The 72,089-nt window shown below is 36.3% G+C and overlaps 1 long non-coding RNA gene and 1 pseudogene across 1 annotated transcript; one reads left to right on the forward strand and one right to left on the reverse strand.

Moving 5' to 3' along the window:
- The first annotated feature begins 21,146 nt into the window (after positions 1 to 21,146).
- On the forward strand, positions 21,147 to 31,881 carry LOC139846681 (uncharacterized). The gene is made up of 3 exons (XR_011759143.1): positions 21,147 to 22,150; positions 31,256 to 31,359; positions 31,673 to 31,881. It is a non-coding gene; the product is annotated as an uncharacterized lncRNA (long non-coding RNA).
- LOC139847234 (protein ENHANCED PSEUDOMONAS SUSCEPTIBILITY 1-like) lies at positions 24,752 to 26,062 on the reverse strand (annotated as a pseudogene).
- Positions 31,882 to 72,089: the final 40,208 nt, after the last annotated feature.

The following is a 72,089-nucleotide window of genomic DNA, read 5'->3' on the forward strand; positions in this document are numbered from 1 at the left end:
TAAACAACTAGAGGGTAAGCAAAGCTTAGCGAATGCAATAATTATACGAATACATATATAATTATACCTACTTGCATACACTTACACAACCGCAAACATGCTAGCAAACAACATTAGCTTATCGTCGCAATAACAAGCTATAATTCGCCAATACCACAAGCTAGCATAACAACCGCATATAAATATAACTCGAATAATATAATATGCTTACAACACAAATAACCATGGTTAACCAATAGTACAAGGGAACGGCGCTCGCGAAAACACCATCGGTGTTCATAACATCCGTTAGGGCACTTAACACCTCGCACCACTAACCCCTAGGGTGGCACCTTAACACCTCGGCACATCACCCCGAGTGGCATCTTAACACCTCGATGCAACACTAATTATTTTACGGAGTGGTGTCTTAACACCTCGACACTACACTCCTAGGTGGAATCTTAACACCTCGATGCTACACCCGAGTGGCATCTTAACACCTCGATGCTACACTCTTCACGTGAAACGTGGTGTCTTAACACCTCAACACTACACCTTTCACGCTACAACAAATAGATACATTATATACATACGCATATAATTATTCCACTCACCTCAAAGTCTTCGTGTAAGATAACCGAACTTGCAACATCAATGTAACGTACCTATTACATTTTAGCACATAATCAATTCACAACTCAAGTCGGTCAAGCAACTTACTCAACAACCTAGAGTCTTTTGACCCTAAGTGCAATCCCGACCCATTTTGCACCTTTAACCCTAATAATGGGTTAACTTCACCAAAAACCCTAACTTTAGCCGATTAAGGTATTAACACACTTTTAACCATAAAGTTAACTCGTTTTCATACATGCAAGACAACCTAGGTCATCAAAGACCCATTTGACCCATTTCTAGGTCAACACACCCATTTGGGTCACCCACAACCCAAATCACACCCACTAACATTAACTATAAGTGTATTAGTATTTACTTAGGTCTTTAAGACCCATTTACACCATTAACCCTTTCAAAACCCTAGGTTAGTCACCATTTGGGTCTTCATGACCCAAACTTACCCAAAACCCCCAATTACTCACAAATGGGTTTTATGTGCAATACTAACCCAAACCCTAACCCTTAAACACATTAAACTAAGGTAATAAAGTTTAGGGCTTACCACAACAATCAAAACGTAGCTAAAGAGGAGATGAACAACTTTAACTCCCGAGTTCTAACCCGAAATGAGCTTCTTCTTCCCCGATTTAAGCTTTCTCACACTTAACCACCCCCTCTCTCTCTAGAATGAATGGATGATGTTTGGTGGTTGAGAAATGAAGTAATGAGCTCACCAAACTGATCCTAAGGCCTTTAATTCGTCCACCAAGTGAAATTACCAATTTACCCATCTAAAATATTTAAAAGCAAAAAGACATGCCTGCCAGCCATCCTGGACGGCGTCCCAGAATGTTGGATGGCATCCAGGTCTTCAAACTGGGACGGCGTCCCAAATTTTTGGACGGCGTCCAAACCCGAAAAGGAAAACAGGATCTTACACGTTCCTTCGTGTTTCGAACGTTATAATCATTCGAAACTTCATACCTACGAATTTTGGATCATTATTCGCTTGATTTAAAGTCGGGAAGAGAAAACAAAACCATGGAGCTCTGAAATATAAAGGAGGATATTAAACCCGAAAACAACACATAAATTACAAACCGTGTATATCAATGTTTATTGCAACATAAAGACACGGGAGGATTAAAACATTATAACCCTAAGGGCGAAATAGAAGAAAACAGATTCCTCCGATTGTAGTTGGAAAAGGAGAAGGATTGTTGCGATAGTAAGGATAAGGACAAGAATCAGAACTGGATTAAGCATTTTCAAAGTCTTTTGAAATTGGGAATTTAGTATAGGAGTAGTGAAAATAATGGAACGGAAGAAGTTCATTTATAGTGGAGATACCAGACAAAGCAATCGAGATAGATGATCGCATTAAGTTAAAGAGATTTTAATTTCCTTAATCCCGAGGAAATCAGATCTTATTCAGATTTCAAAGATTTTCTTTTAAATTCCCTGATTTCCGGAATTCAAACGTGACTACTTCAGAAGTAAAGACGAATATCTATTACCTTATCTCAATCTTTTGTGATAGTTTCATTCATACGCTTCGAGTAATCAAATCGTTTTATCCAATTTATTCAATGGTGATAAAACTCTATTTATCAACTCATATTCGTCATGAAAACATTTTTTTATTGTTAGCCATGACCACCTCACTCAAATTTCGGGACGAAATTTCTTTAACGGGTAGGTACTGTGACGACCCGAAAATTTTCGACCAAATTTAAACTTAATCTTTATATGTTCCGACACGATGAGCAAGGTATGTAATATTGAGTCTAGAAAATTTTGGAACAATGTTTATATATTCAATTGACCTTCGACTGCTCCCGACGATTCACGAACAACTAAGAGTAAATAAATACGTATATACATACATACATACATATATATATATATATATATATATATATATGAATAAATATATATACTATTATATAATATATATTATAAAATTTTTGAATATTACATAATACATAAAATTTATATATTAAATTTAATTTCAAGCTAAAGTATAGTTATTGTATTAACATTAATATTATTTTACTATGTTCATTATTATTAATATCGATATTAGTATTATTATTCTTATTACTAAAGTAGTTGTGAATACTATTATAAGAATGATTAAAATTATAAATTAATTGTAATTTAAATATTATTAATTATTAATTATTATTAAGTTAGTATTTTTATTTAAATTTATTATCATTATTCTTGTTATTTGTATTATTACTTTTATTATTATTAATTATTATTAATAATATTAAAAATATTATTATTATTAATAGGATTATATTCATTAATTATTAAATACATAAAATCAAACAGACAGATTTCAATTTCTGTTACAAGTCTCTTTTCACTTTCCCTGATTCATGCACCCGTGATTTCATTTTAGATATTGATTGAATGATTACTGTGCTCACTGTGTGTTTGTTAGTGCTTCACTTCATTTCAAATATCTCTATCTATCTCATCTTTATGAACTATCACTCAAACCACTGCTACTCACTTCTTTCTTTTTCTTTTTCTTATTCTTGGATTAATGAACAACCATCACCTTACAACCACCAAAACCCACCAACAATATCACCTATAACCGCCACCCTCCATTTATCACCACCCAACCTTATCACCAATTAAACACCACTTCATTATGAACAACCACCACAGAACACCACTTTTACTTCAGGTTGCTGCTCGTGCTCGCCAACCTAGACCACCATCATCATTGAATTCAACCAACACCTGCAACTTCTCTTTCATTTATGTTATCATTAGCCACTGTTGCAATAAATTCGAAAGCTTAAAACACCATCAAAACAGGTTCATTTGCTACTATTGTTTACGTGTCTATTTCTGAGTCAAGACGGCCCCATCGTTATTGGACAAAAGATTGTTGCTATATTTTTTTTACTTCCACTTGATCCTATTGTTGTCCTGAGTAACCATAACCGAACACCCATATATCAATCACCCTCACTATCTTCATTGATCCTCACCACTAAACCACCATCATCATTTATATTTTTTTTGTTACTTACTTCTGTTTTTTTCCGGGAACGAGTTTCACGACATCACCTACTTGTTCGACTTACTGGCTCCTGTACTCGATCCGTCACCTATCCATGACAACAATACAAATCCCGTATACTTTAACTTTATTAAAGTTTGTCAATAAAGTGTACTATCTTATATCATATTATTGTATATGCAAGTGGAACCCAAAATGGAAGTACGGCAGACATGAGTGGGAAGACAACTAGGCTTTTTTTTTTATCGTAGGAAGAACTCATCCATTCAAATTGTATAAAAGAACAAGTATTATACTTAATATTATTATATGCTAGTCACCGAATTGTTCGGATTATGTAACAACCCAAACCAACCCGCGAACAAACCACGTGAAAATACAAAATAATAAAAAAAAAATTGCTGAACTGCCACCTGGCGCGGCGCGCCATATAGGCCGCGCGGCGCGCCAAACCTGACTGTCCGGAAAGTCTTTAAATGCGAAAATGTTTGACTAGTTCCCGACGTATTTAGACAAAATGCTTTTAACCGCATGTTCAATATATAAAAACTAGCGCGTTCCATTAATAAAATTTAGTTTACGAAGCGGGGCCCACATTGACCCAAATTACCCCTTAAGTACCAAAATACAATTTTCGACCATACGACTTTTATTACAAAGCAAAGCCGAGCATGGCGATTGGGGATACGCTACCCAATCCTAATAAATCCAAAAGCAAGCCTTCTACGCAAACTATGCAAGTCCTCTAATCCTCGCGCTTACCCGAGCCACCATCCGCATGCAATCTATAAAAAGAGTCAACAACGAGAGGGTAAGCTAACGCTTAGTGAATGATAATATACTACATACATATATATGTATAAAATGGACACGCCACAAAATAACAAATACCGCATACCGAGGCATCCATATAAGGCACTACACTAAGAATACCGTACGATCTCTAAGCAACGAGCTAAAGATACAACAACAATATAAGTTCACCAACGACGATGTGAACAACGCCAAATAGCTACACCCGGAGGGTTAGCTACAACACAACAATACATTAATATAACAATATAAACGAACAAGGTTAACACCTTAACCCAATACCGAGAACCAAATACCACAATGAAGATTGGCCGAACTACACGAGCCTTAGTAATCCGAAACCACACGAGATTACTATCTTCACAACATCGAGGTTGGCCGAACTACACGAGCCTTAGTAATCCGAAACCACACGAGATTACTACCTCAATAAGATGACCGAACTACACGAGTCACCATGAATCCGAACTACACGAGATTCATTTCCACAATACAATAAGATGACCGAAACCACACGCGTCATCGCGAATCCGAATACACACGCGATTCACTTCTCAATATTATACCCTTCGCCATTAGGGTTATATCAACCACATCACAACCACGTGTGATAATGTACACGCGAACGCGTACTTCGCCAAAGATGGTCAACCAAAACGCACAACCGTGCCAATTGGACTCATACAAAAGTCCATCAAATCCATCTATATGTGAAGTGAGCTCTATAGCCGAGAATCACTTCACCCGACCCGCACCCATCCTACACATACATATGCACATAGGATATTATCACTCACCTTGAAGTCTTGAAGAATGCTTCCAAGTAAACCGCAACTCGCCAATGGAAAATACCTATTCCATTATCACAATTACAACAATACACTTAGAGTGGATTTACAAATCAACCCAATTCGACACTTAGTGCAAATTTGACCCAAATGCACTACCAAGTACAAACCGCACCCAAACTAACCGATAATCACTCACACAAGTGAGAATGGTCCTAATATGCCAAATAAACCCGAACTCAAGTGTTAAACACGTGTCATACCCATTTTGACACTTAAACCCTAATTTTGACCCATAAAGGTCAAAATCTCATCCTTTACAAGTTTTGACACCTAAACACATTTAACTCGGTTCTATACTTCAACTTAATCCATTTTAAGTTTATAAACATCATTAAATCGCCAATTGGGTCATAATTACCACCGAACCCTAATTTGACCCAAAGTCACAATTAGTCAACCATAATACCCTAAATGGGTTCCAATACTTCAATAATCACTATACCTAGTGATTAAACTCCAAACCAAAGCCTAATCAAGGCCAAATCGTCATCCAACCCAAAACCCGCCAAGTGACAAGAATAACTAGTCACCATAAACCCATTTCATCACCTAAAAGGGTTACACCACAATTTAACTCAAAACCCTAACTTGAATATCAAATCAAATAAATGAAATTCGGAGTTTGAGCTTACCAATACCACCACAACGTAGCTAGGAACGAAAGGAACAACTTTAAAACCCGAGACTTTGAACGATTCGAGCTTCTTCTTCACCAAAACCTCAAATCTCTCTCTAGACCTCTCTCTCTCTCTCTAAGAATGGATGAAGATGATGAATGGATGTGAAATGATCCAAAGTTAGATCTAAACCAACTGATATGGCTCACAAATCCGGCCCCAAGTGAATTTACCAAATTACCCTTCATTTAAAATAATTAAAAACAAAGGATTCTGTCAGCGCGATTCGGCGCGGCGCGCACCAGACCCGCGCGGCGCGCAAGTAGTCAGTTTCAGGTTCTTTTGCTTTTTAACTAAATATAAATATTAAACGAAGCCCGTTCTCGTATGTCTTTTATAAACAAGTATACAAAATAAATATTCGGGTCTTACAAATCTCCCCCACTTAAACTCGATCACGTCCTCGTGATCCTCGCCACTTAACCAAACGGACCCCACTTACGGTCCTAAACATAAGTTCCAACCCGACTTTCCTAGGCAACTATTCTCATTGAAGCACCTTTAACACTAAAATCGTCATCCGCGATTTTCTCAAATCCACAATCCGAGCACTAAAACCATGCTCCTTCCCTAACATCGGGAAAACTCAACCAATCTCGTACCGAGATATAAATCCCTTAGCGTACTATTACCGAGTACAACGCTAAAAGCTCCCAAGTCCCAACCTAAGGTCAACAACCCGAACCGATGAAGACCGATCCAAACGAATCCTTACGGATAACACCACTCAATAGACATCCCTTGTAGTACGCAATACGACCAATACGTAACTACCGTAACATCATAATCCAACGGTTAAAACCGATAGCGCCCAAACGACTATGGAAACGCAAATCCCAAGGTGTACGAAATCAACCATCGTCACACCCGTAACCAACATGCGAGCGAAACACGGCTATCGCATCACTAATCTCACAACATGGTCCTCACGACCCCACCATCGGTGTATAAAACAACCGACAGATCACACAACACGAAGGCTGGCCGAAAACACACGCGCCTTAGTGAATCCGAACTACACGCGACTCACTACCTTCACCACAACACAATCGGGAATGGCCGAACTACACGCGCCATAGTGAATTCGAACTACACGAGAGTCACTATCCCGGAGGAATGACCGAACTACACGAGTCATTTGTGAATCCGAACTACACGAGACTCACTCCTCAATACAATGACCGAAACCACACGAGTCATTTGTGAATCCGAACTACACGAGATTCACTTCCACAACATCGAGGTTGGCCGAACTACACGAGCCTTAGTAATCCGAAACCACACGAGATTACTACCTCAATAAGATGACCGAACTACACGAGTCACCATGAATCCGAACTACACGAGATTCATTTTGATAAGATGACCGAACTACACGCGTCATCGTGAATCCGAAACCACACGCGATTCACAATCTCAACATACGAATGGTACTCGCATTTCCCACCGGTACTCGCATTTCCCGATAGTGTTACACCATACCGACATAACACTACTCCCTTGATGAAGTCAGCGGACCCCGAAGGTCATGCTCCACCAATCACAACACCGGATGAAGTCAGCGGACCCGAAGATCATGCTTCACCGATATAACACCACGCTCATGATGAAGTCAGCAGACCCCGAAGGTCATGCTCCACCAATCACGTATTCCCATGATGAAGTCAGCGGACCCTAAAGATCATGCTTCATCAAACAACCATACCATAATCGAGCAAGAACCACCTATACCAAACACGTCCATTATCTCTCAACGAGATTTACCACATTACCACCTCGGTGATAATTCAAATCCAAACCATAAGTATAATTTATCCGAAATTGTACTCTACCATAGATCGACCCAACCAGGTCTCGACAACACTTTCCGGATCTACCAAAAGCATCATCCGAAATCTCACACTAAAACTTCCTCGTGCGGGAGTGTAACTCCCCCACTTAGAACCACGTTCCATATCCACAACTCGTACAACCGCACAATGCTACCACAGGTAGACTTTACCAACAATTGGGCTCACACGACCCATTACCACATCTTGCTCCAACCTTGAGCACACGAAGGATTTTAACCAACCCTTAAACACTTTGTACGAAAAGTGTACCGCAACACAATCGGAGTCGAACACCACGCTAGTAGGTATAAAAGAGGCACCTAATGTCGCGTCATAAAGACTCCATTACCAACACACATCGAGATTTAAAAGACTCGATCTCAAGGGTTCCAACCAACCGACGAACCTCATGATTCGTCACTTCAACATCAAAGCGAACACGCGCTTAACAACCAAACACCAAAACCATTTCCGTGGCTTGGTAGAAACGTTTCCCAAATACTAAGGAATGCTTGGTTGCACCAAGTCTTACGCCCTTCGCCCGTCAATCAATCATCAACATAGGGTACTTCCATTAGGAACGTCACCCATAGCATAACATGCACAACAAAGGCACGCAACTCAAACTCAAACGGCATTTAATAAATAATCAAAAGACATATTTATCAAAATTAAACGTACCTTAACGTCTCCTAGCCGCACCCGTCCCCGCTAACTTGGGACATTCAGACTTACGATGTCCTTCTTTTTGGCAATTGAAGCACACCATACCATCACCCTTTGGTACCGAACATTCCCAAGACTTGTGACCCCTCACGCCACAATTGTAACATCTAGCCGCACTAGAATCCGACATACCCGTTTGCGTACCACCCGTGCTCACACTCGGACCCTTAGCCCTCTTACTCGGAGCACCATAAGAAACGACTCTTCGCTCACTTGAAGGTTCACCCTTTTTCGATCGTGAATACGACTCGAAACCTCTAGCCAAGTCAAATAATTCCGAAAATGATTTCGCTTGACCCCGCCTAATTTTACTTTTCAAGTCATCATTCAAGGTCCGATAGAAATCCCCCATTAACAAACGATCATTCCCCAAATACTCCGGACAAAAACGAGCCTTCGTCATAAAGGTCGTCTTGAGAGCACTCAAATCCATGGATCCTTGTCGCAAATTTCTCAACTCATTACGCAATTCCCACAAATCGGCCGAAGTTCGGAACTCCTCGAAGAATTCCTCCTTAAAGTCGTCCCACGATAAAGCCATAAACGTCTCGCCACCGACAAGATCAATCTTACCATCCAACCAATCCCTTGCCCTACCCCGCAACAAACTCGTAGCGAGTCTCGTCTTTCTCTCGGGAGGGCAATCAATAGTACGGAAACACCCTTCGACGTCCGAAATCCAAGTTGTGCTTATCAAAGGATCCGGCTTCCCGTCATACATCGGGGGTTTAGTCCTCATGAAGCTCTTAAGATAACGCTCCATTTCACCACTACTTTGAAGTTCAGAATACCTCCTTTCCATTCTTTCTTCTAACGCACCCATTTGCTCCGCAACGGCGGCCGCAACCCTAGTGTTAAACTCTGCGTCATTCGCCTCGGTCTCGTTTCGCGTCGTCATTCTAGAGAATGCAAAACGATTAGTCCACGAACGTGTAAAACCGTACGCGCGACACTGCCCCATCTTGCTAAACACTCATCGTACATCACTTGTTAGACACGATTTGCACCCGTAATAAGGTTTGCAAGTTCTTATTACGCACACATGCCGCATCGACTCGTTAGTACAACGACCATCTCGCTCGATGATATACACAAACACAACCAAAATTCTACGCGGTACAAACACACGCGAGAATTATTATCACAACACACAACATATTAATAATATCCGCATTACTAATATAAACGTTAGTCAACCTATAGCAAAGGCACTAACCAAACCCATTCCGACCAGTAATCCTACAAGTCCCGCAACAATTTAAGCACACACAAGTCTAAGTCTAGGCACCTATCTCAAGTCACCTAAATCCCTTAGACCATGCTCTGATACCACTTGTAACAACCCAAACCAACCCGCGAACAAACCACGTGAAAATAAAAAATAATAAAAAAAAATTGCTGAACTGCCACCTGGCGCGGCGCGCCATATAGGCCGCGCGGCGCGCCAAACCTGACTGTCCGGAAAGTCTTTAAATGCGACAATGTTTGACTAGTTCCCGACGTATTTAGACAAAACGCTTTTAACCGCATGTTCAATATATAAAAACTAGCGCGTTCCATTAATAAAATTTAGTTTACGAAGCGGGGCCCACATTGACCCAAATTACCCCTTAAGTACCAAAATACAATTTTCGACCATACGACTTTTAATACAAAGCAAAGCCGAGCGTGGCGATTGGGGATACGCTACTCAATCCTAATAAATCCAAAAGCAAGCCTTCTACGCAAACTATGCAAGTCCTCTAATCCTCGCGCTTACCCGAGCCACCATCCGCATGCAATCTATAAAAAGAGTCAACAACGAGAGGGTAAGCTAACGCTTAGTGAATGATAATATACTACATACATATATATGTATAAAATGGACACGCCACAAAATAACAAATACCGCATACCGAGGCATCCATATAAGGCACTACACTAAGCATACCGTACGATCTCTAAGCAACGAGCTAAAGATACAACAACAATATAAGTTCACCAACGACGATGTGAACAACGCCAAATAGCTACACCCGGAGGGTTAGCTACAACACAACAATACATTAATATAACAATATAAACGAACAAGGTTAACACCTTAACCCAATACCGAGAACCAAATACCACAATGAAGATTGGCCGAACTACACGAGCCTTAGTAATCCGAAACCACACGAGATTACTATCTTCACAACATCGAGGTTGGCCGAACTACAAGAGCCTTAGTAATCCGAAACCACACGAGATTACTACCTCAATAAGATGACCGAACTACACGAGTCACCATGAATCCGAACTACACGAGATTCATTTCCACAATACAATAAGATGACCGAAACCATACGCGTCATCGCGAATCCGAATACACACGCGATTTACTTCTCAATATTATACCCTTCGCCATTAGGGTTATATCAACCACATCACAACCACGTGTGATAATGTACACGCGAACGCGTACTTCGCCAAAGATGGTCAACCAAAACGCACAACCGTGCCAATTGGACTCATACAAAAGTCCATCAAATCCATCTATATGTGAAGTGAGCTCTATAGCCGAGAATCACTTCACCCGACCCGCACCCATCCTACACATACATATGCACATAGGATATTATCACTCACCTTGAAGTCTTGAAGAATGCTTCCAAGTAAACCGCAACTCGCCAATGGAAAATACCTATTCCATTATCACAATTACAACAATACACTTAGAGTGGATTTACAAATCAACCCAATTCGACACTTAGTGCAAATTTGACCCAAATGCACTACCAAGTACAAACCGTGCCCAAACTAACCGATAATCACTCACACAAGTGAGAATGGTCCTAATATGCCAAATAAACCCGAACTCAAGTGTTAAACACGTGTCATACCCATTTTTACACTTAAACCCTAATTTTGACCCATAAAGGTCAAAATCTCATCCTTTACAAGTTTTGACACCTAAACACATTTAACTCGGTTCTATACTTCAACTTAATCCATTTTAAGTTTATAAACATCATTAAATCGCCAATTGGGTCATAATTACCACCGAACCCTAATTTGACCCAAAGTCACAATTAGTCAACCATAATACCCTAAATGGGTTCCAATACTTCAATAATCACTATACCTAGTGATTAAACTCCAAACCAAAGCCTAATCAAGGCCAAATCGTCATCCAACCCAAAACCCGCCAAGTGACAAGAATAACTAGTCACCATAAACCCATTTCATCACCTAAAAGGGTTACACCACAATTTAACTCAAAACCCTAACTTGAATATCAAATCAAATAAATGAAATTCGGAGTTTGAGCTTACCAATACCACCACAACGTAGCTAGGAACGAAAGGAACAACTTTAAAACCCGAGACTTTGAACGATTCGAGCTTCTTCTTCACCAAAACCTCAAATCTCTCTCTAGACCTCTCTCTCTCTCTCTAAGAATGGATGAAGATGATGAATGGATGTGAAATGATCCAAAGTTAGATCTAAACCAACTGATATGGCTCACAAATCCGGCCCCAAGTGAATTTACCAAATTACCCTTCATTTAAAATAATTAAAAACAAAGGATTCTGTCAGCGCGATTCGGCGAGGCGCGCACCAGACCCGCGCGGCGCGCAAGTAGTCAGTTTCAGGTTCTTTTGCTTTTTAACTAAATATAAATATTAAACGAAGCCCGTTCTCGTATGTCTTTTATAAACAAGTATACAAAATAAATATTCGGGTCTTACAGATTAATAAATGACGGTGGATGAAAAATCCCTACGGGCCAAGTTATAGTTTCACCTTAATTGGGTCGAGTTATAATTCTTTTTGGATTGGGCCGAATTGACATGTTGGTAATTACACGATGGTGACAGTTTGATCTTGCTAAGATGATACGATAATGCTGAATTAATACTACAGCTGTACGTTACAACTTCTGTAACAGTAATGATGATGAAACGTTGGTGACTGTAATTAATAATAATCCGAAAGATAATGAATGATGAAGTTCACGATAAAGATGTTTAACATGATGATAGTGGATGATAACAGTGAAGTCGTAAATGATGATGAATTTAAGATGAACTAAGATTATAATAAAGATGATAAAACCTGTGTTGATAGATGAAGAGGTTTAATGATGATGATGAAAGTAAGAATATATGGATGAAAACAGTTAAACGGTTAATAGATTTAAGATACGAATTACTTTAGAAAATCATGTAAGAGCTCAATGGGTTAGGCGTGTGATATGGGAACCAGAGGTCAAGGGTTCGAGACTTGGGGGCGACACTTTTTTTATAGAAATATAGTTAAGGCAGGAAAGATGGGTTAAATAAAATAAATATGGGGTTTAAATTAAGATCAAGCTAGTAGCTCAATGGTTAAGGATATTATTGAGTTAGCGGGAGGTCGCGAGTTCGAGCCCGTGCAACAACATTTATTTTTTTGAAGAACTTGTTACTTTGAGGTAGTACACTTAATTTTTATTATTATTATTATTATTATTATTATTATTATAATTATTATTATTATTATTATTATTATTATTATTATTATTATTATTATTATTATTATTATTATTATTATTATTATTATTATTATTATTAAACATTCTTAATAGGGATAAGCTAATTATTATAATTACCATCATTAACACAATTAAATGTTAGTATTATCATTGTTGTTACTAAGTATTATCATTATTAATAAAGCTATTATTATTATTATTATTATTATTATTATTAGTAAATCACTATTTTCAAAACTATCATTTTAACAAATAAATAATTTGTATATAAAAATATACTTACTACATATACTATAACTATGTTAATATTACATATACATTATATATCAAACCTAATAACATCGTTTACATAAATATTTACATATATTACAAATTTTTGATTTAACAATATAATACTAATTATATAGATATATATGTATTAGCATAACTATATGTATAAATATTAGTATACAAATTAAATATATATATATATATATATATATATATATATATATATATATATATATATATATATATATATATATATATATATATATATATATATATATATATATATATATATATATATATATATATATATATATATATATATATATATATATATATATATATATATATATAACCTTGGAAATAACAAATATATTTCCAAATTAAATAGGTAATATATATAAACCAGTTTGATTGTTATTACCTGTTAATTATATGCGTTAATATATACACTTGATATAGGTTCGTGAATCCGAGGTCAACCCTACACTTTTTAAATGACGTCATATGTATTTTTACTACAAAATACAGTATGGTGAGTTCATTTGATTCCCTTTTACTCTTTACATTTTTGGGACTGAGAATACATGCGCTGTTTTTACAACTGCTTTATTAGATGCTTTTGAAATATATTTTGAACTGCGAATACATGAAATGCTTTTATAAATGTTTGACGAGATAGACACAAGCAAAATATTCCTCGAATGAATTATTATGCAGACAGAAGTTCTGTGGATTATTATTGAATTATGTGGACATGATAATAGCCACCAGTTGATGTGAATGTTATATATCGAGAGAATATTTTTTGCACAGGTTATGTGTATGTTATTTTTGTGCACAAGATATGTGTACGGTTACTATGATTTATGAAAATGGTTTCGTACACGAGAAAGATGTACTGTATTTAAAAGATATAGCATGTACATTACAGGTGGGTATAGGATTCGGGCTCATTTGTACCATGCAGGATTTAAATCTTGTGGTCTATCAAAATGATGAATTTTATTATTTTATGATAAACCTATGAACTCACCAACCTTTTGGTTGACACTTTAAAGCATGTTTATTCTCATGTATGAAAGAAATCTTCCGCTGTGCATTTGCTCATATTACATGGAGTCGTTCATGGCATATAGAGGTCAGAACCTCGCAATGGGACCAACTGTTGAAGACTTCGTCCAGATGGATTAGGACGGGGCATTTCATTTGTTTCGGTCCATGTTCATCACCTCTTCTTGATTCTAATCTTGTTGAGGTATATCTAGAATCCTAACTTAATCTTGCTTTTTAATCTATTACTTTTTAATCTAATACTTTTAAGTTGGTATGATTATAAATTGATCATGAACTTGATAAAATAGCTAAAGATTATGATTATAATAAATAAGATTAAGAATGATGAATTATAAGTATTATGGGTAAGTTATTATGATATTGAACTAGTTAATTATTATGAATAAAGTGTTATGAATATAAACAATAAATAATTAGGAAGATCATAAAACTAGATAAATAAGTTAGAGATTATGATTATGAGTAAATATTATGATTGTTTATGGATAAGTAAATGGTTAAAAGATATTGAATAAGAATTGATTATGATTATTATGATTAGGGTTAAAAGATGCATGATCATAATTAGATTAATAAGTTATTATGTTAATGAGATTAAGTAGGTTAAATTGTAAATAGTAGGGTTAAGTTATGATCATGATTTATGTTATGAGGCTAAATAGATAAAGATTGTGATTAAAAGAGATAATGAAGGTTAAGGTGATGATTAATAGGAATTGTAAAAAAATAAAAAGTTATGATTTTATGTAGGAGAATAGTGATTGGTAATATTTGAGGGGTTGATTAGTAACGTAGTAATGATCATGATATACATGCATGCATGCATACGTATGTATGTACATATGTATAGGTAGGTATATGTGCGTGTATATGTAAATATATACATACGTGTATATATGTATGTATATGTACGTGTGTATGTATGAATGAATGTGCATTATGTAAGTTATATGCGATTAGTAAACATAATAATAAAAGTAATAAGTATATATATATGTATCATCTTACAATAATATATATGTAACACATACATAAGATATATACATATATAGTATAGTTATAAACATATACATAATATAATAATAAAGATTATATGTATATGTAACGTGTAGGTATGGATATATATATATATATAATACCTATATTAATGAGATTACTTAATAATTGATTAACTAAAGAATAATACTATTATTATTATTATTATTATTATTATTATTATTATTATTATTATTATTATTATTATAACTTATACACTTATCTATATAGTAACACTTAAGTACACTAAGTATAGTATCACTTATATAAACATAACTTTTCTCGAGAACGGTCACTCTTAATATAGTTTGCTATATTAATAAATAAACTTTATGTCTATTAGACATTAACTAATCGAACATAATATCTCTAGGTTGAGATCTCCGTGTTCAACACTCCGATCATATAACTTGCGTGGAATATATATCTGCTATTAAGGTGAACTTCATAGCCCCACTTTTTAACTATCTTTATATACTTGTTTTAAACTTTGGGGTGAGACACATGCTTGCTTTTAAAACTGTTTTACGCTTAGACACAAGTACCCGCAAACTGTTTAACTGTGCTGACATGCTTTGATTCATGCTAAATCCCTACCATGATATCGTTAATTACTGGAATTTGGTAAACTTAGTTATTGTGAATAGCGCTATTGAGAGTGACGTCTCTAACCATTTGACCGTTGGTCTTTGGTTACATAATAATGATTACGACACTGACAGTTCAAGGTGTCCAGGGGTAACTTTGTTTACGTTTCGATATCATAACTTCAGCATTTACCTTTTTATAACTAAATCTTGTGGTCTAAAACTATATATTAAACCTATGTTGTTCACTCAACCATTTTTGGTTGACACTTTTAAGCATGTTTTGTCTCAGGTGAAGATTGCTAAAGATTATTTGCTATTTGGACTTTGCTGCTTTTGGAGTCCGCATATATACATTCATATTATTGCATTAGAACATTAAAGTATACAATTGTAATGACTTAGTACTTTCCGCTACTTTAGTACATTGGTTATCAAATAAAACGTCTCATATAGAGTCGTTCTCGTTTTTACATACTTGTGTTGTGATATTGTGAAGTCATATTTGCCCGGCCCTATTGGGGGTACGACAACTTCACTCAAAATTAGATCCTAATCATTCATCGTGATATGATCATTTAATCTCATCCTTCCATCGCTCTAACTCCAAAATCACTGTGATAAGTCTTTCTAATTAACCTACAACTTTCTTATTACCCTCTCCATAGAATTCAAGGAAAAACATTTGGAAAAAGGGGTTCCAGAAAAAAAAAGAATTTCCCTAGGGTGTTCATATCACAATCTCTCTGATTCATGTATATCCATCGATGTGTGATCGCTCCCTTCTTCACCAATATCAAAATATCTGATCCATCTCTAAAAATTCTAGATTGAATATCGATATGAATATGAATTCAATCACATACAATTAGGGTTCGCAGGCGAATTTAATCACATACAATTAGGGTTCGCAGGGATACCAACAATAACTAGGGTTCGCACGTATAAATTAGAGAAAAATCAAGCTCTCGAAATCCATATCTTCTTCATATCATATCACGAGGTACAACAACAATTTTAGGGTTTCATCTTTTCAATTTCATTCACGATTTTTTACAAAGAAAAAAAAGCTAATGTTCTCCCCAAATGCAATCCGAATACTTTACATACGCCAAATCGTAATCTGGTTTCAACTTCTGTCGATTCATACTTTATATGACTCATGTATGGATTTTGCTAGATCGATTAAACTTTTATCGATAGAGTTAAGATATAGGATGGTTTGGATTGTGGATTCCATACCCAAACTCAATTTGTTGGATAATGATTCTTAAATTTAAATCATGGATTGTGGATGCCGATTCTTCTTCAAAATTATGTGGATAATCATCAAGATTGTATGTACTCATACTCTCTTAAACATATAAATTATTTACCTATTAATATTTATTACCGAGTATTTATTTGATTTGCGGTTTATGATTGATGTTATGAATAGTTGGTAACTTGGCAGAGCGGTGGTGCTGCAATCTTAATGCTTTTCAGGCACTTGGAAAATTTATGCTTTTGCGTTGTTGTTAGTTATTAAGTCGTACGCGTTTTTGTTAATATTATGGTTGTTGTTAATGATGTTTTCCTACAACTTTTTCCACTTATTGTTCCTATCGTTTTTTTCTGTAGGTTGTCATGTGCTCCACTGTTAGTGTTCATTCGAATTGGAATTCTATTGTTCTATTGATAAAGAAACCATGATAAAAATTGCACAAAACATATTTTAAGGTTAAAGTGTATTGCGATTGCCAAGAACCGACCAGACCGAACCCAAGTTGGTTACTGTTGCAAGTGCTGTATGAAATGGTAAGCTAAACAACACAACAACAACAACAAAACCAATATCACATGAGTGGTGTATGGGCAGGTGAGATGTAGACAATCCTTCCTCTATCCGAGAATAAAAACAAGTCATTTTTTCACCCAAAATGAAACACTCTCAAAAGTAGAGAAAGTCATCCCTCTCTCTATTCAATTAATAAAGAGATTGCTTCCGAGTGTACCTCCAGCCAATAAGTAGGAAATTTTTTTTAAATAGTAAAATAAAATTAAAAATAAAATTGAGACCCCAAGAAATGGTAGAATCAAATTTACATGGGTTTTAAATCCTACCTGGAATTCAATGAGAGCTGATAATTCCAAACATGTAATTGATAGATCCACACATAAATGTAGTTACTTTCCAGTTATACCTTCCAATATTTTGAAATGGAAAATTTGTATAACACATCATTAAGGGTAACTTAGTGAATTTGTGTGTATCTATCAAATACAAGTTTGGAAATATCAATTCACTTCAATTTAGGCTCTAAACGGTAGGCAAGACGCCAATAAATTGATGCGTGGTGTTGACTCAAAAATAGAGCCGAAAATGGTAAGCTAAACAGTATTAACTAGGGGTGTTCAAAACCGGATATCCGAAAATTCGGATATCCGAAATTCGGATATCCGAAAATTCGGATAGTGAATTTGCCCATCCGATATCCGAATCCGAAATTTCGGATATCCGAAAATCGGATATCCGAAATTTCGGATTCGGATATCGGATTATCCGAATATCCGAACTTCCAAATTCAATCCATCCATGCTCTTGCACATCACTAACTGTTTTTAAAAATATTGCACCAGTGTTTTGAATGAAAAAAGAACATGATTATCTCAACACAAACACAACACATGAATTACATAATACATAAGTCTCAACACAAACATAACAAATTCAAAAATACAAATTATCCATATTACTTTAAACCTAAGTTCAACATTCAAATTAAGAAACACAAGCATAACAACGTGGTAAAGAACGAATCTTCAATTCTTCACACTTTCCAATCATCAAAAGAACGAAAGCATCACCTGTACATAGAAATTAAAGTGATTAACTAAAGAAATCTATATATATCACAACATATGAATAAAAAGGTACTAAACATCTTATGAGACTATTAGTTCAGTAACATCTTGGCATGTTTACTTTTATATCCATTAAGTGCAATCTGGATATAGTTGGCCCATTTATCACTCATCTTCCTATCTCAACTCTGTGTTCGAACCAACAATCAAAACAACCTGTTAAAAAACCCAAATTAATTTGAAATGTTAAAAGTTGAAAAGTTCACATCTGCTATTTTTGATGATGATGGAACTTTACAGTTTACACATCAAAACAAAGATGAACGATAAAGGCTTCATCTACTATCTTTTCCAAGTTGATCACCATGGTTAACTAATAAAGTCAAAAGGGAAAATTATACAAACCCACTACCCGTCATCAAATCTGTAAAATCCAACCACAAACCCACTAATTTAGTAAAAAATATTGAATATGCATTCACTAACATTACAAAATATGCATTCACCCATCAATCGCTTTGAACTTGGGGACACTTTAACACGAGTTATAACATTCAACATTGAAATCAAATACCAATTTATCACATTAATATCATCAAATAATTGTTCCAGTAATTGATAAGAGTAATAATAATAATAATAATAATACCAAATAATATTGAATATGCATTCACTAACATTACAAAATATGCATATATTAAAATCAGATGCTGTAAAGAGCTAATGGGCTTCGTGACTTCGTGTAACGTTGTTTCAGATATGACGATTTAGATAATGAAATTAAAAGTTATTATAGATTTATAGTTACCTTAAATCGACGATGGATGCTGATTGAAGATGAAATCGCCGTAAGAGTCGAGATTCAGATCTAGGGTTTTTACTTAGTAAAGTGAATCTGTAAGAGAGAAAGAAGAGTCAGAGAGAGAAAGAAGACTTAGAAGAGTCCTTGTACAGTTGTACTTTTTCAGCTGTTTGTCACTTGTCTTTATTTATAAAATATCTAGCATTATAAATTATAATTATAAATAAAAGTGTAAAAATATTATTATTTATTAATGTATGTTTCGGATATCGGGTATCCGAATATTTTGAAAAGTTCTATCCGAAACCCGAATCCGAAAAATCGGATATCCGATTTTCGGATATCCGAAAATCCGGATATCCAATTTTTCGGATATTTTTCGGATCGGATACACGGATATTCGGATTGCGGATTCGGATTCGGATATTATGAACACCCCTAGTATTAACTTATTTATTTTCTTACCGCTAATGTGTTATGATGCATAGGCAATACATTTTTTTATTGTCATTTGTCGGTATCCTTTGTAAGATTATAAACTATTATTACTCCGTATTATTAATGTCCTACATACTAAATGTCATGGGGTTTTTGGTCGTTTTAGTTATAACGCGCTGTCGTTTTGAGTTTGTGTTCACACTACAAAGAGCCCCCAACTTTCGCGCAATTTACACATCGCCCCCTCAATTTTACACTTTTTCAGGGGTAAAAAATGTAAATATATAATTTTATTAAAATTAAAAAAACTTATTCCACCCAAATTTATAACGGGCTCCATCTTCTTACTCGGTGCGAGTTAAATTTTTCCAAGGCCACCGTTCAACTCGAAAAAATCTCACGAACCCAACGGGACTAACTATATGCGAAACGGACATCGTTAAAAAAACACTAAATAACGGGCCCTATATTCATGCTCAGTGCGAGTTAAATTTTTCCGAGACCACCTTTCAACTCGAATTAATTTTACGAACACAACGTGACTAACTATACGCGAAACGGATATCGTTAAAAAAATTAAATATTTCGGGCTAAATTACATACATATACATACACGTCCAACAAACAACCCAACCTATTAGATGTATTAAGTACCAAATAAGGTATATTCAAATTCGACCGCGCGCCGAATACAACCGCAGCAACGCGCTGTCAAATTTTTTCTAGCTCTTCCTAAAATCCATCTATCAACCATTCACTTTTAGAACACTAAAACAACAGTCACTCAAAGGGGAAATGAAACAAAATTGTTGGAAATCAGCTTTCAAGCGGAATCAATTTTTTTTTTTTTTTTTTTTTTTTTTTTTTTTTTTTTTTTTTTAAGTTAGGGATTTCAATTTTATTAGTGGGGTTTGGGTTAAGATTTCTTTTTTCTCAATCTTCAACTGAGATCCCTAATGTTTCTGATGATAACATTAACACCACTGTTGTTGATATTGATGATTCTCCTAAAGATTTGAACCTAATTCACTATGAAGGTACAATTTTTAGGTTTTTTCTTTGTGTGGTTTTGCATTAGAAATGGGTTTATTTTGTTCTTTTTGTTTGTGTAATGCTTGCAATTGATGATACAATGCACTGAAAGTAGAATTTCATCATAAAGGTAGAATTTTTTGGATCTTTATTTTATGGTTTTGTAATAGATATGGATAAGATATGGATTATGATTTTTGGGTTGTAATCTTTAAACCTAATTAACCATAAAGGTACAATTTTTAGGTTTCACTTTGTGTGGTTTGCATTAAAAATGGGTTTATGCATATTGTTCTTTTTGTTTGTGTAATGCTTGCAATTGATGATAAAAAGCACTGAAAGTATAATTTAATCATAAAGGTACAGTTTTTTAGATCTTTATTTATGATTTTGTAATAGATATAGATAAGATATGGATTATGATTTGTGGGTTGTTATCATTGATGTTGGATATTGAATAATGTTTGTAATTGATTATAATTCTCAATGGAAGTACATTTTTCATCTATAAAGGTAAAACTTTTATTGCTGGGATTATTATTATTATTTCATGATCTGTTTTATTTGTAGTTTTTATCTGCATTTACTTGTGTTTTTGTTATTCAAATTTGAGTTTAGTTATGTGAGATTAGTACTATGTACTGAAAGTTGACAAATTTTTTTTATCAATCTGATATAAGATTTAAGATTTAATATTATGTTATTGATTTCGTTGAAAACTGAAACCGAATGTATATTGTGAAGGTAATGGATCTGAAAAATGTGATTTGTTTGACGGTGAATGGCTAACGAATCCAGGTAGTCTAGCTTATACGAATAACACGTGTAGATAGATTGAAAGTCATCAAAATTGTATGGGAAATGGGAGGCCAGACACTGGATATATGTACTGGAAATGGAAGCCTAAAGCTCGTGAATTGCCTCGCTTTGATGCGAAGAAATTTCTTGAAATGATGAGGTGATTCGATAACACCATATGTCTTTTATCTAGGAATCATCTTCCGTCCTTCATTTGTCTTTTATCTCAGGTAAAGTTTCAAACTTTAATCATTTTATATGTTGCATTTCTTAATTGTAGCAGTTGACATTGGTTTGACATTGGTTTCAGGTCAAGAATTATGTGTCTTTGGTGATCTTGTTTCTTATATGGTGTTAAATGTCATTTTGAGTCATGTTAAATTGGTATGCATTATTAATTTAACCTAGAAGAAAGATCAATATAATGATATGTGTATTGAAATACTAAGCTAAATGAATTGTCCCAACATATATTTGTTCATTTTTAAGGCGTGTTTAGATGAGCATGTGAAAGCGATAGTCTAATATCATATTAAGTTATGTAAGACATTGTGTTTGCATGGGCTCCTTTAACAACAAACAAAAAACAACAAAAACCTAATACCACATAAGTGGTGTATGAGTAGGTGAGATGTCGACAATCTTTCTCCTATCCGAGAATAAAAACAAGTCATTTCTCCGCCTAGAGTGAAAACACTCTCAAAAGTAGAGAAAGTCATCCCTCTCTATATTCGACGGATACATAGATTGCTTCCGAGTGGACCTCCGACCAATATGTAGGAATTTTTATTAAAAAAATTAAATAAAGTTAAAAATAAAATTGAGACGCCATGAAATGGTAAATCAAATTTTCATTGGTTTTAAATCCTGCCTGAAATTTAATTTAGGCTCTAAGAGTCAGTCAAGTCACCAATAAATCGACGCTTTCTGTCGACTCAATAACTAGAGCCGAAAAAACCGTTTGCAAACTTGCGATTAATCCGATGAACTCGGCCACCTGTGTCGATGATTATCTTGGTAACCGGGTTCATATATCTAGTTCGGGGAACAACAATTTTGTACGATTTGTTGACCCCGTGGGCTCGGGTAGGCGGCAATTAGGTTGCACGAAGCGGTGAATAATAATTATGACATAACAATCGAGAAATGGATCGAGTCGTGGTTAAGGAGCCCGGTGATATGTAGACCTGGCAAACAAGACCCAAAGTTTCAAAATGGGTTCATTGGGTTTACTTAAAGACCCAAATGGGTCCAAGCATATAATATAATATATAAAATTACATGAAAACCCAAATGGGTCCAATCACATAATAAAAAATTACTTAAAGACCCAAATGGGTTTACTTCAAAAGATTCGATTTCAACACACGATTTCGACGTGCGTTTTATGAAGCACGTTTTTGGGCCGTTTTCGGGGTGCGTTTACGAGGCGCGTTTTCGGAACTCATTTTCAGGGCGCGTTCCGGCCCTTGCTTTTCGGCGAACTTTTTCAGCGAGCGTTTTCAGAGCGCGTTTCTGGGCCCTTTTTCGGGCCGCGTTTTCGACGGGCGTTTTTGGTGTGCGTTTGTCGAAGAGCGTTTTCGGCCCGCGTTTTTTGGGCCCATGTTTTCGGGGCGTGTTTTTGGCAGGCGTTTTTGGCGTGCGCTTTCGGCTTTCGACGCTCCTTTTCTGGGCGCTTTTTCGGGGCGTGTTTTCGGGACGCAGTTTTCTTCGCCCTTTTTCGGCTCGCGTTTTCTGCGCGCTTTTTCGGAGCGCGTTTTTGTGGCCCGTTTTTCGGCGGTCATTATTTACACGCATTTTCGATCAACATTTTCTACACGCAATTTTCGACGCATTTTTTAGGTGTGTTTTCGACGCACGTGTTCGGGGCGCGTGTTCGGAAGAGATACATAAAAAAATACAAACAAGAACATTTTTACTTGCTCGACCCAACCGACCTGGGTCTCGACCCAACCTGTTCGACCCATTTTAATTCCCACCCATCACCCGTTTTGACCCAAACCCATTTGTTCTTTGACCCAACTCGACCCATCTCGACCCGTTTGCCAGATATAGTGATGTAAAATGGATGTACAACTAGTGATAGAGAACCCACGTACTCACACGCCACTTCAGCCCAATGAAGGGCAACCCAAAGAATGGAATTTTTACAAGAGAAGGGACACGTAGCAAAAGTAGCATACTGGAATTGTGTTAGTGGTAACGTCACAAATTCTGTTACATTGTGAATTCATTGCCTAGGCAACAAGTGATCATAAACATAGTGTTTTTATAGTTCTATATATTGTGAATTTACGGTATTCAAAATAATACTCAAGCTTTTTTTACACTAACCGAATTTGTTAAATTTCCTCTCTTTCTCCCACGTCATTTTCTCTCGCATAATATTCTCTCTCTCTCTAAAATTTTAACACTAAATCACAATATTTATATGGAATCAATGAATAAAATGTGATTCAGACATAATCACAACTAAATAAACGGTTCTTACGTCATCAAAGTCGTGATTATATCAAGTGATTTAGTTGTGATTATGATATCAGTCACATTTTATTCATTGATTTCACATAGATATTGTGATTTGGTGTTAAAATTTTAGAGAAAGAGAGAGAGAGTGAATATTATGAGAGAGAAAATGACGAGGGAGAAAGAGATAGAAAACGTAACAAATTCGGTTAGTGTAATAAACGCTGTGAGTATTATTTCGAATACCGTAAATTCACAATATATAGAACTATAGAAGCACTATGGTTACGATCACTTGCTGCCCAAGCAATGAATTCACAATGTAACAGAATTTGTGACGTTACCACTAACAGAATTCCAGTATGTTACTCTTGCCACGTGTCCATTCCTCTTGTAAAGATTCCCTTCTTTGGGTTGCCCTTCATTGGGCTGAAGTGACTTGTGAGTACGTGTCCCTTTCTCTTGTAAAGATTCCCTTCTTTGGGTTGCCCTTCATTTGGCTGAAGGGACTTGTGAGTACGTGGGTTCTCTATCACTAGCTGTACATCCATTTTACGTATCATCGGGCTCCTTAACCACGACTTGATCCATTTCTCGATTGTTGTGTCATAATTATTATTCACCGCTTCGTGCAACCTAATTATCGCCCACCCGAGCCCACGGGGTCAACAAATCGTACACAATTGTTATTCCCTGAACTAGATATATGAACCGGGTTACCAAAATAATCATTGACACGGGTGGCCGGGTTCATTGGATTAATCGCAAGTTTGCAAACGGTTTTTTCGTTGTCGGGTAATTCTCTCGTTCGCGTCACACATCTCAATAAAAGCGCGCACACTTCTTGTAATTAAGCTCGAGACAATATTCGTATTGCATTCAAAGTTTACTTTGAGTCTAGCTACACAAGCTGACGAGAAATGGAAGAATCTTTGTTTAAGGAACTTGCATGGTAGATTCATTTCGTGCAACAAATTTTTCGTGATTAGTATACGGGAGATCTATAATTAACAGGGTCAGTGCATTTGCGTATAGGAGGATGCGATATGGAATAACCATCGGGTTCCTTGATCAAGTTGAACATTTTGCTCCAAGTTGCTACCCATGAAGCGCCAAAAAGACGTTTCATCGGCTAAAACAGGGTTAGCCGAGGCACCTAGGAGTCAGGCACCGACCAAGATTCCTTCGACAAGCTCAGTGAATTGAATGGACAACAATGGTAATGTGTGTCCATTATGGTTAATGGCGTTAGTAAGATTGAAAAATGAATGAACAACCGATCGAGGGTACGTACGTCGATGTTATGATATCGTCCAGAGTTGCTTCAGAAGTCGCGTGGATAAACTTTACTCCCGGGCTGTTTTCGGGATCTATGTAGTTAACGTCGTCTTGCTTTTGGATCACTAATCGGGCTGCGAGTGGGTAAAAATGAGTAAGGGTATAGTACCGTAGTGTGTGTGACGAAGGTACGTGATCAATCCTGATTTTGACCAAGTTTGACTTTGACCGATTTTGTCCGAGTTTTGACTGATTTTTGAAGTAATCCTGATTTTATGCTGAGTTTTGACCGTTTTTGGAGTAATCCTGGGTGATTTTTGACTGAGTTTGACCAAATTTGACCGAGTATTCGCTGAGTAATCCCTGAGTTGACCAAATTTAACCGAGTACTCTTTCATTGACATAATAAATAGTCAACTCTGTTTGCTCTGTATATGGTTAGATTCTTTGTATCGATTGTACTTGTTGATCTTTGAATCCGTTCTAATGTTATTAAATTTTTTTTTTGCCAAAATAAATGTGGTTAGTATGGTTTATTGTAAAGTGTATTTTGCTATTGGGGAACTATTCTAATGCAAATTTATATTTTAAACAGGTGGTTCCTTTGATAGCGCTTGCGTTTGTGTCATATGAGGTGGTTAAAGATCTCCTTGGAGTGGAGATGAGGATATCTGATTGAAAAACATCTTAATAAATAATAATAATTAATAATTGTTATCTTTGAATGAATACAACTATTTTTGCTCGCAAAAGAGAAATAGGCAGTAAAAACTGTGGAGGTCGTAATTTTTTGTTGTTCTCTACTCTCTTTCAGTTATCTGAAGAGATTTAGAAGTTGTTACTGTTGATAGAGTAGACCCCGGTATGTACCGATGCCTACACATTCTCTTTATGTTGTGGTTATTGGGTGTTGTAATTTATGTCACACCAACACCACCAAAAAGGATATTTCAAAGAGCTATTGAGTTGTTTGATCAGTATTATCATGAATTATGATTATGATAAATAAATTATTTAAACAGGGTATTAAATTACTTTCTGTTTGTTATTCGTTTGTGGCTTGCTATTGAGTTGTTTGATCAGTATTATCATGAATTATGATTATGATAAATAAATTATTTAAACAGCCGAGGCGAGAATCACTGGTAAGGGTTGGCCCGGAGCTCTGCGGTTGATCCGTTGGGTAGGAATGTCATTAATGGCTTTCGAGATGAGGCAGCCAGCCACTCTTCCTGGGTAATGCGCCCAAGAAACTGTGCATGTGTCACTGTTCCGGTTGTTGGGAACGGTCATGGTGTAGCCTGTGCAGAAGATGAGTGAGATGTATCCCGCCGTGGGATACAACACTGCCCAACACGCCCCCTCACATCGAGACGTGCACACATGGGTTCCCAACATCACACATTTGGCTCGTTTGGCTCTGATACCATAATGAGTTTAATAGACTTGAGCCCAATCAACCCCAAAAGTTAACTCAAAGAGATTGGGAATCCAAGCTATTATAAACTATTTAATTTTTACTACCACGGTCGATGTGGGATACAACACTGCCCAACAATTTTTGAATACCAACAGCCAATCAAATTTGTTAAAATTAAATCACTTTAATCAAATAAGAAATCGTTTACACGAATTGGTTTTCCACTAATAACTTATAGATGAACAAGTGAAAAGTAACAATCTTAGCTCTCAACAATGATCTCAAAGAAAATTCAATAACTTACTGTAAATAAACACATTGATTCATCAATACATAATATGAAGTTATTAAAAGTTATCTGTTAAAAGAACTTATAGATAAAATGGACTCTAAGGGGAACTTCCACTATTACTAATTGTTTTTTAAAGGAAAAATTGACTCTTTGATAAATAAATAGTGAATTCCATCGTTTCTATGGTTACTTCTTAAATGGTGAGGTGAGCGTATATTATATGACATGTACGATCCTATTAATAAGTATGATAGAAAGTCAAGTAAAATTAATTTGATAAGCATTAAAATCAAAGACAATGTTGCAGCGATGAGAAGAATTGCGGGTGATTTATACAAAAGAATTAACAGCAGCCTGGAGATCGAAGATAGAGAAGTGCGTCGTCGTATAGAATTAAACGGTTGTTGTAATTGGATCGATTTTGTTTGTAACCTTGTAAGGCCCAATTTTGGCCGTTGATTTCTGGGCGGGCTTATAACCTGGGCCAAGTATTGTAAATAAATACAATTTATTTTGTTAATTACTCCGTATACATAATAATTTTTATTAAATCAAGAACTCAAGAGTACATTACAAATTGGGAATAATCCCGACTCACCCAAAAGAGAACGCACATATCTACAAATGAAAGGAGGCAATAGCTGATACGAAGGGAGTATCCAACAAATATCTCCTATCCCAAAAAACATCGCACCAATTTACAAAAAGAAACTTAGATTATAAAACATCGTTTCTATGGTTACTTCTTAAACGGTGAGGTGAGCGTATATTATATGACATGTTGTTGGGGTATACGATCCTATTAATAAGTATGATAGAAAGTCAAGTCAAATTAAATTGATGAGCATTAAAATCAAAGACAATGTTGCAGCGATGAGAAGAATTGCGGGTGATTTATACAAAAGAATTAACAGCAGCCTGGAGTCCGAAGATAGAGAAGTGCGACGTCGTATAGAATTAAACGGTTGTTGTAATTGGATCGATTTTGTTTGTAACCTTGTAAGGCCCAATTGTGGCCGTTGATTTCTGGGCGGTTGTTAATTACTCCGTATACATAATAATTCGTTTCCCCAATCAAGCCACCTGGATCACCATGGCGGCTTTATCGTCCAAAATGAATGTTCTCAAATCAGTTTGTTTTACTCTCCGACGACGGACCATGTCAATTACGACGAGTGACAAGGGGAAAATGAATATCGATTGTGCCAAAATTAGTACTTCCGTTGCCAACCTGCAAGGGTGCATTAATTTTATTTTAATTTTCTTTTGTCTATCTCTCTCTCTTTTTTTTTTTTAATATTTAATTAGTCCCAAATTATTTTTCTGATAATTAACATGTACTTGAAGAATGAGTTAAATTACCAGTTAGTTAGTTGATTGAAGGAGGAGGTTTAATTTATTGAGTTGCAGGTTTGGTATGGTGAAGTTTTTGTGTTTGTACCCGACTGAAATAGAAACAGTAAACAATTGCAGCAGTTTATTTACGGTTTGTGTTGATGTTGGTGTTCAGATGGTTGTTGGAGGGTTCGAAGGTGATCAATGGGTGATGTACGTATATATATTATCATGTATATATAGAAGGAGATGATGATTGATGGGTTGTTTTTTGTGGTTGTGATGGTAGCTCTTTACCAAGCTAACAGAAAGATGAAAGAAAGATGATTAAGAAGGAAGAGAGAAGGTGGTGTTTGCGAGGGTGACGGTTGCACATGGTGGAAGTGGTTGTGGAGCTCAATGGCAGTTCTAGGTGGTGGTGTTGGTTCGATGTGTGTGGTGTTCTAATGGAAAGAAAACAGTAGTGAAACCGTAGCACAAAAATGGTGGTGTTTGTTGTTCACGTCAAAACAGCAGGCAGGAACACTAAGTGGTTCAAAGTGGTGGTTTATGATGGTTGTATGGTTCGGTTGTGGGTTTCGGTGGTCGACAAAAACGATACAGGAAACAGATTATTAGTAGCAACAATGATGATGTTTAATGTTTGGTTTGTTGTGATGATTTCATCGAGTAAAAAAAAAAAGAAAGAGAGATTTATATATATATAAAGAGAGAGAGTGGGATGAAGATGGTGTTGCGATGGTGATTCATGGTGTATGGTTATGGTGTCCATAGGCGGGTGCGGTGAGAATTATCGAGCAACAAAAATCATGTTGGTGTGTTCGATTGTGATTGTGATTGAGCAAGATGGTTTGGGTTTTGGTTGCAACTCGAATAGAAACTGGAGTACACAGAAGCACTAGTTTTGATGGTGGTTGTGATGGGTTCAAGAAGAATGGTTGTTCTTGGTTTCCATATACATATATGCATATGCTATATATAAGTAGATATAAGAAGATAGTTGATAACCTTGGGGCCACCAGGACTTCCAATGAAGCAAGAGGTCACGGGTTCGATTCCCTTCAAGGCAAATACCTTGGGGCGAGCTCCATTTAGTGACTGATTGACTAGAGGATGCTTTGCCTGGTAACGGTGGAGGCCTGGCTTGCCGTTTACCCGGGGTTTACCAACTAGAGGGGAGCCATTATGGCTCGTCACTAAGGGGGTTCCTCGTAAAAAAAAAAAAAAGAAGATAGTTGATGTAAGAGAACAAAAACAGTGAGCATAATTATTATATAATTTTTGATAATAATATCTAACAATCATTTACAGGAAACGTGCAATATTCACAGTATCTTCTACCGAAAGTTGGTACGGACAAGATTTCGTACTCTGTTGTTAATCACTGACGGATAAAAGTGTTCAGAAAAATCCCATATTTTTAAATTAACTATATTTATTTATTTTGATCATTATGGTATAAAATTCGATCCTTAATTTGTTAAATAAAAATTACATTAACTGTCCTTCTCATTTATGGGTAAAATATAAAAAGTGTTAAAATTAAATAATTAGATCTTAAATATACTTTTAATAAGCCTATAACTTATATAACTCATTTTCGGATCACCTTTTATTTTAAAATCATATAAGTTCGTTTTTAACTTGATTAATAACCATCAAGATGGTAAACGAGTGCTACGAGCGTTTATTAAATAAATTCTAAATTATATATATTCAATGTACTTTTCATATATAGATAGATTTATAGTAATGTCATGTATTATTTTATTTACACAAATAAACTAACTCATATAAGTTTCTATTTCAAATTAATATATATATATATATATATATATATATATATATATATATATATATATATATATATATATATATATATATATATACAGATAGTGGTTCGTGAATCGTCGGAAATAATCGAAGGTCAAATAGATATCTGAAACAGTTCAAAATTTTTGAGACTCAACATTACAGACTTTGCTTATCGTGTCGAAAACATTCAACGATTAAGTTTAAATTTGCTCGGAAATTTCCGGGTCGTCACACTGCGAGTGGGTAAAAAAAGGGTATAGTACTGGAGAGTGTGTGACGAAGGTACGTGATCAATCCTGATTTTATGCTGAGTTTTGACTGTTTTTCGGAGTAATCCCGAGTTTTGTCCGAGTTTGACCAAGTTTGACTTTGACCGATTATGTCCGAGTTTTGACTGATTTTTTAAGTAATCCTGATTTTATGCTGAGTTTTGACCATTTTTGGAGTAATCCTGGGTGATTTTTGACTGAGTTTGACCGAGTATTCGCTGAGTAATCCCTGAGTTGACCAAATTTAACCGAGTACTCTTTCATTGACATAATAAATAGCCAACTTTGTTTGCTCTGTATATGGTTAGATTCTTTGTATCGATTGTACTTGTTGATTTTTGAATCCGTTCTAATGTTATTAAGTTTTTTTATGCCAATATAAATGTGGTTAGTATGGTTTATTGTAAAGTGTATTTTGCTATTGGGGAACTATTCTAATGCAAATTTATATTTTAAACAGGTGGTTCCTTCGATAGTGCTTGCGTTTGTGTCATATGAGGTGGTTAAAGATCTCCTTGGAGTGGAGATAGGATATCTGATTGAAAAACATCTTAATAATCAGGGGTGAGCAAAAAACCGCATTAACCAAACCGTAACCATATTAGCCGTTAAATCCGCACCGAATTAACCGCACCGAATGTATAACCGTGGGTATGGGTAACGTTTTTGGATTAACCGCATTTTGTGAGTTGGTTATGAAAATGAAATGTACCCGCACCATTTTAACCACAATCGCACCGTTTAATACTATAGATATAATTTTTTCTTTTACATGAGGGTCAAATAATAAAGCACATAGACTTATATGTAACATTAAACTTAATATTGGAAAAGATAAACACAATCAAATAGAATCCCCACTGTATCACGTCTTTAGGGAATTAGTCAGTTACGGCATTACGCTACGCCTCCTAGAGTTCCGGTTTCACGTCATTGATGACTCTTGGATGGATGAAGATTGAAGTTTGAAGAAATTTCAACTCTTTTAAAACTCTACTTGAATTTGCATTTTTTCTAGTTATTATCGTTTTATGCATTAATTTGGAGTCTACTTTTTATTTCGGGTTTTAAATATGAGACGCAGATTACTTTCAATGGTTTATTGTTTTTTCTACAGCGTTAGACATAAACTCTTGATTTTTTTTTTTTTGTGCTCCAAATGGTTAACCAGATTAACCGTTTTATTTCAACTAATTAACCGATTTAACCATTTATAAAAAAATCGATTAACCACAATATTGGTTATGGGTGTGAGTTTCGCACTTAACCGCCCCAACCCGCCCCATGATTACCCCTATTAATAATAATTAAATTTTTTTTTTTTTTTTTTTTTTGAAAAGCCATGAATATTATTAATAAGAAGGAGAAATAAGCAGTAAAAAGAGAAATAGGCAGTAAAAACTAGGGAGGTCGTAATTTTTTGTTGTTCTCTACTCTCTTTCAGTTGTCTCTTTACTCATTTGAAGAGATTTAGAAGTTGTTATTGTTGATAGAGTAGACCCCGGTATGTACCGATGCCTACACATTCTCTTTATGTTGTGGTTATTGGGTGTTGTAATTTATGTCACACCAACACCACCAAAAAGGATATTTCAAAGAGCTATTGAGTTGTTTGATCAGTATTATCATGAATTATGATTATGATAAATAAATTATTTAAACAGGGTATTAGATTACTTTCTGTTGGTTATTCATTTGTGGCTTGCTTTTGGATCAATAAATTTGTTCACAGTAGTAGTAGTTCTAGAAAAGGAAATCCTCCTTCATGGCTTCATATATCTCTCATTTTGAATTATGTAAAAACTACAGATTCTTATTCATTTTTCATTTTTACCATAATAACAATGTATATGTATATGTGTATGTGTATTCTACTAATTCGGTTTGAATAAGTCAGTATTCATACATATTTTTGAATACCAACAGCCAATCAAATTTGTTAAAATTAAATCATTTTAATCAAATAAGAAATGGTTTACACGAATTGGTTTTCCACTAATAACTTATAGATGAACAAGTGAAAAGTAACCATCTTAGCTCTCAACAATGATCTCAAAGAAAATTCAATAACTTATTGTAAATAAACACATTCATTCATCAAATACATAATATGAAGTTATTAAAAGTTATCTGTTAAAAGAACTTGGAGATAAAATGGACTCTAAGGGGAACTTCCACTATTACTAATTGTTTTTTAAAGGAAAAATTGGCTCTTTGATAAATAAATAGTGAATTCCATCGTTTCTATGGTTACTTCTTAAATGGTGAGGTGAGCGTATATTATATGACATGTACGATCCTATTAATAAGTATGATAGAAAGTCAAGAAAAATTAATTTGATAAGCATTAAAATCAAAGACAATGTTGCAGCGATGAGAAGAATTGCGGGTGATTTATACAAAAGAATTAACAGCAGCCTGGAGATCGAAGATAGAGAAGTGCGTCGTCGTATAGAATTAAACGGTTGTTGTAATTGGATCGATTTTGTTTGTAACCTTGTAAGGCCCAATTGTGGCCGTTGATTTCTGGGTGGGCTTATAACCTGGGCCAAGTATTGTAAACACAATTTATTTTGTTAATTACTCCGTATACATAATAATTCGTTTCCCCAATCAAGCCACCTGGATCACCATGGCGGCTTTATCATCCAAAATGAATGTTCTCAAATCAGTTTGTTTTACTCTCCGACGACGGACCATATCAATTATCGATTGTGCCAAAACTAGTACTTCCGTTGCCAACCTGCAAGGGTGCATTAATTTTATTTTTAATTTTCTTTTGTCTATTTTTTTTTTGTTTAACTAATTAGTTAATCCCAAATTATTTTTCTGATAACATGTACTTGACGAATGAGTTAAATTACCAGTTAGTTGATTGAAGGAGGAGGTTTAATTTATTGGTTTTTAATGATACCGCAACCCGCATGCGCACCTCATATGTATGCGGGCGCTTAATAGTGTGCGTATGCGTGTGCTTGTGTGCGTTATGCGGTATGCGGATTTGTATCTGATGCCTTTGTTCTCGGTACAGCGATTGCCTGGCTAACAAGTAAATATCTTTTCCATAATTACATCCGTGATTCGGGGAGTTTGTTATGGAAAGGATTGCCAAGATCTCGGATGGTTCTAGAATTAGGGTTTGCCTATATATACAAACCCAAACTATCATTATAGGGATCATCACATTACGTAACTACCATCTGTCACACGTCTTACGTAATTAAGCATCATTCTCCGTCTCTTCAAGGTTAACAGGTTAGTTCTTCATTAAGCTAGCACCTACAACCTTATTTGGGGCCTTCTGATCAGTGACCGCTATCGAAGGTGGACTTAATCACTCGGCCACCCCGCCGACATCATCATGTCGGCCAGGGTTATTCACGGTAGCCGGACCGGAGAGCCTTGTTCTAAGATCCTTAAACCCCACTAACGCATTGAGTAAGCATGTTAAACCCTATGGTAAAAATATGCATGATCAAGTGGTGCTTTCATTGAGAGTCGAATTAGTTCAAGACCGTTTAATTGCTTTTTCTTTTAAAAGGTTTTGAATTATAAGGCTTATTATTCACGAAATTTTTTTTTGAATTTTTTCTTTTAACAGTATCATGACTTCCGGGGACTCGTCGGAACGTACTCAAATGGATAATCAAAACACACCATCTGGCAGCATACGCAGGCTATGACTACAGGGGCGGAATACGCGTCTTATCTTTCAGCTGTATCCGGCGAGCCCTTTCAGAGGTATAAGCCGATATACCCAGATGGGATTACACCGCCAAGGGCAAACTCGCCAGTTACCACCACGCGGTTGGATTTTTCCGCAGTGGATCCAAGGGTCATCTTGGTAGGCACTAGCGGTGAAACAGTAGGCCCGCACGTAGTATGCTACTGCCAGGTACCTATTTATAGTACCACGGTTTCAATCCCTCTGCAGACACAGAGTGTGCAGCAGAATTCATCGTTTACACCGCTGCAACCTTGGCAACCACCGCGTCCAATTTTGCAGTTTTTGACTCCTGCGGATGTGCAGGCATTACTTAATAGTTGGGGGTTCGGTGTCATTCCGGATGCCAATTCTCATTGGACGCCGATAAACGCAGAACAGCAAAGCACTGCGCATACGGTTGGGCTTATAGCGGCATATCCTCAGGTCTCGCAGGCATCTGCGCCACAAGTTTCGGCACCTTTTCAGATACCCGTATACTCTGCGTCGGTAAGCCTGCCTTCTTTCCAAATCAGCCTTGGCTGTATCCGCAGAAGCCAGGGCAGCCATGGCAAAATATTCAAGGGCAGGCGAATCTCGCAGGCCAATTTATGCAGGCGGCACCTCCCGACATGGTTCACCTGTTTTCACAACCTGATTTTGTTCAGGATATGATGAGGCGTTTCTTCGCAGGGCTCAAAGGTGACCCTGTTAAACCACTTTTTGAGCTACCAACAACTTTTGATAAGTTTCCTCCGCATATAGCTACATATCCGTTTCCATCTGCGCCAAAGATACCTCATACGTTAGGTACTTACAATGGCTTAACTGATCCGGATGACTTCTTACAGCGTTTTGAAGGCGCAATGCGCACTCAAGGTTGGGTGGATCCGGTTGCATGTCAGATATTTCCAATGACACTGCAGGGTATTGCTCGTGAATGGTTTAATAAATTGACGGTGGGTAGTATAGCCGGGTTTATGGATCTGCGGACGAAGTTCTTGCTGCAATATCAGAATCAGAGGCCACGCAAACGCACTCATATTGAATGTCATGATATTGTGCAGAAATCCAAGGAATCTTTGGGTGAATTTCTCACAAGATATACTAATGAGTGTTTGCGCATACCAGATCTCAAGCCAGAGCAACAGATTTTCGGACTCATACATGGTATAAACTTAGAACGTCATCCAACGCTGGTAAGGCGTCTGCGCCATACGGTCCCAACAACTTATGCTGAAGCGCTTAATGAATGCCACGACTATATGCGGAGTGGCGAAGATAATTACATCCCAACAGCTAGTTCACGCAACGAGAGGAAGGACGACGATGATCGTTCGCGCGATCAAAATCGTGGCAACAACTCTCGCGGAAGGTATCCTAGCGGTGGTCCTATCAGGAATGATAAAGGGAAATCAAGTGGCAATTATCGAAACAATAATTAGCGCGGCATCAATAATCAGAACTATGCGCTGCTTAAAAGTTTGTCTAAAACGCCAAAAGAAATTTTGGCAACCGAACCGGTATGCGCAACCTTTGCGGTCCCAACTCCGCTTACAGAATTTGGTAAGCGGGATAAAACAAAGTATTGCGAATTCCATGACGATTATGGGCATGACACTAATCGATGCAAAAAATTGATGGAACGAGTGCTCGAGGCACTACGCGCAGGTAAATTGGATCACTTAAAACCACCTAAGAAGGATAAGGGAAAATCCGCAGAGGAAGGTTCGAAGGCTAAAACTTTCGCATGGCAAAAAGTTGATAAAACAAAAAACGCTGACTTAACCATCAATATGGTTGACGCAGAGAAAGTTTGCCAGCGTAGAAAGTACAATGATCATCATGACTGGGAACTTCTCCCAATCACGTTTCCTCCTGTAATGTCAATCGACACAGTTAACGAGCCCATTATCATCAAGTGTCGTATCCCTACTTGCGGAGTACAAATTAAACGCATGCATGTTGACATTATGTACGAACATTGCTATCGTTTCCTTCCTGCAGAAGTTAGGAGGCAGCTACGCCAGTCTGATGTTACGTTATCTGGGTTCTCCGGAGAAAGCTCATGGCCGATAGGGCGAATAGAGCTGATGGTAGAGCTTGCGGATGACAGGAATCCACAGATGGTCAGACATGAGGTGGTTGATTTTTATGTGGTCCGATCGACTTCGCGGTATAACGCGCTGTTAGGAAGAAACTTCATACGGCGTTTTAACATTATACCATCAGTGGTGCATGGCTTGATTAAGTTTCCTACAGTGGGAGGCGTTGCCACGATTGCATCACATCAAACAACTGAGTTGTGTGGCTCAGTTGTGCCTATAAGCACTCTCAGCGTGGGGGAACAACTCGCAAACTGTGCGGTCATAGCGAATCGTTTATATCCGGATAAGCGAATTAAAATCGGCGTAGGTTTGTCAGCTGAAACCAAGGCTAAGCTACATGGAATATTATCCGCAAACACAGATGTTTTCGCATGGCGCGAATCAGACATGACTGGGGTTCCGCGAGATATTACGGAACATAAATTGAATGTTAATCCATCACTCACGCCCGTTAGGCAAAAGAAGCGGCATATGGCTCTTGAACGCAGTGATTGGTTGTGAGCAGAAGTAGATAACCTAGTCAAAGCAAACATTCTGCGGGAAGTGCGCTATCAGACATGGGTTGCTAATCCTGTGTTGGTGAAAAAGGCAGACGGTAACTGGCGGATGTGTGTTGATTTTAAGGATATTAATAAAGCATGTCCCAAGGACAACTATCCTCTCCCGGAGATAGATTGGAAGGTGCAATCACTGTCAGGTTTCCGGTACAAGTGTTTTCTAGATGCATACAAGGGTTATCACCAAATCTTAATGGCTGCGGAAGATGAGGACAAAACTGCTTTTCATACGCCGCAAGGTATCTACTGTTATAAGAAGATGCCCTTCGGATTAAAAAACACAGGCGCAACCTATCAGCGTGTAATTGATGCGGCATTCAAACACCAAATTGGCAGGAATCTTGAAGCGTACATTGACGACTTGGTAATTAAGAGCAACACTGAAGAAGAAATGCTCGCGGACATCCTAGAAACGTTTGCGTCTCTACGCAGAATAAACATGAAGCTCAACCCGCTCAAGTGTAGTTTTGGGGAAGAGGAAGGCAAGTTTCTAGGTCATGTGGTGACAGCGCGGGGAATCAAGGCAAATCCCAAAAAGATTGAAGCCATTGATAGTTTGCCATCTCCGAAAACAAAGAAAGACGTGCAGAGTCTAACCGGGAAGCTTGCGGCGATCACGCGGTTTTTGTCGAAGGCCGCAGAGCGACAATTGCCATTCTTCAATACTTTGAAGAATTGCTTAAAGAAAAAAGACTTTGTATGGACTTAGGAGGCGGAATCAGCCTTTCAGGAGATGAAGAAGGTGCTCGCTGAATTACCAACACTCACCGCGCCAGTAACAGGAGAAACGCTTACGCTGTACCTTGCGGCATCAAAAGAAGCAATCAGCTCGGTTCTTATCGCAGATCGCGGAAAGGTAATCCATTCCCTTTTACTAGTGAATTATTTATTTCGTATACAATTAATGCTGAGGTTTTCTCAGACGTAAATGTCGGTCTACTTTGTAAGCAACACGCTGACAGCAAGCGAAGTAAACTATGCACCAATAGAAAAGCTAGTGTATGCGCTAGTCCACACGGCGCGGCGTTTGTGCCGATATTTTCAAGCACATCCAATTGTGGTTCTAACTGATCAACCAATCAAACAGGTTGGTACATGCCTAATTTGCGGCAATGTCCGGGGTTACCGCATTGATTAACGCAATCATTTTTTTTCCAGGTGTTGTACAAGCCTGAGATTTCTGGCCGAATGGCTAAATGGGCAGTCGAGTTAGGAGAGCATGAAATAAATTTTTCTTTGCGAAGCGCGGTTAAGGGTCAAATACTTGCAGATTACCTTGCAGAGTTACCTACGGATGTCGAGGCATCATCAGAACATCAAGATACGCCTGCACCAACTTTGTTACCATGGGAGTTATATACCGATGGTGCTTGCAGCGCAGCTGGCGCGGGCGCGGGTGTAATTTTAACTGGTCCGGAAGGCGAAGAGCATACATATGCGCTGAGGTTTAATTTCGCCGTTACGAACAACGAAGCAGAATATGAGGCTCTGTTAGCGGGTATGTGCATTGCGCATAATTTGAATGTTAAAATCCTGCACGCCTATGTGGATTCAAAGCTGGTATGTAGTCAAGTCAGCGGGGATTTTGAAGCGCATGACATTGCCATGTAGCAATATTTATCGCTTGTTCATAACCTCGCTGACCAATTCGAAGCTTTTCAAATCTCCCACGTAATGCGGGGGCAAAATAAGAAAGCGGATGCGCTTAGCAAATTGGCTGCTTTGGCCTTTGATTATCTGGGGAAGAAAGTTCTTATAGAAGAACTGCATACGAAATTCATTGTTATGATGCCTTTGGTAGCACCTGTTGAGGAATCCAACTCAACATGGATGACACCTATTATTGCTTTCCTGCGGGACGGCACATCACCTGCGGATTCCGTTGATGCGAAGAAGGTCCGCATCAAGGCACCACTGTATGCTCCTGAGGGTGATGTCCTATATCGAAAAAATTATTTAGGGCCGCACTTAAGATGTATTGGTCCGAAAGAGGCAGAAGAGGTTATACGCGAGGTGCATGAGGGTGCATGTGCTCTTCATTCGGGGCACAGGTCTATTGTGTCAAAAATTATGCGGCTAGGTTATTATTGGCCCACAATGTACGCGGATACTGCGCGAATAGTTAAGCAATGCAAATCCTGCCAAATACATGCACCTATCAGCAGGGCACCTGCGCATCCAATGATACCAGTCTCCTCACCATGGCCATTCTGCAAATGGGCAATTGACATAGTCGGACCATTTCCAAAAGGCCGAGGAAACATCAAATTCTTGATTGTTGCGATCGATTATTTCACGAAGTGGGTTGAAGCGAGACAGCTGGCAACAATTTCGGGAAAAAGGGTGCGAAACTTTGTATGGAAAGACATTGTTTGTCGATTCGGCATACCAAACGAAATCGTTAGTGATAACGGTACACAGTTTGCGGGGGATCCTTTTCGTAGTTGGTGCGCAGAGCTTAATATTAAGCAGACTTTTACTTCCGTTGCGCATCCGCAGGCGAATGGCCAGTGCGAAGTCACCAACCGGGATATAGTGGTCGGAATCAAAGCTAGATTGGGTCATGGCAGAGTTGGTTGGGTGGATGAACTACCAAAAGTTTTGTGGGCACATAGAACAAAGCCGAAAGCAAGCACTGGCGAAACTCAGTTCAGTTTGGTTTACGGGTCAGAAGTTGTTGTGCCCGCAGAGATTGGGGTACCAACGTTCCGCATACAGAATTTTGACGAACAAAATAACTCAGAAGCTTTGCGGGAAAATCTTAATCTGCTTGAAGAACGCAGACTCTCTGCGGCGGTAAACGAAGCCAATAACAAGCAGAAAATTGCAAAGTACTACAATCAGCGTGTGCGTTCGCGCTCTTATAAGTGCGGGGACTTAGTTTGCGTCAGAATGACGCAAGTCGTGCGGAGGATACTGGGAAATTGGGCCCCCGCTGGGAAGGTCTGTATAGGGTAGCAAAAGCAAGCAACACCGGGGCATACCATCTCGAGACATTAGATGGAAAACCTGTGAAACGCAATTGGCACGCGACATTGTTGAAAAAATGTTATATGTAGCTGGATGGACTGATCACTCCAATTTATTTTAGCACATTATTTTTTCTATGTATTTTCCGTCCGTTTGGATGTGTCGCGGTTGTAATCATTATTAATGCCAATTGAATATTTACTCGCGCATACTTTTATTGTTTATTTCTTTTTGTATGCGGTTCCTGCCGGGGTGTCCTCTAGCCCCTGTGTGGCAGAAGCCTGTTTGGTTACAAGGCTAGACATTAACGGTAGGCGAAGGGAATTGGTTTTCCCCTAGCCAAGCGCCACGCAGACTAGATGGCTGTCAAGTCGACTTAAAAATACAAGCATTAGTTTGCTTGTGCGTAATTACTCTCGCATTGGTTTGCGTGAGGAACTCTTAAGCATAAAAGCATTGGTTTGGTTTTAGTTGCGTTGATTACCATACAGCTAAAGTGCACCTCTAGCACATGACAAAGCAATAACGCAGTAGCTTTTGAGTCTAAGTTGTTTAAGGTAAAATTGCTAAAATGTTGGTTTATTTTACGCAGTACCTGCATATGCGCATGAGTTTTGGTTAACTGTGCGCATAGGCATGCGGTTCATCTTTTGTTTTGATTCGCGATATATAAACAATTAATAGATAACGCATGCATAACACAATAATGTATAATATAAACTAATGTTATTACAAATAAATCGTTTCAAGTGCCTGCCCAACACGGGATTAGGGCCCAAAAATTGTATTTACAATTGCCTTCCTGAACACAGGACTTGCGGCGCAAACAAATACAAGCTAACACTAATAATCCTCCTTGAGGAACCCGTCAACCGACATAGTCGGGTCCGCAGCAAAAGCATTGATCAGAGGGATCGGGATGGCTGTGATGGCTTCTTCCGCCTCCATTACCACCACGGCCGTACCCTCCTTTAACTTCTTTTGTACGATGTCAGGGTACGGCGGTGTCAGACTGAAATGTCCCGTTCTTATTGATTAAAAACGTTCCATATTAATTGATTTTGTTGCGAGGTTTTGACCTCTATATGAGAAGTTTTTCAAAGACTGCATTCATTTTTAAAACCAACCATAACCTTTATTTCATAAATAAAGGTTTAAAAAGCTTTACGTAGATTATCAAATAATGATAATCTAAAATATCCTGTTTACACACGACCATTACATAATGGTTTACAATACAAATATGTTACATCGAAATCAGTTTCTTGAATGCAGTTTTTACACAATATCATACAAACATGGACTCCAAATCTTGTCCCTATTTTAGTATGCAACAGCGGAAGCTCTTAATATTCACCTGAGAATAAACATGCTTTAAACGTCAACAAAAATGTTGGTGAGTTATAGGTTTAACCTATATATATCAAATCGTAACAATAGACCACAAGATTTCATATTTCAATACACATCCCATACATAGAGATAAAAATCATTCATATGGTGAACACCTGGTAACCGACATTAACAAGATGCATATATAAGAATATCCCCATCATTCCGGGACACCCTTCGGATATGATATAAATTTCGAAGTACTAAAGCATCCGGTACTTTGGATGGGGCTTGTTGGGCCCGATAGATCTATCTTTAGGATTCGCGTCAATTAGGGTGTCTGTTCCCTAATTCTTAGATTACCAGACTTAATAAAAAGGGGCATATTCGATTTCGATAATTCAACCATAGAATGTAGTTTCACGTACTTGTGTCTATTTTGTAAATCATTTATAAAACCTGCATGTATTCTCATCCCAAAAATATTAGATTTTAAAAGTGGGACTATAACTCACTTTCACAGATTTTTACTTCGTCGGGAAGTAAGACTTGGCCACTGGTTGATTCACGAACCTATAACAATATATACATATATATCAAAGTATGTTCAAAATATATTTACAACACTTTTAATATATTTTGATGTTTTAAGTTTATTAAGTCAGCTGTCCTCGTTAGTAACCTACAACTAGTTGTCCACAGTTAGATGTACAGAAATAAATCGATAAATATTATCTTGAATCAATCCACGACCCAGTGTATACGTATCTCAGTATTGATCACAACTCAAACTATATATATTTTGGAATCAACCTCAACCCTGTATAGCTAACTCCAACATTCACATATAGAGTGTCTATGGTTGTTCCGAAATATATATAGATGTGTCGACATGATAGGTCGAAACATTGTATACGTGTCTATGGTATCTCAAGATTACATAATATACAATACAAGTTGATTAAGTTATGGTTGGAATAGATTTGTTACCAATTTTCACGTAGCTAAAATGAGAAAAATTATCCAATCTTGTTTTACCCATAACTTCTTCATTTTAAATCCGTTTTGAGTGAATCAAATTGCTATGGTTTCATATTGAACTATATTTTATGAATCTAAACAGAAAAAGTATAGGTTTATAGTCGGAAAAATAATTTACAAGTCGTTTTTGTAAAGGTAGTCATTTCAGTCGAAAGAACGACGTCTAGATGACCATTTTAGAAAACATACTTCCACTTTGAGTTTAACCATAATTTTTGGATATAGTTTCATGTTCATAATAAAAATCATTTTCTCAGAATAACAACTTTTAAATCAAAGTTTATCATAGTTTTTAATTAACTAACCCAAAACAGCCCGCGGTGTTACTACGACGGCGTAAATCCGGTTTTACGGTGTTTTTCGTGTTTCCAGGTTTTAAATCATTAAGTTAGCATATCATATAGATATAGAACATGTGTTTAGTTGATTTTAAAAGTCAAGTTAGAAGGATTAACTTTTGTTTGCGAACAAGTTTAGAATTAACTAAACTATGTTCTAGTGATTACAAGTTTAAACCTTCGAATAAGATAGCTTTATATGTATGAATCGAATGATGTTATGAACATCATTACTACCTTAATTTCCTTGGATAAACCTACTGGAAAATAGAAAAATGGATCTAGCTTCAATGGATCCTTGGATGGCTCGAAGTTCTTGAAGCAGAATCATGACACGAAAACAAGTTCAAGTAAGATCATCACTTGAAATAAGATTGTTATAGTTATAGAAATTGAACCAAAGTTTGAATATGATTATTACCTTGTATTAGAATGATAACCTACTGTAAGAAACAAAGATTTCTTGAGGTTGGATGATCACCTTACAAGATTGGAAGTGAGCTAGCAAACTTGAAAGTATTCTTGATTTTATGAAACTAGAACTTTTGGAATTTATGAAGAACACTTAGAACTTGAAGATAGAACTTGAGAGAGATCAATTAGATGAAGAAAATTGAAGAATGAAAGTGTTTGTAGGTGTTTTTGGTCGTTGGTGTATGGATTAGATATAAAGGATATGTAATTTTGTTTTCATGTAAATAAGTCATGAATGATTACTCATATTTTTGTAATTTTATGAGATATTTCATGCTAGTTCCCACATGTGTTAGGTGACTCACATGGGCTGCTAAGAGCTGATCATTGGAGTGTATATACCAATAGTACATACATCTAAAAGCTGTGTATTGTACGAGTACGAATACGGGTGCATACGAGTAGAATTGTTGATGAAACTGAACGAGGATGTAATTGTAAGCATTTTTTTTAAGTAGAAGTATTTTGATAAGTGTATTGAAGTCTTTCAAAAGTGTATAAATACATATTAAAACACTACATGTATATACATTTTAACTGAGTCGTTAAGTCATCGTTAGTCGTTACATGTAAATGTTGTTTTGAAACCTTTAGGTTAACGATCTTGTTAAATGTTGTTAACCCAATGTTTATAATATCAAAAGAGATTTTAAATTATTATATTATCATGATATTATGATGTACGAATATCTCTTAATATGATATATATACATTAAATGTCGTTACAACGATAATCGTTACATATATGTCTCGCTTCAAAATCATTAAGTTAGTAGTCTTGTTTTTACATATGTAGTTCATTGTTAATATACTTAATGATATGTTTACTTATCATAATATAATGTTAACTATATATATAACCATATATATGTCATCATATAGTTTTTACAAGTTTTAACGTTCGTGAATCACCGGTCAACTTGGGTGGTCAATTGTCTATATGAAACCTATTTCAATTAATCAAGTCTTAACAAGTTTGATTGCTTAACATGTTGGAAACATTTAAGATGCTTCTCCGATCCTTTGGGTATTTCATCCTTTAAATTTCCCTCTTTTAAAACTCCTTGTTGCGCCTCCTTTATTTGAGTAGTAAGGTTATTATGAATCATTATATTCATAGATTTTACTCGAATGGGTTCTCTGTCCTTCCTGCTCAAGGCATCGGCTACCACATTTGCCTTCCCCGGGTGGTAACGAATCTCAAAGTCGTAATCATTCAATAATTCAATCTACCTACGCTGCCTCATATTCAGTTGTTTCTGATTAAATATGTGTTGAAGACTTTTGTGGTCGGTATATATAATACTTTTGACCCCATATAAGTAGTGCCTCCAAGTCTTTAATGCAAAAACAACCGTGCCTAATTCCAAATCATGCGTCGTATAATTTTGTTCGTGAATCTTCAATTGTCTAGACGCATAAGCAATCACCTTCGTTCGTTGCATTAATACACAACCGAGACCTTGCTTTGATGCGTCACAATAAATCACAAAATCATCATTCCCTTCAGGCAATGACAATATAGGTGCCGTAGTTAGCTTTTTCTTCAATAACTGAAACGCTTTCTCTTGTTCATCATTCCATTCAAATTTCTTCCCTTTATGCGTTAATGCAGTCAAGGGTTTTGCTATTCTGGAAAAGTCTTGGATGAACCTTCTGTAGTAACCAGCTAGTCCTAAAAACTGGCGTATGTGTTTCAGAGTTTTCGGGGTTTCCCACTTTTCAACAGTTTCTATCTTTGCCGGATCCACCTTAATACCTTCTTTGTTCACTATGTGACCGAGGAATTGAACTTCTTCCAACCAAAATGCACACTTTGAAAACTTAGCGTACAATTCTTCCTTCCTCAATACTTCTAACACCTTTCTCAAATGTTCACCGTGTTCTTGGTCATTCTTTGAGTAAATAAGTATGTCATCAATGAAAACAATGACAAACTTGTCAAGGTATGGTCCACACACTCGGTTCATAAGGTCCATGAACACAGCTGGTGCATTAGTTAAACCAAACGGCATGACCATAAACTCGTAATGACCGTAGCGTGTTCTGAAAGCTGTCTTTGGAATATCATCTTCTTTCACCCGCATTTGATGATACCCGGAACGTAAGTCAATCTTTGAATAAACAGACGAGCCTTGTAGTTGATCAAATAAGTCATCAATTCTCGGTAGTGGGTAGCGGTTCTTGATGGTAAGTTTGTTCAACTCTCGGTAATCGATACACAACCTGAATGTACCATCTTTCTTCTTGACAAACAAAACAGGAGCTCCCCACGGTGATGTGCTTGGTCGAATGAAACCACGCTCTAAAAGTTCTTGTAATTGGCTTTGCAGTTATTTCATCTCGTTGGGTGCGAGTCTGTAAGGAGCACGAGCTATTGGTGCAGCTCCTGGTACAAGATCTATTTGAAATTCTACGGATCGATGTGGGGGTAATCCCGGTAATTCTTTCGGAAATACATCGGGAAATTCTTTTGCAACGGGAAAATCATTGATGCTCTTTTCTTCAGTTTGTACTTTCTCGACGTGTGCTAGAACAGCATAGCAACCTTTTCTTATTAGTTTTTGTTCCTTCAAATTACTAATAAGATGTAGCTTCGTGTTGCCCTTTTCTCCGTACACCATTAAGGGTTTTCCTTTTTCTCGTATAATGCGAATTGCATTTTTGTAACAAACGATCTCTGCTTTCACTTCTTTCAACCAGTCCATACCGATTATCACATCAAAACTCCCTAACTCTACTGGTATCAAATCAATCTTAAATGTTTCGCTAACCAGTTTAATTTCTCGATTCCGACATATATTATCTGCTGAAATTAATTTACCATTTGCTAATTCGAGTAAAAATTTACTATCCAAAGGCGTCAATGGACAACTTAATTTAGCACAAAAATCTCTACTCATATAGCTTCTATCCGCACCCGAATCAAATAAAACGTAAGCATATTTATTGTCAATAAAAAACGTACCCGTAACAAGCTCCGGGTCTTCTTGTGCCTCTGCCGCATTAATATTGAAAACTCTTCCGCGGCCTTGTCCATTCGTGTTCTCCTGGTTCGGGCAATTTCTAATAATGTGGCCCGGTTTTCCACATTTATAACAAACTACATTGGCATAACTTGCTCCGACACTACTTGCTCCGCCATTACTCGTTCCGATACCATTTGTTCCTTTCGTTCTATTAACCCCTGGTCCGTAGACCTCACACTTCGCCGCGCTATGACCATTTCTTTTACACTTGTTGCAAAATTTGGTGCAGAACCCCGAGTGATTCTTTTCACACCTTTGGCATAGCTGCTTCTGATTGTTGTTGTTGTTGCGGTTATTATTGTTGTTGGGACGATTGTTGTAGTTGCTGTTGTTGTTGTTGTTGTTGGGCCGTTTGTTGTAGTTGCGATTGATGTTGCGATTGTTGGGATAATTGTTGCGATTATTGTTGTAATTGCTGTTGTTGTTGTATTGGTGATTCTTATCACCATTTTCCTCCCACTTTCTTTTGACTTGCTTCACATTGGCCTCTTCAGCAGTCTGTTCTTTAATTCTTTCTTCAATCTGGTTCACTAGTTTGTGAGCCATTCTACATGCTTGTTGTATGGAGGCGGGCTCGTGTGAACTTATATCTTCTTGGATTCTTTCTGGTAATCCTTTCACAAACGCGTCGATCTTCTCTTCCTCATCTTCGAACGCTCCCGGACACAATAGGCACAATTCTGTGAATCGTCTTTCGTACGTGGTAATATCAAATCCTTGGGTTCGTAACTCTCTAAGTTCTGTCTTGAGCTTATTGACCTCGGTTCTGGGACGGTACTTTTCGTTCATCAAGTGCTTGAATGCTGACCACGGTAGTGCGTACGCATCGTCTTGTCCCACTTGCTCTAGATAGGTATTCCACCATGTTAACGCAGAACCTGTGAAGGTATGCGTAGCGTACTTCACTTTGTCCTCTTCAGGACACTTACTTATGGCAAACACCGATTCGACCTTCTCGGTCCACCGTTTCAATCCGATCTGTCCTTCGGTTCCATCAAATTCCAAAGGTTTGCAGGCAGTGAATTCTTTGTAGGTGCATCCTACACGATTTCCTGTACTGCTAGATCCAAGGTTATTGTTGGTATGTAGCGCAGCCTGTACTGCGGCTATGTTTGAAGCTAGAAAAGTACGGAATTCCTCTTCATTCATATTCACGGTGTGTCGAGTAGTCGGTGCCATTTCCTTCAAAATAGTCCAATGGAACAAGTTAATCATACAGAATATTAAGAGTAGTTAATAGTATTTCGTAGCATAATATGAACTCATTTATAAAAGCTTTTTCTTCATATTAGCGTTTTATAAGTTTAAATTCGGGTAGTACCTACCCGTTAAGTTCATACTTAGTAGCTAATATACAATTCAACTACTACAATTCTATATGAAAAACTGATTATAATAATATTTCGCGTTCAAACTTTTATACAATATTTTACAAACTTACAATACCGCTTATTTTACATAAAGCATGAAATATAGCACACAATAACTTTGATACAAGATAGTTGTGAAGATAATTCTAGCTAGTACACAAGTCGTTCAGCAAAGGCAATAAAGACACGTAATTCATACGTCCAGAAACAAGTCATGCATTCTGGTTTTACTAGGACTACTTCCCATCCTTGGTCTTGTGGAACATAACCGTTATGGCCGTTGATAAGACAGCGTGTTGTAACGTCGTTAAAGGGACGAGGGTTACGTAATGTCCAACAGTCCCGTAATAATCTAAAAACCTCATTTCTTACCCCAATTACCGACTCCGTCACTTGTGGAAACGTTTTGTTTAATAGTTGTAACCCGATGTTCTTGTTCTCACATTGGTGAGAAGCGAACATTACTAATCCGTAAGCATAACATGCTTCTTTATGTTGCATGTTAGCCGCTTTTTCTAAATCACGAAGTCCAATATTCGGATATATTGAGTCAAAATAATTTCTTAACCCGTTGCGTAAAATAGCATTTGGGTTCCCCGCAATATATGTTTCAAAGTAAACACATCGTAACTTATGGGTTTCCCAATGTGATATCCCCCATCTTTCAAAAGAAAGTCTCTTATAAACCAAGACATTCTTGGAACGTTCTTCGAATGTCTTACAAACTGATCTCGCCTTAAATAGTTGTGCCGAGGAATTCTGACCGACTCTAGACAAGATTTCATCAATCATATCTCCGGGTAGGTCTCTTAAAATATTGGGTTGTCTATCCATTTTGTGTTTTTAAACTGTAAAATAGACAAGAGTTAGATTCATAAAAAAATACTTATTAATACAAGCAATTTTTACATATATCATAAAGCATAAGCACACTATATTACATATATTACACCACACGAATACAACTATCTTATTCCGACTCGCTCGTTTCTTCTTCTTCGGTTTTGGTTCGTTTTGCCAGGTTTCTAGGGATATATGATGTTCCCCTAATACGAGCCGTAATTTTCCACATTGGTTTAGAAAAACCTGGTGGTTTAGAGGTTCCCGGGTCATTGTTACAACTTAAGGACTTCGGGGGTTGAAGATACATATAAAGTTCATCGGGGTTGGAATTAGATTTCTCTATTTTTATGCCCTTTCCCTTATTATTTTCTTTTGCCTTTTTAAATTCAGTTGGGGTAATTTCTATAACATCATCGGAATTCTCGTCGGAATCTGATTCATCGGAGAATTGGTAATCCTCCCAATATTTTGCTTCCTTGGCGGAAACACCATTGACCATAATTAACCTTGGTCGGTTGGTTGAGGATTTTCTTTTACTTAACCGTTTTATTATTTCCCCCACCGGTTCTATTTCTTCATCCGGTTCCTCCTCTTCCGGTTCTGATTCTTCTTCCGGTTCCGACTCTTCTTCCGGTTCCTCTTCGGGAACTTGTGAATCAGTCCACGAATCATTCCAATTTACATTTGACTCTTTATTATTATTAGGTGAGTCAATGGGACTTGTTCTAGAGGTAGACATCTATCACATAATATCAAACGCGTTAAGAGATTAATATATCACATAATATTCACATGTTAAAAATATATAGTTTCCAACAAAATTTGTTAAGCAATCATTTTTCAAGTAAACACGGTCGAAGTCCAGACTCACTAATGCATCCTAACAAACTCGATAAGACACACTAATGCAAAATTCTGGTTCTCTAAGACCAACGCTCGGATACCAACTGAAATGTCCCGTTCTTATTGATTAAAAACGTTCCATATTAATTGATTTCGTTGCGAGGTTTTGACCTCTATATGAGACGTTTTTCAAAGACTGCATTCATTTTTAAAACCAACCATAACCTTTATTTCATAAATAAAGGTTTAAAAAGCTTTACGTAGATTATCAAATAATGATAATCTAAAATATCCTGTTTACACACGACCATTACATAATGGTTTACAATACAAATATGTTACATCGAAATCAGTTTCTTGAATGCAGTTTTTACACAATATCATACAAACACGGACTCCAAATCTTGTCCTTATTTTAGTATGCAACAGCGGAAGCTCTTAATATTCACCTGAGAATAAACATGCTTTAAACGTCAACAAAAATGTTGGTGAGTTATAGGTTTAACCTATATATATCAAATCGTAACAATAGACCACAAGATTTCATATTTCAATACACATCCCATACATAGAGATAAAAATCATTCATATGGTGAACACCTGGTAACCGACATTAACAAGATGCATATATAAGAATATCCCCATCATTCCGGGACACCCTTCGGATATGATATAAATTTCGAAGTACTAAAGCATCCGGTACTTTGGATGGGGCTTGTTGGGCCCGATAGATCTATCTTTAGGATTCACGTCAATTAGGGTGTCTGTTCCCTTATTCTTAGATTACCAGACTTAATAAAAAGGGGCATATTCGATTTCGATAATTCAACCATAGAATGTAGTTTCACGTACTTGTGTCTATTTTGTAAATCATTTATAAAACCTGCATGCATTCTCATCCCAAAAATATTAGATTTTAAAAGTGGGACTATAACTCACTTTCACAAATTTTTACTTCGTCGGGAAGTAAGACTTGGCCACTGGTTGATTCACGAACCTATAACAATATATACATATATATCAAAGTATGTTCAAAATATATTTACAACACTTTTAATATATTTTGATGTTTTAAGTTTATTAAGTCAGCTGTCCTCGTTAGTAACCTACAACTAGTTGTCCACAGTTAGATGTACAGAAATAAATCGATAAATATTATCTTGAATCAATCCACGACCCAGTGTATACGTATCTCAGTATTGATCACAACTCAAACTATATATATTTTGGAATCAACCTCAACCCTGTATAGCTAACTCCAACATTCACATATAGAGTGTCTATGGTTGTTCCGAAATATATATAGATGTGTCGACATGATAGGTCGAAACATTGTATACGTGTCTATGGTATCTCAAGATTACATAATATACAATACAAGTTGATTAAGTTATGGTTGGAATAGATTTGTTACTAATTTTCACGTAGCTAAAATGAGAAAAATTATCCAATCTTGTTTTACCCATAACTTCTTCATTTTAAATCCGTTTTGAGTGAATCAAATTGCTATGGTTTCATATTGAACTATATTTTATGAATCTAAACAGAAAAAGTATAGGTTTATAGTCGGAAAAATAAGTTACAAGTCGTTTTTGTAAAGGTAGTCATTTCAGTCGAAAGAACGACGTCTAGATGACCATTTTAGAAAACATACTTCCACTTTGAGTTTAACCATAATTTTTGGATATAGTTTCATGTTCATAATAAAAATCATTTTCTCAGAATAACAACTTTTAAATCAAAGTTTATCATAGTTTTTAATTAACTAACCCAAAACAGCCCGCGGTGTTACTACGACGGCGTAAATCCGGTTTTACGGTGTTTTTCGTGTTTACAGGTTTTAAATCATTAAGTTAGCATATCATATAGATATAGAACATGTGTTTAGTTGATTTTAAAAGTCAAGTTAGAAGGATTAACTTTTGTTTGCGAACAAGTTTAGAATTAACTAAACTATGTTCTAGTGATTACAAGTTTAAACCTTCGAATAAGATAGCTTTATATGTATGAATCGAATGATGTTATGAATATCATTACTACCTTAATTTCCTTGGATAAACCTACTGGAAAAGAGAAAAATGGATCTAGCTTCAATGGATCCTTGGATGGCTCGAAGTTCTTGAAGCAGAATCATGACACGAAAACAAGTTCAAGTAAGATCATCACTTGAAATAAGATTGTTATAGTTATAGAAATTGAACCAAAGTTTGAATATGATTATTACCTTGTATTAGAATGATAACCTACTGTAAGAAACAAAGATTTCTTGAGGTTGGATGATCACCTTACAAGATTGGAAGTGAGCTAGCAAACTTGAAAGTATTCTTGATTTTATGAAACTAGAACTTTTGGAATTTATGAAGAACACTTAGAACTTGAAGATAGAACTTGAGAGAGATCAATTAGATGAAGAAAATTGAAGAATGAAAGTGTTTGTAGGTGTTTTTGGTCGTTGGTGTATGGATTAGATCTAAAGGATATGTAATTTTGTTTTCATGTAAATAAGTCATGAATGATTACTCATATTTTTGTAATTTTATGAGATATTTCATGCTAGTTGCCAAATGATGGTTCCCACATGTGTTAGGTGACTCACATGGGCTGCTAAGAGCTGATCATTGGAGTGTATATACCAATAGTACATACATCTAAAAGCTGTGTATTGTACGAGTACGAATACGGGTGCATACGAGTAGAATTGTTGATGAAACTGAACGAGGATGTAATTGTAAGCATTTTTGTTAAGTAGAAGTATTTTGATAAGTGTATTGAAGTCTTTCAAAAGTGTATAAATACATATTAAAACACTACATGTATATACATTTTAACTGAGTCGTTAAGTCATCGTTAGTCGTTACATGTAAATGTTGTTTTGAAACCTTTAGGTTAACGATCTTGTTAAATGTTGTTAACCCAATGTTTATAATATCAAAAGAGATTTTAAATTATTATATTATCATGATATTATGATGTACGAATATCTCTTAATATGATATATATACATTAAATGTCGTTACAACGATAATCGTTACATATATGTCTCGCTTCAAAATCATTAAGTTAGTAGTCTTGTTTTTACATATGTAGTTCATTGTTAATATACTTAATGATATGTTTACTTATCATAATATAATGTTAACTATATATATAACCATATATATGTCATCATATAGTTTTTACAAGTTTTAACGTTCGTGAATCACCGGTCAACTTGGGTGGTCAATTGTCTATATGAAACCTATTTCAATTAATCAAGTCTTAACAAGTTTGATTGCTTAACATGTTGGAAACATTTAATCATGTAAATATCAATCTCAATTAATATATATAAACATGGAAAAGTTCGGGTCACTACACAGACCGCAAGCTTGAATCACCTCCAGCACTGCCTTGTTGATTTCGTGGTCCTTCACCGCATCAACGTAGGCGTTAAACTTGTCGGATACTGGCCCGGAATCCATCACCTTCTGCGCAATCGTAGGAATAGCGGTGCGAAGTTTTGTTAAGTCCGCTTCTGCCGATTCACGGCAAGTCACTGCGTCATCCTTCTCCCTGTTCACCCTTTCCAGCTCTACCCGCAGACGCTCCGTCTCACCCTTAGGTTGGACAACTGCACCAACCAGCTCGCGGTTTTTCTTCCTCTCCTCAATTAGGGCAGTTTTTGTTTCTGCCGCAGTCGCCTCCGCCGTTTTGCGCGCCTCCTCTGCGGCATCCCTGTCTTTTTTGACCTGGTCGATGCCCGCTTACAGCAGTCCTAGCTCTGTTTCTTTACGCACGGCCACTTGATATAAGTTAGTGGACCGGCGGGCTTGATCCGCAAACATGCCAAAAAAGACGAGGCCGTTTTGGATAAAAGCGTTGTGCGCTTGATTAAACGGCAGTGCGGCTAGTTGGTTGCGAAACTCAGCCAGGAAGATTTGTTGAAGGAAGGCGGATTGCTCTGCGGCGTTTTCCGACGATGACTGGGTGAGCTGTGCCAAGTTTGCCAAACGGAAGCTACCGTGTGGCGGGGTTGGTGTAGACTCGGAGTCAAGGTGTATCGTCTTGTCTTTTGACTCGGCGGTAGCTTCGAGCTCCGGATTGACTCGCGATGGGGTGTGATGCGTCTCCTCAGTATGCTCTGCAAATTAGTAACTAGTTAGCACGAGGTAAATCGTAAGATGTTGTGCAAGGAAAGAGATGCTTACCGGTGATAGGAGGAAGGAGATCTGCGGATGCCGGGTCGACGGGGACAAATTTGTCGTTCTGCATGTCCTCCGCCTGTTTGGGAGTAAGCTTCTTCTTTTTCTGCTTGGCTTGGGTAGTGTCGGCAGCTTTGCGTTTGTTGCCCGAGGTGGCAGGTGTTGGCTCCTCATTCTCACCAGTCTTTTCCTGTTCAAGCGGCTCATTGACATTTTGCTTGCGGAATGAAATGGCCGCAATGTCCTCCGCGGTGAGCACTTTCTTCATCTTCATCTCTGCAAACATGTACGCAATATTAGAACCTGTACGAATGCGCTAGTGGTTTTATATTTATATGCATTTGTACTATTCCTACCCTTGCCATTTGGTGCGACTATGGCCGGACGCAGGTTCTTCCATGGCCAATGCGCGGATATGTTTCCTAATCGCAGCATCACATTTCCATAAGAACGGTGCACCAGTTGTGCGTTGGCACACTCCGCCAACAGCTTTCTTTTGTCATCATCAAGGGTAGGGGTTTTGTTCACATCCTTTGCCATATTTTCGCACCATATAAGAGTTTGCGGAAAACTGGCCGCAACAACAGTTTGGTCAATGAAAAAGAAAGTTTCTTTCCATTGACCCGCATTCGATTTGGGGGTTTTTGTGAAATTTTGACGGGCGAAGAAGGTAAACCACGATTTGTGGTGGTTGGCAAGACGGTATAAATGGCAGAAGACCTTCACTAAGGGGACCTTGTTAAGTGCAGCCACCACATTTCAAACAGCACAATCTTTCCTATCGCATACGGGTGTAGTTGCCCTAACCCTACGCTGAAGTGATCTAAAACGCCTAGAAAGAAATCTGACGGGGGCACCCTAAAATTACCATGCTTAAACGCATGCTCGTATATGGCTACCTTCTTTTCTGGTGGTGAATGAGCACGTTGGTTAGGCAACGATGACACCGGATTGTACTGTGCTAGCGGCGGGTATTGTTTCACTAACGAATCAATGTGACTTTGCTCTATAATGGACTCTACACTATCTACATAAGTCTCGCTAGCCTTAGTCATTTTCTATTGAGTGTTTGGAGAATTACTAACCTTCGGGAGTAGGCCGGAGTATTCGAGATTTGATCGGAATTGACAAAGGCAGCGTATTGGAGAAGGGTGTCTATTTATAGTGTGGACTGGAAGTCTTGGGGTAACAAGGTTTCATCCTGGCTGTACATGTGTTACGCGATCAACGGGTGGCATTTTAAGTGCGTGCGTGGATGTCAGTTGGGTATGGTTACCTATGAACGCGTGGATGACACGCGCCTGCCAACTGCCACTTTGTGTCTTGTCAGTCGAATGGGTTTCTGCGACAGTGACAGGCATTAAATGACCTCGAAACGCACGCGGAACATTGAATGCTTGCGGTTTTCTTGTTTTTTCCGCTTAATAGTTTGATGTCATGTGTCTTGCGTCATATAACATCAAACTGGGGGACATAATGATACCGCAACCCGCATGCGCACCTCATATGTATGCGGGCGCTTAATAGTGTGCGTATGCGTGTGCTTGTGTGCGCTATGCGGTATGCGGATTTGTATCTGATGCCTTTGTTCTCGGTACAGCGATTGCCTGGCTAACAAGTAAATATCTTTTTCATAATTACATCCGTGATTCGGGAAGTTTGTTATGGAAAGGATTGCCAAGATCTCGGATGGTTCTAGAATTAGGGTTTGCCTATATATACAAACCCTAACTATCATTCTAGGGATCATCACATTACGTAACTACCATCTGTCACACGTCTTACGTAATTAAGCATCATTCTCCGTCTCTTCAAGGTTAACAGGTTAGTTCTTCATTAAGCTAGCACCTACAACCTTATTTGGGGCCTTCTGATCAGCGACCGCTATCGAAGGTGGACTTAATCACTCGGCCACCTCGCCGACATCATCATGTCGGCCAGGGTTATTCACGGTAGCCGGACCGGAGAGCCTTGTTCTAAGATCCTTAAACTCCACTAACGCATTGAGCAAGCATATTAAACCCTATAGTAAAAATATGCATGATCAGTTTTGTATGACAAAATTGATTGATTGTTACAGAAAAGGAAAAATTTGGGATGGAGCTAATAAGGATAAACAACGAATAGCAGCAGCAGCGATTGATGATGATCATGATTCAAAAATACCAGGTGCATATATATTAATAATAAAAAATATAAATAATAATTATAAATTTTATTTGAAATTTTCTTAATCCGACCCAACTAAAATTGCATGTCAACGAGTTGGCAGTCTCCGTAGCGATGAGGAGATGAAATCCACTTAATTAAATTTTCTATATATAAAACAATCAGACACACATGATTTCTTTATTCTTAATCAGTAGTAAAACATAAGGTTCGTTAAGGTGCTTAAAATGCTTATAATAAAAGGTAGACGTTAAACAAAAATCAATATTCGTTGTCATGTATTAACTATTCATGCACGCTAATGACATTCCTTTTAGAGTTGTAAAAAGTTTTGTTATTTAAATGTGTGCATGGAATATAGAAAGAGTAAGAATTTATAACTTTTGTCAATGTGTTTATGTTAAAGAAAGAGTAAGAATTTATATTTTAGTCCCTAGACAAAATAAAGAAAAAAAAAAAAAAAAAAGATGAAAGTATTGGGTGAGCTAAGTTTTAGCATTTCAGGATCTGACTGACCTGCGGGAATGAAGAGCAGCTAATTAGAAAACAACATCATTTGATAAGGGCTTTAATAACAACACAAAAAAGAACATCAGATTCTTTTTAAAATGTTTAGACAAAAGAAAATACGATTATGTTTTACCACCCAATAATATTTTAAGGTCTTAATATATGGTTGGGCTAATCTCAATTCTCAATATAACTAAATAATAAATTTTGTTATTTTTATAGTACATGTAGGAGGAGGATATAAATTGCTCATTGAAGAAGCATCAAGCATGCCATTATCAATAGTAGAAGAAGGAAAGCAGCCACCATCTAGTTCAATTGATCATTCGCCACTTCAACTTAATACAGGTTTGGCTTCAACCGAGTTTTTAATTTTAATTAATGCATTCATACCTAAAGAAAGATCTATACCAACAAAACTAAGATAAAGACGGGCGTAATTCGACCCATTTAAAGTTAAGAGCTTGAGCCGATTTTTTTAAAAAAATGAAGAGATAAAACCAACGTTGCTTTTCAAAAAAAAAAACCAACGTTGGTATCAATCAATAAAAGTAATACTAAAAGTTTTCTCTTCAAATATCAATTAAAGGAGGGCCATCAAGCTTTCTCAAACTTAAACCCTCCAGGTAATTAGGGAATCCAAATTTTAGCCATCTACTAAAATATACAATCTATCTATCTATCTATCTCCAACAACAAACAAACAACCAACAAATGAAATTACAAACCTTTGTTGTTGGAGTATGATACAAATTCAAAGCGAGCGGAAGCATTTTTTAAAACTTTACAAAATCATACTCTTCCACGGATCATTGTACAAAACTTTAGCAAACAAAACAAAATTAACGAAATTAAACAAGAGAAGATTAAAATACAACCTTTGTAGCCTTTTGAAGATCGAATCTGAAAAACCCAAAGAAGAGTTCCTCTAAACGGTAGACACCCAAAGTTCCAACCTTGTTTCAATCTATACCTTCTACTTAACGGATCTTTTCTTTTTCCTTATTTCCACCAAAACCGAACCCAATTATAGATCTCAAGTATTTTGGTTAAAAGAGAAAGAGAAATATCATTTTATATGTGTGTTTTTGTATCTCAAGTTTCTATATCTTTTCAATACCAAGATTTGGTATTATATAGAATTAAAATTGATACAATAATACATATAATACAAATATAAAGATTTGGAATGATTTTGAAAGATTTGCAAAATCAAATCTTTATATAAAATAAGATTTACAAATCAAATCAAATCTTATTTATATCAAATCAAATCTTATATATTGTATGAAATATGATTATAGTACAAATCTTTATATAAAATAAGATTTACAAATCAAATCAAATCTTATTTATATCAAATCAAATCTTATATATTATATAAAATATGATTTGCAAAATCTAATCAAATCTCTACATATTTAGATTTGTAAGTATATGTACACACATAAAAAAAAACTTACTTAATTTATTAAACCATTAACTAATGATTAATAAATTAATTTCCGATTAGAAGGTATATCAAACAATTTACGATTGGCCTTTGTGTGTGACCGAATAGGATAAATGGACTTTTATTATTTAATGTCATGGGCATATCTTCGGAATATATGTACCACGGTCAAACCACGGTCGAATCATAGCCAACCCGAGAACATATTTCCAACAGACTCCCACTTGCACTGACATTAATAATATTGGCTAGTCTTAAAGACACACCATGTGTAACAACTAGTCTGCTACGTTACACTCCTATATTTTGATTTATATCAATCATCCTTTTGTTCTAGATATCTTTATGAACGTGTGACATGGTTAAGTGTCAATCATCATCGTTCAAGATTATATTTCCCGATAGAGATTTGTGGTGATCAAATAGACTGCTATTGTATAATTCAGTCGTAGCATGGCCATGCATTTAATGCAGCACAAATCAACGAGGGGCCCATAGATATCGCTTCAACTTGCTATGAGAAGAAGGAACAAATTACTTCAACTGTATAGACATCCACCACATCCCATATTGTACCTGATCTGCACCCTTATGACTGGCATTTACGCACAGCGTTAAATACAGGTCAAAGTAGAATATAGTTTGTGTCAGGATTCCTCATACATATCCACTCTAGGATAAATGATATTGCCATCTTAGAGCTTACTTGTGACTTAAAACCATGAAGTAGCATCTAAGTGTGGTCATTCGAGAACCTTGAATCAACTATCAAGTTTCTCATGAATGTAGTTTCATATAAGCCTATATTACTACACTTCATAGCAGCCTTAATTCAATTCTCTCTTCCTTAGAGAATGACCGACTGTGGAAGTTTATGAAATAATATTCGTTGGAAGTTAAAACATGCAAAATGAAACATGGCAATATACAATGAAATGATCGCATCGTGCGTATAATATAATCTCAATATATTAATCATCAGATCAATTGCAACATATATTATTGCCCAATGTTTAAAGTTTCAAACTTAATATAATAAATACAATCAAACTTTATCATCAATGACACGAATGCCAATAGACATGCTATGAGCATCATGCTTAGTCTGTGGCAAAGGCTTGGTGAAAGGATCAGCCAAGTTCTTAGTTGAGTCTACTCTACTTAATAATATGTCATTTTCTGCTACAAGTTGAAGGATGTAATGGTACTTTCTGAGTATATGCCGTGTGCGCTTTTGTGACCTCGGTTCTTGAGCCAAGACAACCGTACTCACATTGTCGCAGAAAATCTCAACAGGATCATGGATTGTAGGAACCACTCCTAGATCCCTGATGAATTTCTTTATCCACATGGCCTCTTTAGCAGCTTCATTTACCGCTATATACTCGGCTTATGTCATAGAATCAACAATAGTACTTTGCTTGCCACTTCTCCATGTGACGGCTCCACCGTTCAACATAAATACAAATCCTGATTGTGAAGAGCAATCATCTCTATCTGATTGGAAACTAGCGTCTGAGTATCCTTTGACGTTCAGCTCGTCATTCCCACCATAGACCAAGAACATCTCTTTGATCCTCCTAAGATACTTTAGAATGTTCTTGACTACTATCTAATGAGCTTCACCAGGATTGGCCTGATAACGACTAGTCATGCTTAGTGCATACGACACGTCAGGTCTAGTGCATATCATCGCATACATGATCGATCCTATAGCTGAAGCATATGGAGTACGACTCATGGTAGCTGACTCCAAGTCAGAATTAGGACATTGAGACTTGCTCAATATCATTCCAGGGTTCATAGGAACGCACCCTTTCTTAGAGTTATGCATACCGAATTTCTTCAGTATCTTATCTATATATGCACTTTGGTTTAGCCCAATTAATCTCCTTGACCTATCTCGATAGATCTTTATTCCCAAAATATATGATGCATCTCCTATGTCTTTCATGGAGAAACATTTTCCTAGCCAAGCTTTGACATCTTTTAGTGTCGGGATATCGTTTCCCATGAGTAATATGTCATCGACATATAGTACAAGGAAGACTACAACACTCCCACTAGACCTAACATAGACACATGGCTCATCTTCGCCTCTAATAAAATCAAATTCTTTGATCTTCTCATTAAAGCAAAGATTCCAGGTACGAGAAGCTTGTTTAAGTCCATAAATGGACCTTTGGAGCTTGCACACACTATTAGGATACTTAGGATGTACATAACCCTCAGGTTGTGTCATAAACACATCCTCTGTTAGTTTATCATTAAGGAAAGCTGTTTTTACATCCATTTGCCATATCTCATAGTCATAAAATGCAGCTATGGCAAGAAGTATTCTAATGGATTTCAACATAGCTACTGGTGAAAAAGTTTCATCATAGTCTACACCATATTGTTGCGTGTAACCCTTAGCCACCAGTCTGGCTTTGAATGTGTGTACATTTCCATCCATATCGGTCTTCTTTTTGAAGGCCCACTTACACCCAATAGTTTTAATACCTGGTATATGATCAATCAAGATCCAGACTTGATTATCATGCATGGATTGGATCTCGTTGTCCATAGCCTCCTTCCATTTGGCAGACTCGGGGCCTGTCATCGCTTCCTGATAGGTAATAGGTTCATCAGAATCTATATTTTCGTCATCACCCTCAAATATGTGTAAACTATATTTCTTTGGTGTTCGACGTACTCTATCAGATCTACGTATGGGTGGTGGCTGTAGGTCAGTTTCTCTTTCAATTGCAGGCTCGTCGACCTCTTGAGGAGAATCGGTTCCAATATCGGTTTCCATGTCGGTTGATTCTTGAATTTCTTCAAGGTCAATTTTGCTCCCACTGGTTCCTTTCGATATGAGATCCTTTTCAAGGAAGACTCCCCTTCGAGACACAAAGACTTTGTTTTCAGTAGGGTTGTAAAACAAATATCCTAAAGAATCAGTCGGGTAACCAACAAATAAACACTTTTCAGATCTGGGTTCAAGTTTATCTTGAGCTTCACGACGAACGTAAGCCTCACAACCCCAGATTCTTAGATATGAGAGAGACACAGTTTTACCATGCCATATCTCATAAGGTGTTTTGGAAACTTTCTTGGTTGGGATGAGGTTAAGGATCCTTGCGGCAGTTTGTAGGGCGTAACCCCAAAAATTGATTGGAAGCATTGTGCTGCTCATCATGGATCGAACCATATCAAGTAATGTTCGATTCCTCCTTTCAGCCACACCATTATGTTGTGGTGTTCTAGGAGGAGCTAATTGTGAGATTATCCCACAACCCCGTAGATGATCACGAAATTCATCATTAAGATATTCACCACCTCTATCAGATCGGAGAATCTTAATTCTTTTGTTCAGTTGATTTTCTACTTCGTTTTGGTATGCCTTGAACACTCCAAAAGTTTCAGACTTTTGTTTAATTAAATAAACATAGCCATATCTACTGAAGTCATCAGTAAATGTAACGAAGTATCGTTCCTTGTGTCTAGTAGGCGATCAGAACGGACCGCACACATCAGTGTGTACCAACCCCAACAGATCCTTTGCCCGTTCACAGCTTCCTGTGAAAGGTGCCTTTGTCATTTTTCCTGATAAGCAAGATTCGCATTCATCATACGATATTATATCAAATGATTCTAGAATTCCATCTGACTGGAGTTTGGCTATGCGTTTCTTGTTTATGTGGCCTAAACGACAATGCCATAGATACGTTTTATCCAAAACATCTTTGGATGAATCAACATTGTAGATTGAACTATCATTTAGCTTTGCTGTGGTTTCTAAGATGCCTTTACAAGGACCAGCCTTGAAATAAAACATCCCATTTTTGTGAACAAGTATTGATCCATTATCAAAACTAAAATTAAAACCATCATTAAATAAAGCATCAAAAAATATAATGTTTCTTGCCATTTCGGCACTGTAGCAAACATTAGATAAAACAATACATAAACCAGAATCAAAAGAAAGCTTGTATTCTTTAATCATGTCAACAGAGGCAACATTCTAATTCCCCATGATTAGATTAAGCTCCCCGTTCTTCAGCTTCCTACTTCTTGTGAGTCCCTGCACATTTGTATAAATGTGAGTACCACATCCCGTGTCTAATACCCAGGAATTAGAAATAGTAGTATTGTTTAGTTCAATCATGAACAAACCTGAAGGTACGGCGACTCCCTTAGCCCGTAGTTCATTAAGTTCCTTCAAGTACTTAGTACAATTGCGCCTCCAATGTCCTTTATCCCCACAATGAAAGCATATTGCTTCTTCAGGAGACTTGGTTTGCGGGATCTTTGAAGTAGAAGAGTTAGCAATGCCCTTAGGTTTAGGTTTGAAGTTGGACGTGCCAACCTTACCCTTGCCCTTGTTCTTGCCCTTTGCTTTGTTTTTCTTCTTCTTAATCCCACCTTCACGAATGGCTAGAACGGTAGTTGCGGGTTTAGCTTTGGCCATGTTAGCCTCAACGGTTTTTAACATGCCATGGAGCTCCATGATTGTTTTCTCCATATTGTTCATATTATAGTTCATAATGAATCCTTCATATGCACTAGTCAGCGAGTTCAGGATAAAATCCGTTGCAAGCTCCTGACTTATGGAAAAACCAAGGCGCTCCAATCGGTCTATGTACCCTTTCATTTGTAGTACATGGACACTAACACTACTTCCCGTTGCCATTTTGCAAGATACGAGAGCTTTCACGATTCAAACCTTTCTTGCTTTACTTGTTGTTGGAACATGTCCTTGAGTTGGTTAAGCATGTCATATGACCCTAAGCTCTCCATGCCCTTTTGGAGCTCTGGAGACATGGTCGCCAACATCAAGCATGCTACCTCATTAGACTCGGAACGCCATTTTTCAAACTCGTCCCTAGCCGCTTGAGTAGCTCTCGATCCGGGTTCTGCCGGTAAGGGTTCCTCAATAGCCCTGATCTTTCCTTCCATCCTAAGAGCAATTCTTAGGTTGCGAAGCCAGTCCATGTAGTTCAAACCCGTAAGCTTGTCCTTTTCGAGGAGCCCTTTAAGGCAGAAATTAGTGATTGATGACGGAGTAGGATTTTTGTTTGTTGCAGACATCTGTCATATTTTTATTTTTAAAGTAAGTTGTATTAGTTAGTTTGATATGTTTAAACCTTGTTAAGATAATTACCCAAGTGTGTTTAATATTAAAACAATTATAATTAACAAGGCTAAGATCCATATTTCACTTATGTTAACGACGGGTTCGCCGCGGATCGCCAACCATAAGCTATTTAGGTAGGTAACTATATTACCAATTTCATCCATTATGAAATTCTTAGGTTTTGCGGGATTTAGTGATAATCAATTATTTCACTTGGCATGTTTAATCCCTTCTACGCTAATCCTTCCTCGTGGCGGGTTTGCCGCAAACCACGATTTCAGATTGTAAACCGTCCGTGATAGATACACGTGAAATCCGGCCCAAGACTCTCGGGTATCGTGAAATTCACCTCACCCTTCCCAACACCCAATTAAAGTCCGGCCCAAGACTCTCGGGTATCGCGAACTCTAACAGGTAGAAGGTTCGGATGTGTGTACTACTCATGGATAGCGTAAAGTTTACATTTAAAACGGGTTTTTATTTTCTTTTAGCAAAAGTAGTTTACACCATTTTAAAACATTTGCTAATTATGTATTGCGTGTTGCGTTTGTTAAACTAATTTTAACCAAACCGTTTTATATGATTATTGTCCCTTTTGTTTTTTTTTTTTAAACACATTTTCTAGCTAGCATGACATAGACAAATAATAAAACAATAATAATCATGACACGCAATTATCGGTAGTATGCCTCGAGTCCTATGCGTTTTTCCGGTGAGCCAACACACGGAAAAACATGGTCAACTAGGGACATAACCTTGTGTGAGAATTGACTCCCACTAAAACCGCCATCTCCATTATATGCTCGGATGGGCCGCCTTGTAAACATCGTCTTCTTGATTTCAATCTTGGTTGCATTATCTTACAAAATAACTATTCTATTTTCTATACTATTACAAATACAATATAAATAGAAAGACGACATGCAAGTCGTTTAATAAATTATTACATTCATCCCGAATAAATAATAAATTAAATCATACAACAAACATCCACACAAGGGTCTTATTGAGGCAAATACTACCGATTTCATACAACAATCAGATACATAACAAATGGAGTGCCAACCGTCCATTTTCATATAACATGTTTCGATAAGGATTGATTTAAACAACACTTAATGGCACTTATAATATTCAATCCTTGTTTACATAACATATGTATGTAAACCCACTTCATATTTTGTAAGTATGGTTTTCATGCCAAAACCATCCAAATAAACATATTAAGTGAATCAAAACATGTTGGAGATTTATTCACTTTACCAAAGCATAAAGTCTAAAATTAATAATTTTAATTTTCTCATTTCATGTAAAACATGAAAAGAATTCATGTACTTTATTTTTCTAAACATTGAATCTTTAATAGTCAACATGCAAGTTACCATTAAAATTTTCGGATTTTGGCAGATTCATACATGTAACTTTAAATGGTCATATCTTACTCATTTCTAATCCGTTTTCGATGAATTTTTTTTTCAAATTTAAGTTCTTTCAGTTAGCTTTCAAATGCAATTGGTCTAATACAATAATATTGAGTTTAAAGCCCCGAAACAGTCCATCAAATACGGACTGTCCAGGCTGAAAAAAATTTCTTAAATGAAAAAAAAATGAATTTAACCCATTTTACATTTTGCCAAAATCTAAGATTCAAATTAGTATTTAAGAAACATAAAACATAAATCATGATATTTGTTTTTCATGTTTGTTATGCATGATCATCTCCAAGAATCATGCACAACGCATCCATCAAAACTAAATATCATAAGAAAAGTTTGCTAAAACTTGTACAAGATGGCTCGGATACCACTGTTGGAGTATGATACAAATTCAAAGCGAGCGGAAGCATTTTTTAAAACTTTACAAAATCATACTCTTCCACGGATCATTGTACAAAACTTTAGCAAACAAAACAAAATTAACGAAATTAAACAAGAGAAGATTAAAATACAACATTTGTAGCCTTTTGAAGATCGAATCTGAAAAACCCAAAGAAGAGTTCCTCTAAACGGTAGACACTCAAAGTTCCAACCTTGTTTCAATCTATACCTTCTACTTAACGGATCTTTTCTTTTTCCTTATTTCCACCAAAACCGAACCCAATTATAGATCTCAAGTATTTTGGTTAAAAGAGAAAGAGAAATATCATTTTGTATGTGTGTTTTTGTATCTCAAGTTTCTATATCTTTTCAATACCAAAATTTGGTATTATATAGAATTAAAATTGATACAATAATACATATAATACAAATATAAAGATTTGGAAAGATTTGCAAAATCAAATCTTTATATAAAATAAGATTTACAAATCAAATCAAATCTTATTTATATCAAATCAAATCTTATATATTGTATAAAATATGATTATAGTACAAATCTTTATATAAAATAAGATTTACAAATCAAATCAAATCTTATATATTATATAAAATATGATTTGCAAAATCTAATCAAATCTCTACATATTTAGATTTGTAAGTATATGTACACACATAAAAAAAACTTACTTAATTTATTAAACCATTAACTAATGATTAATAAATTAATTTCCGATTAGAAGGTATATCAAACAATTTACGATTGACCTTTGTGTGTGACCGAATAGGATAAATGGACTTTTATTATTTAATGTCATGGGCATATCTTCGGAATATATGTACCACGGTCGAACCATAGCCAACCCGAGAACATATTTCCTACGTTTGTGTGGGAGAAATCACTAAAACAAAGAATGCCATGCCTGTGAGTAAACCTATAAGTGCGCGTGCATGAGGAATGGGGGGGCATTAGCTTGAATTTTATAGCGGTTCATAGAACTCAAACTAACTATCACAAGCTTCAATCAATTGCCAAAACAATCCATAATTCCTTACAAGATTCCACTTCTTAATCTTCTTTCGTTTACGAATTTGACTTTCAATTAACGACGAGATATACCGTCGATCTTATCATAATATATGGATCAAATCAGACTGCTTTTTCTTAAAAAAAAAATTCAGTGTCTTGTGACCCCTTGCTCATTCAATTTTCATAAAACAGCCAACATGTACGTAAGACCTACTATTACTAAAAGATCAAAGAAATGCATGTAATCAGGAAACAAGAACACTACCTTACCAATTATTAATTCGTTGTGTATGTATATATATATATATATATATATATATATATATATATATATATATATATATATATACACACATACATACATACATACATACATACATACATACATACATACATACATACATACATACATACATACATACATACATACATACATACATACATACATACATACATACATACATATAGGGTGAGGTTCTAATGAGAAGAACTCAGCATTGGTTTTGTAGGAACTCAAGATACACTTAAATTCGAACAAAAAATGGGAAAGGCGAGCAATTTTGCTCAAATTCGAGCAAAAATTTAGGTTACAAAAAAAAGTAGAACAGACAATGTAAAACAGAAAATGTAGAGCACAAAATGTAGAACAGGTTCGAATTGGTCAGAATTTGTTCGAATCATCCCAAAATTGTTCGAATTCAAAAAATTTAGAACAAGAAATTGTTCGAACATGTCCAAAATTGTTCGAATTAGCCATTTTTTGTTCGAATTCATAATGTAGAACCAAAGCCATTTTTGCATCAATATCAAATATTGTTCGAATACATTTAAGAATGCATATTTAATTCACATGGAGGATAAACAAATAGCAGTTGCGACTGAGACTATTGAGATTGATGACTATGCTCTTGAATATACTCGTCATGCAGAACCACGCTTCCTGAGCCGTACGTATTTTTTTGCATACTTATTTTTCTCTCTCTTTTTCTTCTTCAATTAATAAATTAATCCCATTTTCAAAGATTTTCCTCTTAATAACAACTTGATTGATTGATTGTAGCCAAAGAAAGGAGTATTTGGGATGCTGAGTTATTAAAAGTGTCATACGACGATCTGTATAAAACCCTATCTCATGAACAACAGTGAGTTTACTACACTACACTATTATGTACTCTTTTGGTACCTTTTTACGGTTAATATCTTAATTACATTACATATTACATATATAAATGCATGTAAACCCTCCCTCTTTGCTTGTGCGCCTACCTAATTGTGTTATCCTTCCGAATTGATATCATTGCAGACGGCTATGGCTAAAAGCACATTTCGTTTTAAGAAGACGGTGAGTATTATTTCTTCATTTCTTCCCATTAGTGTTTTTATTATTATGCTCCCAAGTTGTTTTTATCTAATTCTACTTTCTATATATATATATATATATATATATATATATATATATATATATATATATACGTATATATATATATATATATATATATACGTATGTATATATATACGTATGTATACATATACGTATGTATACATATACGTATGTATACATATACGTATGTATACATATACGTATGTATACATATATACATATACGTATATTTATATACGTATATATATATACGTATACGTATATACGTATATATATACGTATATATGGGACGGATCTAGGGAACTTTTGGGGTACAAACGGGATAAGTAAATGTAGGCCATAGAAAAAATGATGAATGATTAATTTATCATTCATCAAAACAACGATGAATGATTAATTTATTCATCTCTATGATGAATGATAAAGTAATCATTAATCATTTTTTATGTGGTCCACATTTGCTTATCCAGTTTGTACTCTTTTTTTGCTTAGTCATGGATCTCACACACACACACACACACACACACACACACACACACACACATATATATATATATATATATATATATATATATATATATATATATATATATATATATATATATATATATATATATATAAACAAGTAAAATGTACAAAACTGCGATAACTATTTACAACCTTTAGATTTAAGAGATCAATGGCTGCAAATTAAACAGTATTAATTAATTCAAATTATAACGTGAAGAAAGTTAAAAGGATAGGATAGTCATAGCCAAAGCAATTAATTTGACAGTTTCTTAACCTCCTTAAATTCCTCATTCCACGCACCCAAGTCAAATTTTATCACTTTGTTTACCTCTTAATGAAATGGTTCAGCATTGAATGTTGAGCAATTCAGCATTCAATGCGTTTGTTTCTGACATCTGAATGCAGATGGTGCCGAATCGTTCAGCATTTAGTGCTTGAACCATTCAGAGCTGAAATTTATTCTTAACCATTAAGAAGCTGAATTTTATTTTATATTCTCTTTAAATTATACGAAGAGCATTTTTTAAACATATATTGTAGTTTTTATTCATGTGTAAGATAATTTTACATCATTTACATTATTCGTTAAATAGGATAAACAAACAAGTTATTATCATTCAGAACCTTTGATTCATTTAGAATTATTCTGCGCTGAATCATTCAGTTTTTAGCAAACGCACCCTTAAATTAAATAACGAGATCAACATTTCGATTATTTTTGTTATTTTCAAAATTGTGAGTTTCGAACTATTTAATTAACAAAATAATTTTAGACGTCTTATTGTCTTTAATAATATTTGGTTAAATCAAAAACTGAATCAAAGATGTGCATTTGTGTACAAGTTGATAAGAGGGATACGAATATATATATTAATGGTATTGGCTGATTATATACTTTGTATGCTTAATTGGAGTAACAAACTGATTGTGTAGACATTTGATCGTGTAAATATCTCGTGTAGACATTTCACATTTGTATATATTCTCGATCATACTTACTTTTTTTTGTTTGTCGGTGATGGCGATGATGATTTCATATTATAGCACTTGCGCAGATGTATTTCAAGAGAAAAACTTTGTAGAAAGTGAAGAGAATGAAGAAATTATTCGTAAGACGAAGGAGATGTTAAGGGGTGTAGTCGACCGACCCCCCTTGGATCCATATTCATATAGCGATGATGATGATGAAGTCGAAAGCGATAGCGAACTAGAAATGATTAAGTTTGATATTGTTTGTTCGGACGGGATAATAATTGACGGCGGCATCTTTGAAATGGAGTCTAGAGAGATCCAAGCCTTTTACATGATCGGTTTAAGCTCCATAGAAGTCGAAAGCAATAGCGATATCATTAAGAAGGTTGAATTCTTTTGTAAAGAACGTGTGCAAATCTGCGATCATTATCGCCATGATAAACTCCTCCGACGAAATAAGTTGAATGAGTTCAATTCCATATTTTACCAACTCCATCGGGCCGATGCTCTTGATCTTATAATTGTACGCCTCCATTTTTTTCTTTTTCCCTGTTTTTTTTTTATTTTATTATTATTTATTTAATATAATTTGCGTATGTTAGAAATTCTATTATTGTATTCCTGTTTATTTATCATCTTTTTTTAATTAATTAATTTGCTTCATAATAATTTTTATGGTTTGCGGGGTTCAGGCTGCTTTCGATTTGAATATAATAAGCCTCATGGAGTTGATGATGGAAGAGGTTGCTCACTTGATCTCCAAAATGACTACCGATGAGGTTTACAACCTCTTTTCGGTGAATTTGAGACACCCCTATATTCCTAGGAAATTTCTATGCATGAAAGAGCAACTCGATGTTCTTGAGTGCTTTAAAGCCCCTGAGAAGAAGAAGTAGGTGGTACGGCTTATTGTTGCTGTTGTCATGATGGAAGATAAATGGTAACGCCAACTTATATTTCTCTTTTAATATCATCATCTGTCTTTATGATTACTTTACGTTTTACGGTTTACATTTTACTACAACATACGCTTTACGTTTAAGTTTTTAGCATTTTACGTTTACGTTTTACAATCCTGGGGGGTTTACAAATCCCCCCGAACCAAACGCATGATAGAATTTCAAATCTTAGGAGGATTTCAAATTCCATGGGGTAATCCTGATTTTATGCTCTTAGTTTTGACCGATTTTTGGGGTAATCCAGAGTTTTGATTGAGTAGAATGTTGACCGATTTTGACCGATTTTCTTAGTAATCCTGACTCTATGCTCAGTTTTGACTGATTTTCGGAGTAATCCTTAGTTTGACCAAATTTGACTGAGTACAATGTTGACCAAGTTTGAATTTGACAAATTATAGCCAATTGTGTTTGCTCTTTATGTTATTAGTATGGTTTATTTCAAGTATATATGGCTATTGGAACTTTATTTTAATGCAAATTTATGTTCATATTTGAACAGGTTGTTCATTCAATAGCGATTGCATTTGTGTCATATGAGGTGGTTAAAAATCTCCTTGGAGTAGAGATGAGGATATCTGATTAAAAAACATCTTAATCTTAATCTTAATAATAATGTTGTTGAATTGAATGAATACTCGTGTGTTATTTTTGCTCGCAAAACATTTTGTTCTTCTATGCTTTAAGTTGTCTCTTACTGATTTTATAAGAGATTTAGAAGTTGTTAGTGTTGATAGAGTTGACCCCGCTACCTACACATTCTCTTTTTGTTTTTTTTGGTGTTGTCATTTATGCCACACCAACACCACCCAATAAGATACGTCAAAGAGCTAATGAATTGTTTGATCAGTACTATAGATTATGGTTATGATAAATTAATTAATTAAACAGGGTTTTTATTTACTTTTTGTTAGTTACCCGTTTGTGGCTTGCTTTTGGATCAATAATATATCGAAGAGAAAAAACGTCCTTCTCTTCATTTTGAATTGTGTGGAAGGACTGTTTCATTTTCATTCTTGCCATAATTTAAGATATGAGTGTTTTTATTTGAATATGAAATTATGAAGATTATGAAATTCATGTTGATTTTGGGAGAAATCGTTGAGCAAATTAGTACTAGAGATTGACCATGATTGACAGATATTGATTTTGGTTTGACAAACAAATCTTGCAAGAAATAGGGTTCCACAATTATAGTTTAACAGAGAGATTTTAATTTTATAGGAATAGGAATTAGATAGATTCACTAGTATACTTTCCCAATAGTTTTTAATTTTGAAATATTGACTGTAATCAAGTTACAAGCTATATTGTGTATATTCATATATTTTGAATTTTTGGGTAAAAATTGAAACTTAATTTTTAGAACTTAATCAAGTCCACAAATCGATGTCCACGTGGACATTCTTGACAATATATGGGCCGAACAATATGACGCATGGAATTACATCTTATTTTCGTGTGGTAAATGGTTTACAAAACTAACAATTTACCACGAAAACAACTCCATTTTGGGATGTCATGCTTGTGAAAGAGATCAGTACACTGATATTGGTATTGATTTTGCTTACCGAAAAACCTTAAAAAGTCTTTTTAAGATCATAATGGAATCCAACCACAAAGCTACAATCTTTTATAGAACTTCTACCCCGGACCATTTTGAAAATGGGTCATGGTCGACACTTGTGAAAAATGAAGGTGAGTTTGAGTTGACTTATTTTAAGCGAATCCTTCGAGAGGTTGAATTACCAGAGTTTTTGAAAGCGGAAGCTGACGCGTCTGAAAAAGGGTTGAAACTGAAACTTCTTGACGTGATGCATCTTTCATTGGTGCGACCTATAAGTTCACAGTATTTGAACTATGAACACCAGACTCTCAATTGAATAGTAAATATGAATTATAAGAACAATAATTGAGAGAACACGATATGAAGATATAAGAAAGACAATGTTAATCGTGCAAAAGGGTTGCTTTACAATGATAAACCGTAGCCCTATTTATACAGAGTTAAACCAAATCTTGAAGATTTGGTTTCCTAAACTACTTGACTAAAACTTAGGAAAAGATAAACTTAAAACTAACAAATATTCTAAACAATGCAAAGTTTATCTTCTAGAGATAACACAGAATCAAAACACAATCTTCTTAATATTTAAACAAATCTTCAGAATTTTCCATAGCTTAATCATCAAGTAATCAAAACGTTGACTTTATCAGAATCTGCAACTTCAAACTCTAGGACTCCAGATTCTAACTCCTGCAAAACACTTTGACTCATCAGATCATTTTTCCAACAATCTCCCCCTATCTGATGATGTCAAAACCACCTGTTCACCTATTCCTTCAGTTTTGCATACTCCCTTTCAATCAATTTGCACTTGCTCTTCATAGACCTGATATTCTTCAACATAGAAAGCTTACTATACAAGTGCTTCACCAATTTAACTCTGAAGGGGTTAGTCTGCTCTGTCACACATCTAGTCAACAAGCCAAGCAACAATTCAATACCTGCTCCTTCAAATTGATTAGTTCTCATCATCATTCTTTGGTTACCAGTTGTCTTGAACATTAAAGCATCCAAATACTCAACA

The sequence above is a fragment of the Rutidosis leptorrhynchoides genome, chromosome 5 (assembly GCF_046630445.1).
Source record: "Rutidosis leptorrhynchoides isolate AG116_Rl617_1_P2 chromosome 5, CSIRO_AGI_Rlap_v1, whole genome shotgun sequence".
NCBI lineage: Eukaryota > Viridiplantae > Streptophyta > Magnoliopsida > Asterales > Asteraceae > Rutidosis > Rutidosis leptorrhynchoides.